The 55,898-nt window shown below is 36.1% G+C and overlaps 1 long non-coding RNA gene across 1 annotated transcript; it reads left to right on the top strand.

Annotated features, from left to right (window-relative positions):
* The first annotated feature begins 8,404 nt into the window (after positions 1-8,404).
* Positions 8,405-42,442, top strand: LOC104910309. Its single transcript, XR_004159246.1, has 3 exons — positions 8,405-8,701; positions 29,529-29,698; positions 41,561-42,442. It is a non-coding gene; the product is annotated as an uncharacterized LOC104910309 (long non-coding RNA).
* The last annotated feature ends 13,456 nt before the right edge of the window (positions 42,443-55,898 follow it).

The raw sequence follows: 55,898 nt of genomic DNA, 5'->3' as shown, positions 1-55,898 counted from the left end.
AGGAAAAAAAAAAAAAGAACTACTATAAGCAGAATGCTCTCTTGATTGAGAACATGATACATTAAGGCTTTTGCAGGCTAATTTAAAACATCTCCTTCTTCAGAAAACCTAGCCCTTTCCTCCTCAATCCAAAAAAATTTTATATGTAAAATCTATTCAAGCATAATATATTCTTTTGTGCAAGATATTAGAATGGGGTTACATATCTGTCTGGACTCCTTTCTTCAATTTCACAGTTTTGCAATTGGTTTGGAGATTAAGCACTTCAGAGTGTATTTGTTTAATATCCAAAGCAAATGTGGCACAAGATCAGTGTTAGTTTTGGGAAGGGTAACTATAGGCCGAATAAAAAAATGGTTGAATCATCTTTCTGATAAAAAGAAACTAATTCTTTCTGCTGTGTACAAGAAATTAAGACTCTTAGTGCCCCAAATTTGTGGTATCTGCCTAACCATTGTTAGTTTAGAATGACACAGTCTGACAGCTGTAACTATATTTATGCATAAGAACAACTTCCTGATGTGCTGCAGAGCAATTCTAAGATTAGTATTCCCATTTTATCTAAGTGAAAATTTTGGTGCGTTATGATGATGGAACCTGGCTGAAGTATAAAGTGATCAATGCACAGTGCTCTGTTTGCTTATTCCAGCATGGAGCTCTTATTCCTCAGAAGGAACACATGCAGTTCTTTCTGGGATCTCTTTAGGGATATGATGACAATGCTTTGTGGGTCAAAACACCAAAACCCATCAGTGAGAGTGTTCTTGAAAGTTGTAAAATAGTGACATGCTGGCAAGTATCTTTGATCTGCTCAGGCTGGGTTGGAGCAGATCCAGCTGATGAATAAAACTGATGGATGGTGTTCTTTCCATTCCTGTTTCCCTGCTGTGGAAAGTGCTGGAAATGATGCGTGATCAGGCTCAATGCAGGTGAAGCTCCATGGGGTTAGGAAGGGAGAAGGACATCAGTGAATTCTTCATGGCCATTCCATGCCACTAAAATCCTGCCTGATATGTCTATTACCCCTCTTAGGTATGATCTGTTTGGGAACTGGAAGTCACAAGCCAAGACACTGAGCTTTCATTCATTGCTCCCTAAATCTTACTGTTGTTCTGATTGAAGTTTTAGAAATTATGAGATATTTGATGTCACTATACCATTTTTTTTTTAATATATATATCCTAATGATTTGAAAGTTTTTGGAAATTACTATTCCAGTTGGCCAAATGAGACAATGACAGTGAAGATCAGAAGAAGGCCCTGGACAGCCAGTCTACTGCCTGATTTAGTGGTTGGCAACCCTGAATGCAACGTAGATCTAGATCATCTCTGAGGTCTATTCCAACCCAAGCCATTCTAGGATTCTATGTTTCTCTAAGATGGGCTTTCTTCCCCCCCAGCCATGTTGTTTTGTCCTTGTATTGCTCAGTGGTTCAATAATTCAGGGATATGCCTCCTTTGTGACCACCTAGATCTGCTAAAAGATTCTCAAGAGGATATTTACCATCATGAATGTTTTTCTGGATAAAAAAATAATCCTGTTATAGGTGTTAAATAAGTTAAAAGTGAATCTGGAAAAAGTTATACTGAAAATTAATATTAGAGAACCATAATTATCAGTTCTTAAACAACTTGGTGGATAAACAAATAGATAAAACATATCCATAATTTAAATCAAGTTGTATTACTGTTAGCTGTTTGAAACTGTTTACTGCAATTAAAACAAACCACAAACACAATCCTTACAACTTCATCCTGATCCCTACAAAATGAGAGGATCAGAGGTGAATGCTGGAGAACAAAGAGCACCACCATATGGTCCATCAAAGCGTACTGCATGAGCAATGCTTTTAGGAACATTAAGTATTCAGACAGTCTGGAACTGTTAATATATCCTCCGGGTTCTGTTATCCTGTCAGTATGTACATGTTATTCCCGATAATGGAAAACAAGAAAATAGAGGGAGATGAGACTAGATGTTAGAAAAACTGTACTGTTTTAAGTGCACTGAAATCTTGTATTATTCAAAGAATGAAAGTGAAAAATTTTCAAATGCAAAACTATGTATTTGTTCCCAACCCTTGCTTTTTACAAATTTTTACTGATTTATTTCATTCTAATGTTCCAAAATTCAAAGTCAAATCTCTGTAGCTTCAGGAAGCGTTATTATAATAGAATCACAGAATCACAGAATCGCAGAGGTTGGAAGGGACCTCCAGAGATCATAGAGTCCAACCCCTCTGCCAAAGCAGGTTCCCTATATGAGGTTGCACAAGTAGGTATCCAGGCGGGTCTTGAATATCTCCAGAGAAGGAGACTCCACAACCTCCCTGGGCAGCCTGTTCCAGTGCTCTGTCACCCTCACCGTAAAGAAGTTCTTGTGCACATTTGTGCGGAACTTCCTATGCTGCAGCTTATGTCCGTTTTCCCTCGTCCTGTCTGCACACACAGCTGAAAACAGTCTGGCCTCGCCACTCTGCCCCCATATCTTAGATATTTATAGGGGCCAGGTCCCCTCTCAGTCTTCTTTTCTCAAGGCTAAACAGACCCAGTTCAACTTAGCCTTTCTTCATAGGGGAGATGCTCCAGGCCCTTCACCATCTTTGTGGCCCTCCGCTGGACTCTTTCCAAGAGATCCCTGTCTTTTTTGTACTGGGGAGCCCAGAACTGGACACAGTACTGCAGATGAGGCCTTACCAGGGCAGAGTAGAGGGGGAGGATCACCTCCCTCGACCTGCTGGACACGCTCTTCTTAATGCATCACAGAATGCCATTGGCCTTTTTGGCCACGAGGGCACACTGCTGGCTCACGGCCAACCTGTCGTCCACCAGGACGCCCAAGTCCCTCTCTGCAGAGCTCCTCTCCAGCAGCTCATCCCCCAGCCTGTACCGGTGCATGCAATTATTCCTCCCTAGATGCAAGACTCTACACTTACTTTTGTTAAACCTCATCTGGTTTCTTACTGCCCAGCTCTCCAGCCTGTCCAGGTCAGTAATAGGTTGCAAAGGAAAGGATGAGACTCCAAAGAATGTCCTGTTGTGGACAACTTCTTTAGAAAAGGATTTAGCCTTTTCCTTTTAAAGTAATAAGATAAAAGCAATTCTTAAATATAGTCCTTTATTTCCAGTGGGAATAGACTTACTGAAGAACTGACAAAAAATATTTTAACCTGTTAATATTCCTTAAAGTAGAAGCTGAAGAGGCTAGATGCACTTAGGTTTGAGGAGGCTAGGAGTCCATTACTGTTCTGCTGCAGATTAATTTGATATATCAGGCAAGTCAAGGCTCAGTTGGCAAATTAATTTATCACATTTATATAACAAACCGTGGCATCATATCAAGATACTACTCCCATGCCTTTTTCAATAACCATAAATGCAGAACTTTGATGCAAAATAAATCCGTTTCATTGCATGACAAATTAAGTAGCACAGCTTTGACATTAACTAAGAACATAAAAATAAGCAGTTACATTAGAACTGATACAAGGAAATTTGTAAAGCAGAAATTATATGTTCATGCATTTTTTCCCTCAGTGCCTTAAGTTCCTTGCTGTTAGAGGAGGTTGTAGTACTTCAAACTCTACAGAATAATTATTAAAAATCTTTTAATTCCTAAAATGTGTGCTTCTGGGACTCCTAATTGAGAACAACAAAAATCAGATTAACTATCTTCTATCCACATTTTTTGCAGATGGACATTCTAGAACTAATCACAGCAGGATTTGGTGAAAAACGTGGTAAAAATAACTATAAAATCCAAGGCCTTTAGTCTAGTTTTTGATGTTGATAGACCTGAAGTACTTAGCCTTCAATCTCCCAGGCCAGCCATGTGGCTGTGAAATTACTCAAAACATAATTTATCTTAACTTTCAAGGAAAAGACTTGTTCTTATCTAACATTTACAAGAAAATATTTATCATATGAGTGAAATTGTCATAAAGATAAAAAAAAAGTCAAATGGTAATTCTTAGTGAAATGAATGTATGAAGAGAGTGTTCAGCCAATCTTCGCTGTAAGTTGTTCTGTCCTATAAAGGGAAGGTGGTCTCTGGCAACAGCTGCCTTTCATCAGAGCATTATGCACATTTGAGATATTTCAGTATTTCATCAGTGGGAATCCGTAGGAGACACTGAGGCAAGAAGATACAGGAAGATCTATTTTGAGTTCCCTAAGAAAAATGCTGCTTTCAGAAGGAAATTACAAAGGCCTCCAATATATGTGGTGTTCTTCATAACTCCAGACTGCAAGGAGACAGCCTGTATCTGTTTCTCTGCAGCTATGCGGAGGAAAATATTCCCAGCATCTCTCCTAAATGTAAAAGAGATTATCATAATTTAAGTTGCATAAAAGAACAGCTTAAGTTATTCCCAATATTTCAGCTAATTTCTTCCAGTGGCCTGGAGTAAAAACTTCTTCCTTTTAACTGAAAGAAACATGAATGGAAATCATGCTTATTCCTTTGTGGTACTGGCTACAGAAGCCTTTCAAGGAGCAGAAGCAGTAGGAATAAAAGAGCTTTTATAGTAAATACCCTGATTCTATATAAAATGTTTGCACTCTTTGGCTCTTAACACTATGAGCTCAATTTTTCTAGAAATGACTAGCAGTTTCTGTTAAAGACACTGCTTTTATCAAATACTTTTTTGAGGACTGATCTATTACAAGTAATTCTTTACAAATGAATTACCTGTTGTCTTTATCAGTGAAAAATACCAAGTCTTACAGTCTTCATATATTGTACATGCATCTGTGTCATCAACAAACTGTTCTGGAGGGATGCATCAATGTCTAAAAAGTACGCGTAAATGTTATTTGAATCAAATGGACCACTTTATATATGGGACTCTTGGGGTGGTTTTGTTACTTGTTTTGTTTGTTTGTTTGTTTGTTTGTTTGTTTGTTTGTTTGTTTTTGACAGTGCAGTTGTTTGAACAGAAATAGAAATACCTACAAAAGCCAACTAGGCATACCTGAGAAAGAGATGTAACCACAGCTTCATTAATAACAGACCACACACTTAAAAGTATGCATTGCAAGTAAACACTTAAAAAGATGGATCTTTGCAGGATTCTTAATGTTCTTTTGATTATGATTGGTCGTTTATTTTTTCTTTCTTTCTTTCTTTCTTTTTTTCTTCTGTGTTTACAATTTCTGTTTCTATTTGGATATCTTAAAATAACTCGGTTTTACTCACTGTGTTAACTAATAGCCATTGGTGTTTTTCTGCTACTTATTTTATGATGTATATATAGATTAGATATGTTCTAATTTGTTAATATTTGAAATTGATCTTAATATCTTTGCTTGTATTAAAATTACACATTAATTAATCTTTTGATCCTGTGAAGAATCATGCCCCTAGTTGCATGCATAGTGAGTAATAAGATTAATGATATTGGAGCTGTTCTGATTGTGGAGCTTAAGATTCTGAATGTACTTGTCTTTCCTTACCTTCTCTCTTTCTTTCCTTCTCTCTCTTTCTCTTTCTTTCTCTTTTCTTTCTCTTTCTCTCTTTCTCTCTTTCTTCTTTCTCTCCTTCCTTCCTTCCCTCCCTCTTTCCTTCTTTCCTTCTTTCCTTTTGCTTTTTCTTTAAATAAGCTGCTTAGTAGTAATTTTATATGATGAAACCACAAGAACATACATAATATATTGTTTTTCACTCAAAGAATATTAATGTGAATAGTGAATTTTAATTTTATTTTGTGATTTGACCTCACTTCATATACGCAGATACTTCTATACAGATAAATTAATTTACCTCTACATATAGGCCAAAGGGTTTATTATAAATATAATTATTTAATTTTTTCTCCAATATGCATGATCTTTAGAAATAGATTTAGTGTTTGATAGTAAACTGGCCTGAGTGTTCCACAGACTCTAAGTGCATTAATTTTGTCTTCCTATCAGTTGTTCTATCATTTCTGCAGAATCTCAGACTGATTCCTATGCAAAGTGCAATTTATACAGGGTATTAACTGTGCAGCCACTGTGCTGCAAACAAACATGACCAAGATATAAGATTTTGCCTATTTAACTGGTTCCTACTTAAAAAAAAAAAAAAATATCCAAAGATATGAAAAGAGCTTTGGATTTAATATGAGTAAGTGCAATCTCTTTAGCTGAGTACATTTATTTTGCAACCGAACATCAGCATAATTCAGTGTGTGTTTCCATGGCATTCTCTATCCAAAAATAGTCATTTTTTGTTCTCTAAACCAACAAGAAGCCATGTAGCTGTAGTTAGCAGTGTGCTAGTGTGATTGAAATGCTATTGCATTTTCAATTGATAGAAAAAAATAAATGAATAGTATAGTCAATGCTCAGAAATGTAAACTAGCAGCTGTGTGAGATTAGGAAACTGCTTCACTTTTGAAGAATTTACTTCACAGCTGCTCATTATAGACTTTCTCCTTCCAAATGTCTTGCATCAGCTTTTGCTTTGAAAAGGATATGGGACTGAGAAACTTGCTGTGATCAGATGAGGTGACTTAGACATTATGAAACAGGATATGAACAACACCCTTCAGTCCTTGAGGTAATTCAACCAGGACATTTCTTTAAGCAATAAAAGCAGAATTTCAGCCTGTAGCTTCCAAGTTATCCAGATTACCTGGGTTTAGATTTTCTATGACCCACTCAGCTGAGAGTCTTTTATGATATTTTATGCTGTTGTAGTGTTGGGAATCTGTCTGAAAAAAGTGTGCTTGTAACAAATTTAATAAGAGATGGTAACATTTTAGTATTTATTTTCCACATTAAATAGTACAGGTAAAGTACAACTTACTTTCACATCTACTGAAAATTATCTGAACCTTCTAAATTTTAATTGAAAAATGAAGGTTTCTGAAGCCTTTAATCATAAATTCAATTATGTTCAAATTAATTTAGCTTCAGGTGAAATGTGATTATATTTAATGTCACCCTATTTTTGAACTTTTACAACAAATTAAAATGAAACGAATTTTCAGTTTTACCAAGGGATTTTTAAAAGTACTTTCTCATTTAATAGTTTATTACGGCATTAAAATGTTAATTAAAAGTTCTGCTTTGGGAGCTTCTTTCTTGAGCAACTCTCTCTATTCATACTTTTATTTAAATTGAAAATGTCCTGAAAAATGGACATATATATGGATCTATATAGGTATAGGATAAAATAAATACTCTGACTTGACGACAAGTGGAGATGTAGGTAGAAGACAACTGGTATTTTGTACCTCTGTGTTTTGTATCTTTCTAAATAAACCATAATATAGATTGTGTAAAAATATTTGGAGGTAATAGGAGTATGCTTATGTAATCCTGATTTCTGTTTTTGTTTGTGATCTGTCAAAAAAAAAAACCAAAAAACCTCCCAAAATATATTAATGATAAAGCAGCAAGTTTGATCACTATGAGGTGGTCCAGAGGAATGCAGTGCACACAGGGGCAAATACAGTTTCATGATATTATTCTGAAATGTATTTAGTAGGAGTGTTTAGGATGAGAATCAAGGTGCTCTAATGGGGTCACAAAGCTTGTTCTCTGTAGAACTAATTAGTTTTCACAGAGAACTGAATAAATGCAGAGGTGCTACGTTCAGTATCTTTATCCCCATTTCCAGACGTACTTGCATAGACCACTTTGCCCTCCACCGAGGTACAGAAACTTAGTTTTAAGGAAGAATAATGAGAATTGAAAAAGAAACACTTGTTTTGAAAATGGTCAATGAGAAAGAGTATGAATTGGTGTATTTTGTGCATTTTGATACACATTGCTGCTTCTGGGGGAAAAAGAATATGTGCTAGAAATCATCATAGATGGCATTTAAATTTCAGGATGGGAAATATGAAAATCACTGTACCTGATGAGACCTGATTTAATTGTATAATGTACAGATTTGTTATACCATATTTAGAGATTGATTTGGTTAAGAAAATTAAATGAACGTTTCATTTTTAATTTTCATTTCAAAACCAAATCATAGGAAAATAAAGGGAAGGAAAAGAGAAAGATGTGATAAATAACCAAAAATGAAAAGGAGTAAAAAGAAAAGTATCTTAAATATTAGCACTGTTAAGTGAATTGGTAATTATACACATACCTTGAATAACATACCAGCAATTGGAACAACCAGTTTCGTAAGCAATTCGCATTGCTTCTGTATTTGCATTTTCTAATGAATCAGTATAGGTAGTGGAAAGATATTATCATCCAATAATATAATTACTACTTTTGTTATTCAGAGGAGTTCTCTAAGATAAAACAGAAAAAAATTGTCCTCAGTCAATCAAACAATTGCTTTTAATTAATAAAGAATATCTTGGCAATTTCTGTCTTATATTTCTTTTAAACTTGAAATATTACAAAGGCCATCAAATATAACATTGCTGGCTGGTTGAGGAAAGAAACTGTCCAGCTCTACTCTGCTCTGGAGCAGCCTTCACTTTGAGTACTGTATGCAATTTTGCATCCTGAAATGTAAGAAGAACTGTATGGAAACTATTGCATTACGGCCTGACCTCTGATTGATCACCTCAGGCAAGCAATGGGTCAGCTGAGGGAGCACAGGTGAAGGCAATTCGCCTGCGTGACCAGAAGGAGTGGAGCCTGGCTTTACCTCTCCTAGACCCCATTTAAGGGCTGACTGCCACTTAGGAAGGATCTCTCTCTGGAAGTTGCGCTTCTTGGAATCTTCTTTTGCAAGCCCAGGACATGGGTAAGTTTTTCTATTCATTTCCAATTATCCCTTTTCAACATGATAATCTTTTCAGCTATATGCTCTCTAAAGACCAGCTTAACTTCTCTGTTTATTATACAAAGGATGTAAAACATTTGAGAACACCCAAAGGGGTGCTATAAAGATGGTCTGGAGAGCAAGATGTATAAGAAACAGCTGAGTCATTTGGTTTGTTGCTGTAGCAAAGAGGAGACAGACTGAGCCTTATGCTGGCTTATAGCTTTCTCACTGCTTTCTATAGCAGTGGTGCAGGTGCTGATCTCTGAAGTGACAGCAATAGATCACCTCTCTCACTCAGATGCTGTGAAGCTTTGTAGACCCTTTCTAAAATATGTTCTTACAGAGGTGCAAACAGTGTTGCTCATTTACTCTGCTTTGGCCCATGGTGTGTCCTTTTTGGAACTGGTTCTTATTTAATATGGGACAACTTAATTATTCTTCTCACAAAGGCCAGCCATGCAGCCTTCTCACTACTGCAACCTTGTCATTCAAAACCAATAGAATATATTATTGGACTATTTAATATTATATAAACCACAGCCTAGATGTGAAGGTGGTGTGTTGCAGTAATTCATTTTACTCTCCTGGTCTGTTCATGGTCACTCATTATCTTTACTAGCTTTAATAACAAGATTTTTGTCTTTTGTAAGAGACATCTATTTGGATTTAACTATTTCTGACCACTGTGCGACATTGTCACTTTAGGTGTTTATTTTTTGAGGAAAATGTTATTTTTCATTCCAGATTGATTAACTTTATATTAACATCCTACTAAAATTTTTAAATCAAGTGTGTGTATCAGAATCTGAAGTGTAGTTTTTAAGATTTAAAACAATCTGATTGTTCTTCAGCATATTTCACTGTTTCCTTGTTACTTGTTAAATACTGTGGTTTTTTTTTTTGTCTTTAGTTGTATCATTAATTAAGCAACCGTTGTGTAAAAAGCAGTTTTATTTCCTATTAAAACAGATTTATTTATTTATTTTTTAAAAGAAGTTATGCTTTGTCATTTTAGCAGATACTTCATCTTTGTGTCTAGATTCTATGGTACCTCTCTATTTTGCTTCAGTAACTGAAGTAAATAATAAAAATACCTATGGTAGATGGGCTGAGAAATGATGAATAAAAATAGAAGATATTTCTTATTGAAATGTGAGGAAGATACACTACTTTTTATGACGTAGAATAATTAATATTGTAAATCAGACCATTTTCTCTGTGCATCTTTTCAAAGAATGTTGAGGATGATATTGCTTTTGCTGATTTAAATCAGAAAATGAATCTTTGCTTATATGATAAATGTAAAAGTAATGAAAAATTTTAATAGGAATTGCCAGTGGAAGTGCTTTCTGTCATTTAATGTTACACATATCTTCAGAATTGTGATGTACTTATGGAATTAAAATTTATACGAGCCCAAAAAAGGAAGTTATGATTAGATAATAAACACCAAACTTTCTTTAATTTAAAGGTCACTTTCTTTTCAAAGGAAAATACTGGTTTTCTAGAATGATTTCCCAAGAATACTATCTAACTGTAAAAACAGATGCCACTGATAAGTCAATCTGCCTTTTAGTCTCTGCTTTTCCATCTCAGTAGTATTAGACTTTGCACATATTTTATTTTCTTTAAATTAAATCACTAGAAATCTTCTGCCATAACATCCACTAAAAGGATTGTAGCTTTGGTCCTTAGAAAAAAGTCTCATTAAATGTAATCTTATATTGTTATTGCTGGAACACTCTGGCACAAATTGAGTATCTTTTGTATGTGATACCATAATTAACAGTGATTCATTTTATAGGATGCCTCTTATGGGGAAGAATTATAATTAGCTATTAATCTTCAGGGAGTTACATCTTTACAGGCTACCGGAATGCTTTGGTAGTGAATGCTTCCTTTTTTTTTTTTTTTTTTTTTTTCTCCTCACAAGTATACAAAACAGGAGGTGTTTTTTAAGGTATAAATCCTCCCTTGTTGCCATTAACTTTGTAAAGATTTCTAAGGCAATATTAAATGTGCTGTAGAGATGGTACTTGTTGTCAGAGAAAGAATCAGTTTGAAAATCAAGTGAGCAGGTTTATTGATACCCTGGATTTGAAACACTGATATGGTGAAAACAAGTTTCAGAGATTTTACTTCACAGATAGCAGAGTCATGGGTCGTCCCATGTTGTTAAAACAATTTTGCTAACATTGACACATTAAAACTGTCAGCTGAAAGAATTACTTAATTTTATATCTCCTTATTAAACTTGTCTCAGTGTTTTTATCTAAACCTACTCAGAATTGCCTTGAATTTTGAAAGCCTCCTGTCCTGTGATTAATTTCTCATTCACTGTGGTCTGTTCATTTCCTGTTTCAGCTAAACAAGACATAAGCATACACTGCATTATCAGCATATCTAGCCCCAAATCAACACCCATGGTAATTAAATGGATAAAGGAAAAAATCAAATCAGTAGTAAATTGTAACATAGGTACTAAGGAATATATAATTCTCATGATAGGGAAGAAAGCTAACAATACAGGTGCTGTCTCAATCGTCTTTTCTCTCATATGAGAATTGAGGACAAGGTTGTAACTTTCTCAGCACTGTGAATCATGATGACTCCATTTTGTCACTAAGTCTGGGGAAGTAGTTACAATTTTAAATTCAATTCATGGTTATATTTTTTGCCCAGGAAGTCTCCAAGGTGAGGCTGCATAAGGCCCTTGGCAACCTGATCTAGCTGTGGTGTCCCTGTTCATTGCAGGAGAGTTGTACTAGATTGCCTTCAGAGGTCCCTTCCAACTCAAAGGACTCCATGATTCTATGATATTTACTACATAATTTAGATGAGAATATACATTATACTGAAGGTGATAACTTCTATTTTGTTGTTGTCTGGGAGAGGAAGCTTGCAACTTTGAGGACAGAGAATATGGCAAGGGACAGGGTTTCCTTACCATTTCCTGTCTTGCACTATAGTGACTTATTCCTTGTTTAATCTGTTTATTCTTCCTGCACTCTTAAAACCTTGTTACAGAGTGGCATTTTAATAATGTAGCAAACTTGGTCTATTGCAAAGTAGAAAAGGGTTTTCAAATCTTATAGCTTGCTTACTAGTAATCCTGGATGCTATGCTGCCCTAATCCTTATTTTTCCTGGAATTTCTGTTTTAGAAAATCAGAACAAGCCATTGGCCCTTAGGCAAATAGAGGGTCTTTATTAACTTTGATTAGGTATGTCTTTTGCCTTTTTTTTTTTTGGCACCTGAAGAACTGCTGGTGTTCTCCATATTCTTGTTCCCCACCATCACAAATAGAAATCTTGATTTCAGAATAGTTCTCTGGTTGAATTTTGGATGGGAAAATGCAAGGATTGGAATTATTTTTAAGTTGTGGTGAAGGAACAATTTTCTCTTAATGACTTCCTGACAGGGAGCCAGAGTTGTCTTGCCTCAGTAAAGCACCAATAAAGTATCACTCTCCTGATCATGTTCCTTCAGGTTTTTATCTTTGTGACAAGGCCTTAGAAATGCTATAAAAATTTATATCGGATTTAATGAGTTTCATTGCTAATATATGTATATGTACTTTTCATTATAGCTGTTATAAACATCATAAATACTAATATGAGGATCACTTGAAAGGAAGGCAGAGGAACTAAGTTTGAGCACTTTCATTTCAGTCCCTTTTCTTTTTCCTTACTGTTCAGCTCTGCCATATTTTATAGTGTAGCCTAAGGACATGGTTAAGATTGCTTGGACCAAAAAAATTCACAATTGTTGATTGCATAAAATGTAAACAATAAAAAAAGAGAAAATATTATGTTACGAAAATAAATACTTTCACTTTTTTTTTTAACGCTGTCAAAGCACTATTGCTTACAATTTATGTAGCTGAGTCTTGAAAAGAAATAATGCACTCTAGGTTTCCCACCTTCTATCCTCAAAATGCATAAAGATGTGCTGTCTTCACCACCAGTTATTTTTTTTTTATTTTTTTATTTTTACCTGGAATACTTTCTTTGGCTTTATAGAAGGGCTTTGCTTTCCCAACCAAACATTCCTTTACATTCTGCTTCACTACAAATCACCAGGGAAGAAAGGAGGCAACTTATTTCTATATAGAAGAGCAGTGCTATGTACATAAATAAAAATATATAAGTATCACAACTGGAAAAAAAAATGAATTGCTACTACCCTTTCAGGATGACTGAAAAACAGTTTTTATTTTAATAGGGAGACCACTTGTACTTATAAACTTGGATGCTATACACAGACTTTACCTGGTAGACTGCAAACTGTTAATGACCTGTTCACTTCTTTCTTGCTCTGCCATATAGATTGTTCCTTCTTTGTCTGTGACATGGAAAGCCCTAAATAAAACAAAGTGTTTTGATTCAGTGATTCCATATCTAGATTCTAGATATATATAATAAGAACTCATTATGAATGCAAGCCATTTTGAACTTGCTATTAAAAGGAGTAATCAAAAATTGCATATAGTTTGTGCTTTTTCCTTAATAATTTGTCTAAACCAATCTGCTATGTGTCAAAAATGTTTTAGAAGTGGTGAAATCAAAACTTACAGAGCATCAAATAAATAATTTTGAGGAAGAGGGATTTTAAGTGTAGCATTCCAAGTGATTAAATGCAGAATGATTTATGAGTATAGTTTATCGTGTTTAATACAGTGTTAGAATCTGACTCCCACACAATGGGTACTGCTGCCTAATAAAACCTTGGAAATTGCTCATGGTGCCAGTAGGATCCTGGCAGTATGATTTAACCAGTCAGCAGAAATAAGGAAAGATGAAGGTTCTCTTACAGATGAACGTGCAATCCAAAGATAGCAGATGACCTTCTTTTCCTTTAGATGGATTTTCTAAAACTGTCATTTTATTGTGAAGTTCTGAGTAACATGAATTCATTTTGTAGAGACTATCTACTCATTTTATCTCGGTAGAAGAGAGGAGGGAAGGATAGGTTTCATCTTCAAGATTGAACTTGAACAAAGTACCAAGAAGTCACTCAGATTTCTCAAGCACATAAAATTGCACAGATTAGGACTAAAACTCTATTATTTTCCAAAATCTGTCTCTACATACTGCAGGGAGAAACTCTTTCTCTTTCTTGATTACTAATGTTCTATTCAATAGCAATGCTGAAGCACCAGGAGAGGCAGTGTATCTGACTTCTCTGACTGAAGATCATGTATTTCAGTGTAAAGGGCGAGTATTATATTCAAGGAATGAAGGCAGCTTGGTCATCAACTCCAAGCTGACAAGTCAGTGTCATGATTAAAAAAAAAAAATCTAATAAAACTTGTTTAGAAGACTATCCAATCCAATATTTTAGAGTGGATGGGAACTGTCGATGTTACAATCCACTGCCCAAAGTAGATCCATCTAGGTCTTGAGCTGTTTTTGACTCATTGGAATTTCATGTCTGGTAGGTAAACATGTTCTGGTTTTTTATTTAAGCTATACTTTTAAGCTTATAAATATGTCAAAGATTCCTGAGATGGTGTCTATACACGTGTACAAATGCCTCATTTTCTCTTGCTGTATTTACACAATTACATTTATCATGACATTACATGATCATTGCTACAAAAATTGCTGATTAGAACAACTTCACTGGTACACTTATCATTGTTGGATATTTGTTGAGAAGAACTTAAGGCTTACTTATTTGAGTATATGATCACATTCATTCTTAAAGTAAATGGGATGTATTTTAACAAATGAAGAAACTCTGAGTTTTGTGTGATAATTTCTTAACTTATGTCTCTGTTATACCACGTAGTCAGACATGTATTGCTTTTTTAAGTAAAGAACATTTAAACTAAATTTCAAATGTTAACATGGTCACCTACCAATTCCCTGATAGGCACTAAGTCAATATCTTCAATATCTTTACTGATGACCTGGATGAGGGCATTGAGTGCACCCTCAGTAAGTTTGCAGATGACACTAAGTTGGCTGCAAATGTCAATCTGCCTGGGGGTAGCAAGGCCCTACAGAAGGATCTGGACAGGCTGGATAGCTGGGCTGAAGCCAATGGGTTGAGGTTCAACAACTAGATGATCATTGTGGTTCTTTTCAATTCAGGCCATTCTGTGATTCTATGACATGTACAACTATGAGAACAGCACCAGAGGCTGAGTCCTGCATTTCAGCCACAACAACCACAGGCAATGCTACAGGCTTGGGGCAGAGTGGCTGGAAGACTGTGTAGAGGAAATGAACCTGGGGGTATTGATTGATGCTCGGCTGAACATGAGCCAGCACTGTGCCCAGGTGGCCAAGAAAGCCAATGGCATCCTCACTTGCATCAGGAATGGTGTTGACAGCAGGAACAGGGAAGTGATTGTTCCCCTGTACTCAGCTCTCGTGAGGCAGCACCTTGAGTACTGTGTCCAGTTTTGGGCCCCTCGCTGCAAGAAAGACATTGAGACCCTGGAGCAGGTTCAAAGAAGGGCAATGAAACTGGTGAAGGGGTCTGGAGCACAGGTCTTATCAGGGGCAGCTGAAGGAGCTGGGATTGTTCAGGCTGGAGAAGAGGAGGCTCATGGGTCACCTTATCACTCTCTATGACTACCTGAAGGGAGGTTGTGAGAGTAGTGAGCTGGAGGTCAGCTTCTTCTCTTGTGTAATTGGTGATAGGACTAGAGGGAATGGCTTCAAACTGTGCCGGGGAGATTTAGACTAGACGCTAGGAAATACTATTCTCTGGAAGAGTGGTCAGGCACTAGAATGGGCTGCCCAGGGAGATGGTGGAGTCACCGACCCTGGAGGTGCTCAAGGAACGTTTGGATTTTGTGTTGAGGGACATGGTTTAGTGAGAACTATTGGTGATCAGTGGATGGTTGGACTGGATGGTCTTGAAGGTTTTTTCCAACCTTGGTGTCTCTGTGATTTCTGTGATTTTTGTGAAGTCAAGGTATGACATATATGTTTCTAGCATCTTTGAAACACTTTCACATTTCTACTGAAAAATCTAGAAATCTCAAGATGTAAATTTGTTGGATAACTCTGATCCATAAAACTCTGATCCGTAATTTTCAGAGAATTTTTACTATGAAAATCTTCGAAAAACAAAATTTACTATTAAAAATGGAAAGGTGCTTTAAACTGTGAGAATTGCCTAATAAGCAAATGAAGTACATTTCACTATCTGAAAGTGATAAAATGTTGAGACAGATACAATAGAGCCAAATGGATTTTATTCAACTCCATTCAAAGTTCATTGCTGTAATAAGATTCAAGACACGGCACTATTGTAATGGACACTCTTATGAAAGTGCTTTAATAGATCAGAACACATGATAAGATTATCTATTCATTCAGTTCTACTAATTACATCATAACAATAAGTTAACTGCTAAAGGAATAAAATGTGAGCTGTAATATAGAATCATAGCATCATCTGGATTGGGAGGGACCTTTAAGATCATCTAGTTTCAACCTCCCTCTAGATCAGGTTGCTCAAAGCCCCATCCAGCTTGGCCTTGAATGTTTCCAGAATGGGAGCATCCACAGCCTCTCTTGGCAACCTGTTCCATTGTCTCACCACACTCACAGTAAAGAATTTCATCCTACTATCTAGTCTAAATCTACCCTCTCAGTTAAAATCTATTTCCCCTTGCCTGTTGCTTCATGCCCTAATAAAAAATCCATCTCCAGCTTTCCTGGGGGCCCCTTCAGGTACTGAAAGGCCATGAGAAGACCACCCCAGAGTCTTCTCTAGGCTGGAGAGCCCTTACTCTCTCAGCCTGTTCCTGTAGGGAAGATGCTTCAGCCTTCTGGATCATCTTTGAGACCCTCTTCTGGACCCAGTCCAAAAGCTCAGTGTCCTTCTTATGTTAGGGGCCCCTAATGACTGTTCTGCTTAGTATTGTGCCTTTTTTTACACTCGGGCTTCTTCAGAGCATGTTTCATGTAGATTAATGATGAATTCCCATAATATACATATGACATTTGCAAGGAGGTATTTTCCTAAGAGATTTGTTTGTATCAGTATAGGTTGCTTGAATTTCCAAAACACGTTCAGAAGCTCATCCTTTAATTTTTTTCTAAGGAAAACTGACTAAGGAGCTAGAAAAGAAAAATATCATATGGAGTTTAAAATTAAAAATGACAGGAATGAAGAGAGTCAAGTGGGGAAAAAGTCACCAGTATCCTAACTAACACTTCTACTGTTTAACCCATAGATCATAGAATCAAAAGTGTTCCAGCCCTCTGATCATCTTAGTGGCCCTGCTCTGGACTCTCTCCAAGAGGTCCATGTTCTTCCTGTACTGGGGTCCCCACGCTTGGATGCAGTACTCCAGATGGGGCCTCACAAGAGCTGAATAGAGAAAGGCAATCACCTCCCTCTCCCTGCTGACCACCCCTTTTTTAATACAGCCCGGAACACAGTTGGCCTTCCGGGCTGCAAGCGCACACTGCTGGCTCATGTCCAGCTTCTCGTCCACCAAGACCCCCCAAGACCTTCTCTGCAAGGCTACTCTCAAGGAATTCTTCCCCCAGTTTGTAAAAATACCTGGGATTGCCCTGACCCAAATGCAACACCTTGCACTTGACCTTGTTGAACCTCGTTATTGTATATGGTGTTGATTGCTCAAGCACTTCATTAATATAGTCCTTCATCCTGCCCAATGCTGTGTGCAGGGTTCGAGTACATTTCCTCCTCACTCACCAAAAGCAGTAACAGTGACAAACTTCAGAGTGTGGCATTTCTCACCCAACAAAGAAATGGTTAAATAAGCTTGCTGAATTAGGAGCAAAGGAAGACTTCCTTGCTAGTTTTTATAAACCAGAAGCATTTCCCAGTTGCCAATATTTTTCAGCATTAATAGGGCTGTGGTGGATGATAGGTTGTTGATGAGCCAGTAGTGTGCCCTCGTGTCCAAGAATGCCAAGGGGATCCTGGGTTGCATTAAAAGGAGTGTGGCCAGCAGGTCAAGGGAGGTGATTCTCCCCCTCTACTCTGCACTGGTCAGGCCTCGTGCAGTACTGTATCCACTTCTGGGCTCTCTGATACAAAAAAGACAGGGATCTCCTGGAGAGAGTCCAATGGTGGGCCACAAAGATGATAAAAGGCCTGGAGCATCTTCCCTATCAGGAAAGGCTGAGCGAACTGGGTCTGCTCAACCTTGAGTGCCAGTATGTAAGCAGATTTTTCTGCACTAATATAATATTTGGGTATTTCAGTATCTTTCCAGGTTATCAATATTGAGGTCATCAACTATTTGGTTGATAGTTCCACCCATGTTTCGCTGCTATCTGACAGTTACTCATCAGGATCCCACAGTTCCTGTCACTGTTAGAAGTAATTGCCTATATGACCCTTTTTAGGAGGATCCCTCAAGTAATTTACATGAGTGTTATGGTTTTATGATTTTTGGTTATCAGTATTTTATATCATAACATCATGAGGTATACTGAGAGTTAAAGAGTTAATGCTCCAGGTACGGGTACCTGACGCCGCTAGTCACTGAACCAGCTCGTAAACTGTTGACAACGATACATAAGCATTTCAACCAAACTGAAATAGATATAAACAAATGAGTACAAACATCAGTAATGCAGGGAAGCATATTTATTTTTAAAATTTTGGTCTTCGAAAACCGTCCTGCCTTGACTGTCTGTCTGGCTAGTGCTGTGGCCCCTGCCTGCCTTGGCTGGCTGGTAGGTGTTGGAGCCCCTGCCTTCCTGCACTGGCTGGCTGACTGGTGTTGCAGCCCCTGCCTTCTTGCCTTGGCTGGCTGGTGTCATGGCCCTTCCCTGTCTGTCTTGGCTGGCTGGCTGACTGAAATTGTGGACCCTGCCTGCCTTGACTGACTGGCTGGCTGGAGTAGCAGCCCCTGCTTTGGCTGCCTGGTTTAAGTCACAACTCCTGCCTTGGCTGATTGGCTGGATTCACGGTCCTTGCTTGCCTGCCTTGGCTGACTGGCTGGAGTCACAACCCCTGCCTTTCTGCCTTGGTTGACTGGTTGGCTTGAATTCTGGCCCCTACCTGCCTTGGCTGGTTGGCTGGAGTTGTGGCTCTTACCTGCCTGCCTTGGCTGGCTACTGGTGTCCTGGCCCCAGACTGACTGCCTTGGCTGACTGGCTGGAGTCATGGCGCCTGCCTGCCCGCCTTTGTTGGCTGGCTAGCTTGTGCCACAATTGGTGTTCTGATGTCAGGATCCCTGTATTTATAGTAGTTTGCTAGGAGTTGGCTCGTGACCTCATAATGCTGTGGCATTGTTACCCTAAGAATATCCTGGACAACAAAAACATGGCTGTGTTGGGTGAGTGGAGGCTATGGCCTGAGAGTTGCCTTACTTGTCACCTGTGGAGCCTGCCAATAAACTTTTCAGGCCAATTCTTTTTAATATTTTCACTGTTGATTCCAATAAAGATCTGGAAGTTATATGAAGTAAATGTGTGGATGATACTTAGCTGGGAGGAACGTTGACTCCCTTGATGGTAGAGAGGCCTTGCATCAAGATCTGGACAAATTGGAGGATGGTTCCAGTCTGCATGAAGAAGAGCAAGTGCTGGGATCTGCACCTGGAGTGGGGCAGCCCTGGCAGTATGTACAGACTAGGGGGCAAGGGTGTGGAGAGCAGCCCTGCAAAAAGAGATCTGGGTGTTCTTGGTCTTGAATCTGAGCTGGCAGTATGCCCTGGCAGCCAGAAGGGCCAACTGTACGCTGAGGAGCACCAGACCCAGCACTGCTGGTGAGGGAAGTGGCTGTCCCACTCTGCTCTGTGCTGTGCGACCACACCTCCAGCACTGGGTGCAGGTTTGGGTGCCACTATGAAGGACATAAAGCTATTAGAGAGTCTAAAGGAGGGCTGCAGAGATGGGAAAGGGTCTAAGGGCACGGTGAGCAGAGAAGCTGAGGGGAGGCCTCGTAGTGGCTGCAGCTCCTCACAGGGTATGGAGAGACAGGGCTGAGCTCTGCTCTCTGTGATAGCGACAGGGCCCGAGGGGAGGGCATGGAGCTGTGTCAAGGGAGGGACAGCTTGGGGTTAGGGAAAGGGTCTGAACCAGAGGGCATTGAGCATGGAGCAGGCTGTGAGCAGGAGTGGACACAGCCTTGAGCTCAGGGAGTGTTGGGACGCTGCTCTCAGACACAAGGTTTGAGTCTGGGTGGACCTTTGTGGAATCAGGAGTTGGACTTGATGATCCTTGTGGGTCCCTTCCAACCTGGGATATTCTGTGACTCTTGCCCTGATCCAGCTTCTCTACTGCACAGAGGGTAGCTGTTGAAGTTCATCTAACTACTTGCTTATTGTACATTCCCTAAAAAAAATAGCCCAGGCTGATCAGAAAGTCACAGCAGGATTAACACTGTTTTAATTGAAAATTAAGAATGACCCCAACAGGCATGTTGTCTCCCTTGGGAAAAAAACATTGCTCCCAAACTTCTGGTATGGGCAACTTCTGTGTAGCAAAATACAGCGCTATACAGACCTTCAACAGCTGTATAAAGCAGCACAGCTGCTTACAATCTATTTTATTTAGGTTTCTGCAAGTACGTTAGAATCCTTGCACAACCCTTTTGGGAAAATTTGAAGACTGATGTTAGTGAGAAACATCCTCAGTCTGTGTACTCTGTACTGTGTGTCTTAATTTCATGAAGATAAAAAATACCCAGCGATTTTTTTGGAGAGATACTGAAATACTCAATGGTCGTGCTCAACGATAGAATCATAGAGTCATAGAATGGTCTGGGTGGAAAAGGACCACACTGATAGCTAGTTTCAATCCCCCTGCAATGTGCAGGGTCACCAACTACTAGATGAGGCAGCCCACAGCCACGTCCAGCCTGGCTTTGAATGCCTGCAGGGATGGGGCATCCACAACCTCTCTGGGCAACCTTTTCCAGTATGTCACTACCCTCTGAGTGAAAAAATTCCTCCTAATATTTAAATTACACCTCCCCTGCCTTAGTTTTAAAACCGTTTTTCCTTTTCCTATCACTATCAACCCTTGTAAACAGTTATTCCCCCTCCTGTTTATAGGCTCCCTTCAAGTACTGGAAGGCCACACTGAGGTCTCCCTGGAGCCTTCTCTTCTCTAAGCTAAACAAGCCCAGTTCCCTCAACCTTTCCTCACAGAAGAGGTGCTCCAGCCCTCTGGTCATCTCAGTGGCCCTGCTCTGGACCCTCTCCAAGAGCTCCACGTCCTTCCTGTACTGGGAGCCCCAGGCCTGGATGCATTACTCCAGATGGGGCCTCGTAAGAGCTGAGTAGGTGGGGATAAATGATCTGTAAAAGAATGATCAGTAAGGTAACAGATTTAGTTGAAAATAATAAACTATTCAAAGTAATGAAGTACTACTTGTGTGGAATATCCAAGAGGTGAGTGAGTATTATTTTTGCAGATGAAATTTAATGGTGATAGATGTGAAATAATGCACGTTTTTGGAAAAGCAATACTAGCTTCCATTGGACCGAATAGTCATAACTTCCTTGAACTTCCTTGTCCATTTTCTATAGCGTTATCTTGAAATACTCATGTCCTGGGATGACTTGGGGCATCTTTTGGATTCTCTGTGGAAGTATCAGTTTTCAGTAATGACGTTATTGTTGAATAAGAATCAGAAAAGGGTCAAGAAAGATTACTTAATTATGTAATTTCTCCAGTGTAAGTAATAACTGAATGGTCTAGGATTTCTCTGTATAGAAAGAAAATTTGAATAGGTGACATGGCAGAGATTCATAAAAACATGAACAGCATGGAAAAGATAAATAGGGACTGATTGCAATTTTATTTTTCCGTAAAGATAGCAAGTGTCATACTCAAGTCAAAAGAAAATGACTCTGGAAATGATTAGTTGTAGGACTTCTAGTAACAGGATGAATACTCATACTCAAATTTTTGCAGCCTTCAAATAGCAATTGGGCCTCTGCACAGTAGGCAAATCAAATCAGTCTATGGAACATTAATCCTTGTCTTAAGAAGTCCCTGAGCTGCAAATTATAGAAGCTTTGAATAACATTCTGTGTAGTTACTCTTTGTGTTTGCCCTGTTCCAGACATGTTCTGTCAGACACTGTTGGAAACAAAACATTGGATGGAATGAGCCTTTGATTTGACCCCTGAAGAGATTTTTTGAAAATTTTGTTGTTTTCAGAGGAATGTGGATATCACTCGGATTTTAATTTTTTTTCTTGTCTTTTTACCAGCATATTTCATTATACTCACAACTAAGCTCATGTTATTTCGCATTTAGTCTCTAAAAAATTAAATAACAACAAAAATTACAAAACCAAAGAAAACCACCATTTTTTTTCTTTCTCTTTTAATGTATGCACAACTATAGTCCTTAGACACTGATAGAAAATAAAAAGAAACTGGGAGGCAGGACGTGTTTAGGCAGATCTTATTTGTTTATTGTTTGTTTTATCTCTTTGGTTGTTCAGTCTCTATCACTATTGCAAAAGTGTTTAAGAACTGCTTCATTTCTGTAAAACCAGATGTCTCATTTTTTTATATCTTTTTTGTCCATTGAACACAATCTCCTCCTCCATTTCTGCAATGCTGTGACCTGTTAGGGCAGATGCTTATCAGTTTCTGTGTGCTCTGCTATTTAAAAAAAAAAAAATTCTGGAGACGTTTTCCTTACCAAAATTCAGTTTGTTATATTGTACTCAAATTGTAATATGCAATACAGCTAGCTACTGTTGTCTAGAAAGATGGTTTGCAATTTGTTTCAGGTAAACCAGTAAACAGCAATGATGCTGACATTACTAACCAAATCTGAGTGAATTCCTTAAGATTAAAAATACACTTGTTTTATCATTCTCACGAGAATTCTTCTGGGATTTTCAAACCTAAGTTTCATTTTCTACCAATCAATAGGAAATCCTGAACTTTTCTTCTTCTTCTAAGACTTGTTATTTTGAGAGTATAGAAGCTGTGTACGTCACATATAATTTAAACTTTATAGCATAAGAAGTTGTTCAAATTGTGGAAATGCTCTTATAGTAAAACAAGATAGACAAGCAAGTGATAAATGTACTGAATCATCCATTCTCAATGTCTTCCATGGGGTTTTCACAGTGCAATTAATTTCATAAGAAGAAACTTATGGTTTACTCACAGAAATTTTTAGTTTTAGTCTGCTTAGTGCTTGTCTCTTTTTTGAACTGACAAGGTGACACTTCAGTATGATTGTTATTTTTTTCTCCCTTTTAGTAGTCAGAAGATAGCAATACCTATTCTTCACCATCCATTCTTTTTCTTTATTGTTATTGTTATGGTTTAATGCTGCATTATCTGATACTGTGCAAAGCCAGTTGGCAGACTTTTAGTACTTACGAATTTCATAGTTATTTCCCATATTACTTCTATGTGTGGTCTCACAATGAGTTAATATACAGAAAATCATTTTGAGAGGTTTAATCTGTAAGCAGATCTAAAGTGCCTTTATTATTTCCTGGACTGCTTCTCATGTTTCTTGGGTGCAAAAATTTTTTAACCCACTATACAGACCAGTATTCAGAGGGCTATGGCTATTGTCATTCTAGTTCACAAAATGACCACCTCAAACATAGCTCTGCCATTTACCCACCACACGACCAGGATGTGAAAAGGAAATGGATATAAAGATAGTGCTAACACTTAAAAGATTAAAATCGCCTTTTAAGCCTTCAGAGTACATTGAGCCTTCCCCTGAAATGGTCTTCCAGGAGTGCTGAAACCTACTATTACTTTATTACTTAAGCATAGCAAATTAAAACCTTTCTTTGAGCAATAAAAAATACTTCTGGTGACAGTTTGAAAGAGGGAGCTGGCACTGGCTTTGAAAGGTATTTCTTTCTTCTGAGATCACCTGGTCCTAAGAATATGGTATTTGGCTAATAAAGATATTTGAATAAAATTAAAATCTACTTTCTCTCTGTAAATACTGTTGCTTATGTATTTCTGTAAACATTATTTAAATATTCTGTAGCATCTTCTATTTGCCTAAAATCTAGTTTGTGTTCTTACATTCTATGAAAATGTAATTTGCGTATTTTTTACCGCACATCTGTATCTCAAATTGCATTTGAAGAATGAGTGTGAAAAGAGTGTTTGTTTTCTTCTCTAACACTCATGCATAAATGCAGCTGAACTGCCAAGTTGTGGCCTGAACCAGTGATTGAGCACCAAGTGAGAAGGCGTGGCTAATCCAGGCAGCTCAGGCGCAAGTAATGCACCTGAGTCACTGGAAGGGGTGGAATTTGGATCCATCTCTCCTTGCCTTCATTTAAGGGTCAGCAGCTGATAGAGTACTATCTGTCTGGATAGAGATTCTATTTCTTTTGAGCTGTTACTGGTTGTTTGAAAGGGTGAGTTGATCTCCTTTGTTCTCTTTTCTTGCTCTATAGTGCTTGTAGCTCATTAGAAGGCACTGTCGTTGACACTTCTTTATTTTCTGTAGATGGATTATATTATATGTTATGAAATTATTTTCCCATAAAAGTGTCCTTTCCAAAGTACATGCCACTATGCGTAATATGGAGGATTTATTGTATGACATTCTAAGAAAGCTAATTAAAAAATAAAAATAAGTTACTGGAAGATTTTATTCAGTTTCACTTTGTTTGATTTTATTGTTCTACACTTACACTTGGAAGAATGTTTTCCTTCAATGTTTAAAAGATCCCAATTGAGTTTTGTCAAAATCAAATAACAAATATATTCCTCAAAAAATGGTCTTTTTTCCCTTAAATTTCTAGTAGTGGTATTTAACTATTTATTTAAAAGAATCAAGAGGGCCAGAAAAACGCGTGTTGATGTAATATGAGCTACTACTTCAGTGATTCTAGATATTTGTAAGCAGGGCATAAAACTAATGATGGTGTATATATTTTTATTGTGGGTAGCTTGCCTGTAGTATTTTCTTAATCTTTTATGGGTGTTCACCATTTCTGAATTAATCTTTGTCTAGTAACATTGAGAACTGTATGCTGTAGAAATTTACTCTAAATCCCCATTCATTGTATTTACATCTTAGAGTTCAGCCTATGATGCTAACACTGCATAGTGGAAGAACATCCAGTTTCTGGATAGCTGGGCAGAAATATTGTGCAGTCATGAAAATTGGAGATGGAACTTCTAAACTTCCTAAAACTTGTGGTTAGGACTGTTAAAAAAGAAATATAGTAACATTGATGTTGATTAAGAAAAATAAATAATTGTTTGATGTCCCTAATAAGAAATTAATTAGTGTAAGTACAACTAATTCTGTTGTATTTCAGAATTTCTCCTACAGTGACCTATTTTCCCCTCACTCTAATTGCCCATCTGTCTGGGCGCACCTCACAGTTATCAAACTGCATCTGTGAAAAGTGTGGATATCTAATGTCAAACCACCCACAACATTCAGTGTGGGAGACTTTCACTGCTTTTGATGAACAGTTTCTTAAACCTGTTTTTGTTTTTGAAAATAGTGTCAATAACATAGTTTAGTGGTCTTATCTTTCCACAACTAAGGGTTATCTCATCAAATAATTAAAATAGGATAAAAACATGTGTATTGGATCAGACTTTGCCCTTTTTGAGTAGTAGTCATTTTGTAATAATCATAATCAGCCACATAGCTCAGTGATCCATACAATACTAATTATCCATCTTTTCCAATTGTTACTCTTTATGATGGTCCCCAAGCAACAAATTCAGAATGCGTGCTTTTTGCTCACTTGAGTTGGTTATCAGCAGTGGTATTCCCTCTGTTCATGTGAGGTGGAAAAATTAACCTTCTGAAATTGCATATTGATGCTCCGAATGTATGTGGAAGCTCTAAGAAAAAAATTGGAAGATCTAAGAGATAAAACGACTAAATACAGTTCTCAAAGAAGGTCTTCCCCTTCAATCCAGAAACTACTTTCTGTCATTTGCTACAGGTCTATCACCTAAATAAGGAAGAGACAATTTAAAAAGAAGAAAAAAAAAAAAAGTGTGTTGCCTTACCTTGCTTTCTTGCGGCAGCCTGTAAAAGGAAACAAGCAGTTGAGACTAACTGCTTTGCACAGACTGGCTTCACAAAGATTTCTGGGAATCAATTCCCACTGGGATGGAGTCATTGTTGATAAGGAAGTCAACAACTCTGTGATGCAACTTATCACACTTGCTCAAGATCTTTGAGCATAGCATGTAGTTGATGAGTAACTCAAAGGTCTAGTAATTCTAGAGCTCAAATGGTAGCAACCGTTGCCAAATTACATAATCTTTTTACTTTTGATCAGATGTTGATCAATCTCTTTCTCTCTTGATTGAATGCAGCTTCTGATACTATAGCTGTATGACTGAAAACTTCTGCTAAAATGTTAGTCACACAATTCTTTTCTTTCCATGAATTTCTTAGGAGTTCTTGGTAAAGCAAGGACAACAGAAATTTTATTTTATTCCAGATGAATTCCTTCTTCCCCTTCTTTCCTCAGCTTCTGAAACCCTTTTTATTCTTCTCTCTGTCTGACATTTACACATCTTATTTGCTTTCTTTCTTTAAATATTCAACTTCTTTTCTCTTGCTCTGAATAATCTCTTTTATTCTCTTCTGTGATTTCTCTAGATTTTCTATTTAATTCGCTGTCCTCTTCTGGTTAATATCCTTCAAAATACACACAGATCATTTTCAGTTTTACAGGATTCTTTTAGTGACAAAGAAAACTGTTTTGACTGTATAATAATTCTTGAAATGCAATGTGTGATTGTACTAAAAATTGAAGACTTTTATCTCAGAATAAAAGCAGCTGAATGTAGCTTGCTGTTGCCAGAAATGGAAATAAAATCAAGTTGACAACTCAAATTACTGCAAAAATATATAGACAAACCATTTCTTTATTTCAGGAAAAAGAGCAAAGAGAATAGAAGGAGAATATACTTTTATGAAGTTCCAAGTAATTGTAAAATGGTCGACTAGCAAGTCTGTCCTGTAACTTGTTATTAGATGTACATATGGAAGAAGTGCTTTCCTGGAATATTTGTAGAAAAGATAGTGTTGTGGATTAGCAAATTTACTAAAGCTTGATTCACATCCAGAAAAATAACATTGTCTGTGGCCTTTCAATAAACTTTTATGTGAGTGGGATTAGTGTTAAGCCGCTGATCAGCCTGATGAGCCTTTCGTATGTAATTTTAGCATAACCAGTTAACTGTTGATTTTTCTTTCACTTTAGTGAGGTTTTTTCATAAATGTGTAATTGTTTCTGTCTCTTTCAGATGTTATAGACAGTGATTGTATGTACACTTAATCTGGTTTGAATTAAAGGTAGTTTATGGCAAGCATACTACAGTACTGTATCTGTTACCCAAAGGGTAGTAAGCTGATAAATGAGAGCCCTATAAACACTCTGACAAGTGCTACTTCCTCAGCACATTGTCTGATCCATATAAAAGGTGAAAGCAGGTCTTTGTTTTGGCTACTGAGCAAGGCTGTGTACTGATGGCATGGTCTCAAGGCAAGGAAACGTTGACCAGTCTGCTTTTACTGGCAATAAAGGTTCAGTGGCAAATGGCAAAATGTTGGGGTGGTTCACATTCTTATATAACAGCTTTGAGAATGGGAGCCTCTGGATGTTACTATCTGTTATACATTCATCCTAGCAAAACAGCACTTCTTCCTACTAAATTGCATTTAGTATTTTATTTCTGGAACTTCTTTTCATCTGTTTACATATAAAATATGTTGACAAGAAGAAAAATTACTGTTGGAAGGTTTTCCAGGCTCCTGAGCAGAAGCAGAAAATTATTACAAAGAACTGACAAAATGGAGTTTACTTATGCATTCAGAATTTTAGAAGCCTAGCTTTCATTATGCTACTATCTCTTACCTTTAATAGTTAATGTATATTTTCTCATTGAGTACATCTTCATCTGTACAATAAAAATGCATGAGTAACAACTTATAAGCTAAAAGATTTACCTTCAAAGTGTGATATCCCAATTTTTGTGATCTTAAAAACATTCTTTATAGATGAATTAAGTGGCTAATATTTTTTTGTTTTGTTTCTAGCAGTGGAAGACCTTGGGATAGCAAATAACATTGCTCATGAAAGTCTTAGCTCTTAACAGGACCATGGGGTTTTAGCATGGACTATTTCATGCTTAGAAGGTTACAATGTCTATGAAAGGCTGGTTTCATAATGACAGTAAAACTGAAGTTTTGAGAGCTTTCCATTGTGCTAAAGGACTTAAGGGAGCATTCAGAATAGTATCGTTGAGAGAACAGAATCAAGCTGAAACATTTTCAGAACTGTATGAAGTGAACCATAGTTGCTGAATGTAAGCTGATAAAATTTTATCTTAATACTTGAATTTGTTGCTTAAAAAAAAAAAAAGTAATAAAAGTGTTTTCTCATAATATGTTGTTCCAGGTCAGCTGAAGATTCTGAAGGGCACATTTTATATCAAAGATACATTGCAAATAATTCAGTACAATTTTAAAGAGTACATGAATATTTTAAGAATTTGCATTTTTTTTCCTTCTTTCTTTGTGAGATTGGAAATACTGCTTCTATTGAGAAAAGAATGGATTACTCTTAGTCAAGCAATGCATTTTAATTTTAAGAAGCCACAATTTTTCTCAGTAAGACAAAAAAAAAAGTAAAATAAAAGCCTCTTTCAAGTTTCCTGGCATATTCACTATGAGTAGATGAAGAAATTATTCATTCTGCTGATTAAGCAGGACTAACAATTCTATAGGTTAAAGCAAATATTGTAGCTGTAGAGAGGGAACACTATAGCTGAATATAAGTATTTATATATGAGTTCATAGCAGTATATCACTTTAGAGCCAATGATTAGCCGTTTTTCTGCTGATCTACTCAAATTCAATCTCTTAAGATATCTGAAACGGAGATAAACAGGGTGTAACAATAATATCTTGTGTAAGAGATGTGAAGATTTTAGTGGTAGGCTTCAGTTTAAATTTGGAATGTATCCTTTTATCTTTTGATTATTGTGCCATAAAATGTGATGTAAAGGAGGAAAAATATGAGCATTTTTAGTGAGAATATGCTGTCACGGTCAGGAAGAATTTATAAGCTAATGGGTCTTGAAGATGCTATTTGCCACTTTCACAATACACAGGCCATATGAACAGAATTCAGGAAGAAAGAAATTTAAAAGCCTTTTATGATTCAAATATAATAATTGGGGGGGAGAGGGGAAAGACTCTTCTTTCCACAACTAAATTTGTATCTTTTAAAATATAAAGAAAAATGCTAGTAGAGGGAAGGTGTCACAGAATGGTTGAGGATGTGACCACTGGGATCATCTACTCCAATCTCCCTATTTCAAGCATGTTGCCCACAATCACATCCAGGCAGATTTTGACTACTTCCAGAGAAGGAGGCTTTGCATCCCCTCTGGGCAGCTTTTTCCAGTGCTCAGTATGTCACAGTCATAGTAGAACAATTAATTCTATATTTTTTCATGCTGATGGCTGTAATTATTTGTTAAAATAAATAAATAAAACGATGAAAACTATATGAAACAATTTTAATGATAAATAAGATTTGGAAATTACAGTTTGAAAACGTATTTCAGCATTAGGCAAGACCAATTCTATTCAAAACCACTGTCTAAGGTCGTAAAACTAAAGTGATGTATTTAAAAAGAAAGGTGAAATTAATCAAAATATATTTAGCATGAAAACAAATTATACCCTTTCATATGTCTGCATTCTCTTTGTTTGTTTTTATTTTAATCACTGTTCAACCTAATGTTTAGTGTTCAGCCCATATCTATAATTTTTGTATATAGCCATTTGACTGAATTTTGATAATCCTAGAATATTAATCAGCCTGCAATTTCCTGTCTTTGGATTAGATGCTCTGCAAACAACAGTGATAACACCCAACAAGTCCAACCTGATGTCTTCTTAAAAACAAACTTCCACCAGGAATATTACATCTATAGCAGCCTTCCAAAGAACAATTTCTACAAAGATCTGCTGCAAGTCTGGAATGACAGTAGAAGATGGAATATCTAATTCCAAAGTAAGTATTTATTTTTTTTATTGTTAGCTTTACCTATTTTACCATATTAATATTACATAATGTTGTAAGATATATAGTAAAAAGAGGGTGAACAAAGCATTGTCTAAGTAATTTTAGCTTCAAAATACTGCAGGATTTTTGTCAAGCACTCTGTTAAAAAGGCTTGTGCTGAACCCATGTATTTTGTCTAGTAATAGTAAGAAAAATCCTCCACGCAAAAACTTCAGAAAATATAATTTCTGTAACAGAGAAAATGGCTAAAGGTTCTCTGCTAAGGTAAATATCCTGCTTTGAATTTCCTTTCAGTGTTTATTTCCTATTAGTAGCCTTAAACTATCCTAGCTAAATTTTATTGAATGTTAACTACAGCTGAAGAAGATTGCTTATTATTTACCAGCGTTGTTAATAATTGTTGTTTGCAACTGTGATGTTTATAGCATATATAATACTGAATGAGCAATCTGTCCTCTGGTGGCAATTTAGTGAGAATTTAACATCTGCAGATACTTTAGGATTACAGATGAGCTTTCTCCTTACTAAAGGCCACTTTAGAGCTATTTGACCTAGACTGGATTCTCACTGTTTTAATACTGTTTAGCTACCTAGTTTGCAAGATGACTCCTGTGTTTTTGTGTTGTTCTTTTTTAAAATTGATGGTTTGGATGAATGGTTGGTTGGTTTTTGCTGGGCTGTGTGGTTTGTTTTTTGTTTTTGTTTTTGTTTTGTTCTGTTTTCTTTTTATTCTTGCTAAATGAGAAGATTAGTCAAGCTGTTTCCGAGTTGCAGGTCATTACCATAAATTTGAAGCTACTCTGTAAACATACTGATTGGCACTGTAAATATTCTATATACATTGCAAGCTTTCACAGGGCTCCTAAATGATCTTTTATAGAAGGGCAACAGGAATTACAGAATTGCAGAATTACATAGGTTGGAAGGGCCCAACCTCCCTGCTAAATCAGATGCCCTACAATAGCTTGCACAGGTGAAGGGAATAACTCTGAGGTTCAAGCGTCAGTTGAAAATTATTGAGACATAAAGTGATAAGTACAAGGTACTTCTGCATCTTCAAGAAGTAAGAGCAGAAGATGTTATGAAGCACATGGTTTTCTGCAAACTGTAGTAATTGAAGTACTGCGTACTATGTTCAGTTTTGGTCCCTTCACTACAAGAAAGACATCAGGGCCCTGGAATGTGTCTAAAGAAGGGCAGCAAAGCTGATGAGACTCTGAATCACAAATCTAATGAGGAATGGTCGAGGGAATTGAGATTGAGCTTCCTCTTCTCCAGAAGAAACATGGAAAACCTCTATGTCTACTTACGGGAGGTTGTGACGAAGTGGGATTCGGCCTCCTGAGAGAATGGCCTCAAGTTGTGTCAGGGGAGATTCAGGTTGGATATTAGGAAAAATTAATTCTCCCAAAGAGCGGTCAGATGCTGGAATGAGCTGCCCGAGGAGGTGATTGTGTCACCATCCCTGGAGGAAACATTTAGATGTTGTACTAAGGGATGTTCCTTAGTAGTCCTATATTGGTAATAGGGAAACGTCTAGTCTGGATGAATCTTGGAGGTCTTTTCCAACCCTGATGGTACTATGTGAAGCAATATGTGACCCTTACATGACTCAGTAAATTAGAGTGGAATTTGGAAAGCATACATTATGTTTAGTAGCAAGGTGACTGTCACTACCTGCTGTCCTTTCTGCAGCTGGAAGGACTGTGATATTGACAAGGATTTTCATTCCTCTATGAACATTCGTGTTCCTTTCATAAGGACCTGTTCTTGGAAGTGGCAGCTTTTGGGAAGTAGACATATCTATCTTGAATTTTGAGAGTTTATCTGAGGAAGACATAGGCTATAGGCTATCCCAGATTATATTCCAAAAAATATCCACCTCACCAGTGTATGATTTGGGGTCCCATTCTCAAATTTTACACCCCTCTATCCTGCATGTAATTTGGTGCAGCTGATTTCATGGGATTTATTGCACGCAAGTGTGCAGCCTAGTAACTTTGCAATCATCCAGGATTATATAAGCAGTATGTTTATTATATGAAATAAGTCTTCAGAATGTCCCAGAGGTAAACCAGTGAGAAACTGGAATTACGTGAAGGAAGACAGACAAACATTTCAAGAGAGTTTGAAGAGGTAAAAATATAAGAGGGAAAACTGAACAGATTTTTGAGCCAATGAGGCAGTTTTTGCACTAATGAGCTAATGGAAGGAGATTCTTATGTGGTTAATATGAAAATAAAAACAGATTGCATTGGAGAGTTGTATGAAAGTGGAAAGGAAAAAAAAAAAAAAAGCATTACATCTCTTATTGTGATAACTTTCTCTTCTTCTCACACCACAACTTTCAGATCTGTAAATCAGACATTTAAAGACTGAAATAGCAAGATCTAAGATATTATCAGAAATCAACATATTTCTTAATAAGAAATTATCAAAATGATATTGGAAACATTCTGTCCATTTCTTAAGTCATGCTGTAAGTTTTCATAAAAGGAGCAATATTTTTCTGTGAATTTCTTAGAAACTTCATGTTGTCACCTACTACTTACACATGTGCAGGATTATTCAGGTAAAATAAATCTTGTGATGTGTTTCAGTTCAGTCTATATATGCCTTCCAGATTTTTAAAACTTTCTTTTATTAACATACTCATGTGTTACTGCCTGTTTTGCTTGATGTTATCCATCTCTACTGTGATCCCTACTTGAATTTTCAGCATCTTTAATCCTAGTATATTTGTCCTTGTTCTGCTTCACAGTATTGGTTTCTCACAAGCTGTCCTGCAACAATAAAAAGATAAGTGTGAGAAACTGTCTTATGGATTGAAGTTAAAGATGGCTTCTGACTGAAAAGCAAGACTGAAAAAAATGTTATGACTTAATTGTATCATTAATGTTTGCTGAGTTGTGGAATTCTGACTCTGCAAATGGCTTTGAAGGTATTATTTTCATTAATTGTAACAAGCCTTTAAAAGAATGAATTTATTAAGGGTCTATTTAGCAGTATTATAGATCTCATGATATGTAAAAATTCAGTTTTCCTTAGTCATCAACAAACTTAAGTGCTGAGGGTACTTCATCTATCTTGCAGGTACATGGAAAAAAAAAGAAGAAAAAAATCCCCACAAATCTTTGAAATACCTTAGAATCTCAGTATGAGAACTTAATGTAAAACTTCTGTCTGGAAATTACAAGGCCAGATGGTTGTATAAATCCCAGCAGAAAATATACATCTGTCCATTTTTTGTATAACTGGTTCTAATTGAAGAATGATTTATTTAACCAGCATAGCATATCATTTAGTGTCATTGCTATCAGACTGCAGCCTGTAGTTCTCACTACTATGTTCTCTGTCGTTTATAGAATGCAGTGGAAATCGTCGTTTCTCTGACTGGTTGTAGGATGACTGAATTTAAGTTCTTTTATAAGAAAAGGGTTAAGGAGAACAGCAGATGAATATAGTCAAGTAAAACTTATCAGTAAAAGTTCTTGCTATCAAACTCTCAAATCTACTTACATTATGAACTTACCTGTCATATCTTTTCTTTCTACAACATAAAGAGGTTACCTAGAAAAAAGCTTTAGTAGGATAATGGAAATAAACAAGTTCATTTTATGGAAGAATGCTTCGCACTTCTACCTTATTCTGTAAAGCTACAGGAAAAAATAGACTTTTGAATACGAAGTCTATTGAAATTTGAACTTGTGGAAATAACCAATTTCACCATCTTCTTAAAATACCTGTAATCCTGTACTTCAGAACAGGATGTGAAGATGTACAAAAATATTACAACAAAAGATCATGACTGAACATGCAGTCTGTAGATACTGTGTTTATTCTGGTTTATACTTGCATCATATGTATCTCAGATATATGTGCAGTCTAAGCGTTGTACACCATGTGTATCACACCTGTATAAATCAACATAAAGTTTTAAATTTTACACACCTGCAATCTGCAACTTTCTTTTAAAAACTGTGCTTGGGTGTAATATTACTACCTACCAAATTTGGCATATTCCTTCCCTACAGATTTTGATTTTGTCTGCTGAACAAATAAACATGCTTATTACTTTGCAATTCACTAGAACACACAATCATCTAGTATGGTCCCTTCCTGAGAAAACAAAAGAAATGATGCTGCACTTACAAGTGATTTATATTATGGTGATATACATGAGCAACTTTCTTTTAGATATTTTTATATTAGTCTTTTAGTTTGAATCAGCATATTTGAACGTATCTCCTAATTGTCCCTGATTACCTTGTTTTGGTTCACATCACAGAACAGTGTTTTGGAGCAGAATTTGAATTTTTAAATGAAATAAAACCTAACAAAGCAAACCAGGAATACACTAAATGAGTTTGAGTCGACAAGACTATAGCTGACTCAAAATTATCCATTTCTCTCTGAACTTTACATTAATGTAATCCTCTCCTCAAAACAAGCTGACTTTTTTTTTTTTTAATGTATCTCCTTCTCATGGGGCATATTATTTGCTATTGTAGATATAAATTTAGCATTTAAAAATTGCTTTTACAGCACTGCTTCATGGGGATGGAAAATATCTATGTACCTTATTAAAAAAATATTCATGCCAATAATTTTTCAGGAAAGATATAGTAGTTTCGATTTTTCTCCCAACACTTAAATAACATGTAATGAGTATGGCACACACTGCTGATCTCTCATTTAAAAAAAATAAAATCTTTTTGTCAACAAAGGTGACAATGTCATGTAACAAGGTCCCAATACACAAATTTCACAAATTTTTCCTGATTTTAAAGTTAAGGCTTTATTTTCAGTCTTTATTAAGAAATTAAAATTAGCAATATGCTGTAGAATTGTAAGGATTAATTTAGAAGAAATAGAAGACTAAAATCTGTACAGATTGACAGGACAAGGGGAAATGGCCAGAAACTGCAGCATAGGAAGTTCCACACAAATGTGCGCAAGAACTTCTTTACGGTGAGGAGCACTGGAACAGGCTGCCCAGGGAGGTTGTGGAGTCTCCTTCTCTGGAGATATTCAAGACCCGCCTGGACACCTACGTGTGTGACCTGATGTAGGGAACCTGCTTTGGCAGGGGGGTTGGAGTCGATGATCTCTGGAGGTCCCTTCCAACCCCTGTGATTCTATGAATACGCTATTTTTTTAAATCAGTGATCGTGTTGTCCTCTGATCCATAATCTGCATGTCACCAGCATTATATGACAATATTGAAATTCTCTCCCAGCATCAAGATCGTCTATACATTTAATTCTGTTAGATGTCCCCAAACATTTCCAAGGAATATTTGGAGAGATCAGTGGCTTGATTTTTTTTTTTTTTTTAAGGCATTGATTGCTATGATCCAGCAGTAATGTTCTTTATTTAACAAGAGTAAATTATACTATGTATATGTGAATTGCCTAGTTTATTTATACAAATGTATCTCAAACATAAAATTAATTAGCACAAATTGTCAATTTCCAGTTTTCTGTCAAGAGAGTAAAATAGCTAACTTTAAATGATTTGATACAACTAAAACTTCTTCATTTAATAGCATACAAAGTAGTTATTTTAATGATGCAAGATTTTACCTGCAAGCAGAGCCAAACCTTTCAAATTATCTTTGTACTTATTTTAACTAGTCTCATGTAGTGAAATCAGTTAGAATGCAATATACAAATAAAAAGCTCATGTGAAGATGTAAATAATAAATGAAAGAGTTCCTGTAATCAAGTTAGTACAGGAGCTAGCATAAGAAGACTGATCTGTCTGGCTTAGGAAGGGTATTTTTATCTGTAATTAAAAGATTTGAGGAGTTATTCGTACAGGTCAAAGGCTTCAAACTGTTTTTCCAGCTTGATAGAAAAAATCTTCCTTAGCTTGCATTCATACCAAAAAAAGCACACTGAGGAGTGAGCAATAGTTCCTCTTATTCTTTCAGAGGTATCAAAATCACCTTATTTCTTTGCAGCATATTCATCTATATTTTCATCCACTTTCACTATGCTTTTTTTCTTTCCTACGGTAACTGAGTCTTTTTTTTTTTTTTTAATTCAGTTTGCGGAGAAGCAGATGCTCTTCAGAAAAATATAACACTTTAAATCTTTTTATCCTTATTTTTTTTACCTTCATTTCTCTAGTTATTACAGTTGACACTTTGCATCTGTTTTTGTTTACAAGGAAATCTTACATCTCCATATAGTGAGACCACCATAATGTACATAAAAATATAAGTGAAATTTCTACACCAGATTGACTTTACCTAAAAGTAGTGTATTTTATTTTATTTACATGTTTATATATATATATATTTTACTCAGAAGTCTATAATTACCTCAGTTTTCATAGTAAACATTGTACCTGCCTTCCCCCGTTGTATTTTCACGATGTGTATTTTCTACTCAGAACAAGAATCTAAGGTATTATCAATCAGTGTAAAATCATGTTCTCCAAAAAACTGTAAGCAAGCAAAAAAAAAAAAAACCCCAAAAAACAAAAACCAACACCTAAGAGTATCAAAGAAATGAGTTTGTACACATGTTGAATAATCTGCATAATCAAATGTTCACACTCCCTTAGGTTGTCATTCTATCCGTTGTACCTACTGTGTTCTGACATACAACCAATTCCTTATTTACATAATAGTCCACCCACTGAATCCATATCCCTTTAGTTTAGAGCTAAGGATGTGGTGTGGGACCGTATGGAGGGCCTTGAGAATGTCCAGGCAGATGACCTCAGTTGCTCTTTGTCCACTGATGTCATCGCTATCATAGAAGATTAGTCAGGCATGATCTGTCCTTTGTTGAAGCTGTTCTGGCTGTCTCAGATCACATTCTTGTCCTGAATGTGCCTTAACACAGCATTCAGGAAGATCTGTTCCATGATCTTCCCAGGCACAGACATGAGATTCACTGATCTGTAGTTCAAGTCCTCCTTTCTACTCTTAAAATGCAAGGAATGTTTCCCAGTCACCAGGCACCTCATCTGATAGCTGTGACATTTTGAACATGATGTGGCTTGGCAACTACATCAGCCTGTTCCTTCAGGACCCTGGATTGAATGTCATCAGGCTCTGCAGATTTAGTCTCAGTTGTTGTCTCAGACTACTTCTTTGCTTACAGAGGGGAGATTTTTCTCCCCCAGTTCCTGCCTTTGAAGTTCGGGGATGTGAGAGACATGGGAAGCCTAACTTTCAGTGCAGAATTAGGCAAACAAACTTGCTGATTATCTTTCCGTGCCTGTTATTGCCAGTTCTCCCTTTTCATTTATCAGAGGAGCTACACAATCCTTGTTATTTATCTTCAGTCTAATTTACCTATAGAAAGAGGCATGAACATTAATTTTTTTTTATACTATAAGTCTTAAAAATCTGCATATTTTTAATATCTTGTGCACTGAAATTATTGTCACAATAACTTCTAGATGTTTTACAAAATCGATTAGTGTCTTATTAATTTTCAAGACATTGAAATTTAAAACTGATCCTTCTTGAATAAACAGAGAAAGGTAATTTCAGGAATGTGAATGCAGACATTCCAAGACATATCAGATATTTTTTCCAGAGATTCTTAAACAGGCAATAAAATCACTTATCACTGTTTGGAGGTACATTAACACCTCCAATGGCAAAGTAATTACACAAGAATTAGTCAGATTTTGTTTAGAAAAAAGATCAAGAGGAACTGAAATGTCATTCCTTAGTCTTAAACGAATTTGTCCTTCCCTCCATTGTTTTAATTAAATACCCTTAAGAATGTATCAGTTTTCTCTAAAATTTATATTTGCTACATAAAATTGAAATGTTTTGAGGATCAGATAAGTGAAATCTGTTAGCAAAAAGTGCTAGAAAATACTGAGCCAAACAGTTATGAATTTTTAGCTATACTAAGAATTATCTCTAAGTTTTCAATATTTGATATTCAAGACTATACATAAAGTCATAGAGTCATGTGAGTTGGAAGGGACCTTTAAATGTCATCTAGCCCAAATGCCCTGTAATGAGCAGGGATACCTATAGGTAGATCAAGTTGCTCAGAGCTCTGCCCAGCCTGACCTTGAATGTCTCCAGAGATGGGGCATCCACCTCCTCTGCAGGCATTCATTCACCTTTACAATAACAAAGCGGAAAGACTTAAATCCAAGACTATTCTAATCACAGTTAGCAGATTCTTTCTAAATGTCTATCCTGCGTGTTTGATTCTTCAAATATGGTTCAAGCCAATATTGTTGGCTTGAACAAAAGAACCAATATTGACTAAATATTCAATGGTATTTATTGTAAAAGCAGTTATACCATTGCACATAGAGCTAGAATGAATCTATAGTGTATATTTCTTCAGATGAGTACTAGGCATATAATTCTGTAGTGTATAAGAGAAGGAAAATCAGGTTACATGGGGTAATTTCTTAAGGGACTTGGGATTTTCTGATTCAGTTATAGCACAGATCATTTCCCTATTTCTTTTATGTTCTGTATACTAACTATGACCACAGTCAGTCTTTATTTTCAGTAAGAAGTAAACACATGGGTCTAAAAGATCGAGGGAAAAATGAATGTTGCCCTCAGCTTTATTTTGCCAAATCAAACAAGATATGTAGTGCTTTAGGCTAAATGAGAATTGAATCTCAGAACTGCTACTTTTGTTACTTAGCAATTAACTTTACTTCTGTCCTTTGCTAGATATTGTTATTTTGATCATTTTCAGCATCTAGGAGGAGTTAAAAAATGTACCAGCTGGTATTTCTTCCTGTAGCTGTGTGGCAGTACCAACTTTAATGCTGCAGAGAGGATTACTCTGACAAAACATTTAACATCTGAGAGGAACAGAATACTCTCCCCTTTGCTGTGTATATGGTTCCCTATTGCACTATTTAGTGATCATGAAAACAATTGTCTCGCATTATTCATCTTTAAAATGTATTCCATTATGAGTTTTGTCAACACTGGGGAGGAAAGCTAGTATGAGAGTACCCTGAAATTATTTTGAGGTGATTGAAATGCTTCTATTGTTTCATTGCTGGTAAAATTTAGCAACCTGCCAGTAGTCCTGGCCTGAATATATAAAGTTTGAATTGAATCATCTTTCAACATTTGTCAGATTCATTGTTTGTAGTCTGTAACAGACTAAAATAAACAACTGGTGATGATTTTGAAGCAAGATTCCTTAGAGAAATTCTAGCTTTAGTGGTATTCAGAACACAGGCACTATCTGTCCTCTGTCATGGGGTCTTAAATACTATGAGTGACAGAGGACAGATTTTGAGTTTGTTACAGGAGACAGTTCACAGCAGTTTTTTGTCCTTTCTTTCTTTTTTCTCCCTGTAGTATTCCTGCTTTAAAATACTGAACACCATTTCAGAAGTGTATTTAACAGCACTCCTCTTCTTGCTGCCCCTGCAGCTCCATTAAAAATTACTGCAATCTTTTTCACTGCTGTTAAAAAAAATCTCACCAGAGTTCCATATCCTCTCTTTAATTCTAAAGCATCTTGTGACTTTAATCACTAATAGAAGTATGAGCTTCATTCCTTTCATCTTTCTATGTAGTCTAAAACAACAGAAGTTGTCCAGGATTTATGCTTTTTTTCTCTGAGTTCTTTGTAGTATCAACTCCAAATTGCTGTCTCAAATAGATGTCACCTATTCTTTGTCTTATACTTTGCTGGTATTTGCTTTACCATATGCTAGCTGGACTGGACACATTATGCTAATTTCTTCTGTGTAACATTAAAAAAGAGAAGAATGACCACAGAACTGTAGGGGTTGGAAGAAATGTCTAGAGATCATCGAGATCAACTTCCCTGCTAAAGCAGGTTTCCTACAGTCAGTCACACAGGGATGTGACTACACAGGCCTTCTGCATTTACCCCAAGATCACACAGCCCTTTGGGACAGTCTCCAAAGCACTGCTGGACGCAGTGGGCTCCTCTAAAATACTTCACTAAGAACAATGTTATTGGCTGCTTAGTTTGCTGATTAATCAAAGAAAACAATGCCAGCTTCTAATGGCTGACTGTGGGAATGGTGGGGAAAATTTGTCACCTTCTGGTGGCTACTGCCTCTGAGCTTCTGCACATTCAGTGTTGCTGCGATAAGCAAATTGCAGAGGAGGAAATGTGGGGATGTGAACACCCCAATGTGGGCTCTGAAGGGTTGTCTGTGGGTATTGGCTCTCTGGCTCAGCCTCCCACCTCTGACGTGGGACAGATAAAGGATGTACTTCAATGATGAACTCTCTTTGACGTCTCAGATTTCACACTTCCAGAGGAAAATGAAAGTAAATCCACTCTGATTCCTCACCCTGAAGGATGGAATGCCTACCCCCCTGTCTGGTCTCATAGCATCAGCTTTTTAAATAGAATGTTCCTGTGGGATAGAGTTATCCATTTACCCATTCACTTTGTACGAATACAGAAACATTTAAAAAGACATATTTAGCATCTGTAGTAAGAGCTTTTATGCAGCTATGTGAAGATTCTAAACTGATGTTCTTATTATACTGTGAGCAATTATTAATAGCACAAATATCTAACTAGCTACTTTTTAATTTATGTTTTTATTTTCTAATAAGTATTGTGAATGAAGACTGAATGTGATGATTGAATTGGTACAACTATTATACATGCTTCCTTCTGTGGACACTGCTGATCTTATTGTATCTTCTTGAGAAGAGATACTTTGTCATGATTTTCAAACACCTTTGAACTTCAACAGTTTGTGAAAAATGACTAATAACAAGCCTTATATTATTTATATGTTGTATTTTTTATGAGCTTATTTTTCTGCTTAGGAGTTTCTGTTTACAAAAAAAATCTAGATACTGTTGTAGCTCATGTGACTGTTGATTTAGTCAACCATTCCTCTACAATGTCATGTGCTGCTGGAAGTATAAATAGGTAAGTCAATGTGAAAGTAACTCCTTTTTTTTTATCTCCATGGAAACTACAACAGATATAGAGAGCAGAGTAACAGTATTTAAGAGAGCAAATTCTCAGCTACAAAGCACTATTTTCTAACATAGTAACCACTATTAGCTATATATTTTTGCCAGTGATGAAAAAGACCCTGCATGTTGTGCTCATAAAATAAATAAATAAAATCTGTATGGCTATCCAGAACATGTTTTATCTTTCACACTGCTGTTGCCACTGCTGAAATGCAACCCCACCTCATTGTTCTTGTGTTCACAGTTTGGTCTCTAGAAATGTTCCACAAACATCAATGGTGTCATTTTGTTGCATAGAAACATTCAGTGACACACCTTTGCTTCATATGCACTTCCATGTCATACACCATTATGTCAGACTGCCCCTCTGCTGCCTCCTGTCTCATGGCAACAAAATGGAATGTTTTTGGGAAGGTTTAACTGCTACTGCCATAGCACCACCACCTGCATCTGACATCATGGGACAACATAACAAAATAGAAAGCAGAGCAGCCTCATATTTCAAAAGAGATTTGTGGGCCTTATCCACAACTGGCATAAATCCACATTAACTTTTTCAACATAATTTTTTTAGTGGTTTTCCTGAGTTTTAGATAATTGTAGCTCTTATTCATTTTATAGAAAGCCTGGTGCTTCATGTTAATGCCTTGATTTCTGCCAGTGAGACAGATGAACAGTTTGCATCAGTACAGCAAGATGTAGCATCAGTGTTGCTCAAGCTCACTCATTTTTCATTAACAATCAAATGTAAGTCATGGTAAAAGACTGCAAGGCTGTCTCTTACAAACAAGCGAACTAAGATACTAACACAACTCTTTTCTGAACTGAGCAGTAGACAGGTCTTAAATCTCAATCCATAATGATCACCCGCTTTTATTAATAAGTAACCAGTGTTTCTTTCTCTACAGCTACAGTCAGAAGTAGTTTTGCAAAGCACAATGGGGAGTACCTGGACCGATATCTGTGAAGGGGTAGCTGCCGCTCCACCATTCTGATAGCTCAAAAATTGTTTAGTGCTGTTAAAAGACTGTTCCTACTAGCCATACAGCAACACCTGGAAAATCACAAACCAGAAAGTTAAAGGCAAACAAAGGAAACAAAAGTCAAAGAATATATTTTCCCGGATGTGTAGCAATCCTGTGCATATCGATACAATTTTGTCAATCTCAATGTGCTGTGTTCACCATTGAGATGCTATTCAGTTGTATGTGTACTTCCAAGTTAGACAGTTATCTATAATGAAAATGGATAATTTTGTAAGAATTTTAATTCTGTACAGAACCTGTGAGACTGTATCAAAAGAAATATAGTACAAAGCAGCCAAGATTTTTAGCAATAAGAAATATTAATTCACTTTATATCTGCTGAAATGTTAATTGGACCATAGCTCTATTTCAACTTAGCTGGGTTTTGTTTTAATTTCTTTTCTTTGCTTTGTTCAATACTTCTTTTCAATTGTGCTTACTTTGCTTTACTCGTGAGTATTTTTTTTGTTTGTTTTCAGTTAGATACTGCAATACCACTATTTTTTCTGAATGATAGAAAATTTCCTAACTCTATGTTGCATAAAGTGTAACATTTGATTTGTCAAGGCATAGTGACTTGACGTTCAAAGAAAAAGAAAAGCCTTTTAAGGAAAATTGCTCGTACTACACCAATAGGACATTAACAATAACTCTAATGTAACAGAATTGCATGGTATCCCTTTTAAGTTCCAAAAAGTTTTCATCTTACATAAAAAATAACATAAGATGTGAATGTCATTTTGAATTTTTGTATTCTTGACATCATAAAACTTTTTTTTTTTTTTGTGGAACCTGTCATTTAGGAGCTACTTTTTCTTCCAGTGCTAAGTTTTTATTTCAGAAACCAAAATAAACCAAAACCAAACAAAGAAAAGCACATAAATATATAGCTGATGGAAGGAATTTGTCAGCTTGTCGAAATTTGTTCTGCTATAAGCTGAGAGCTTCAACTTGATGAAAACAAGTAAATTATATCTGATTATTTTAATAGTTTTATTTGAACTGCCCATTTGTTGTTAATGCTGCTGCTACAAAGTAAAAGACCTCTCTAAACAACATCTTTTATAGAATTGTATTTTTTTTTACAAGATAGCTTTAAGCTTGTTGAAAATATTGTGTTTTTTTCTTTCTAGTGGTCAGCTTTTAGCTAAAGGAAGCATAAACAGATTAGTATAAATTTAATGAAATTAAAATGTTAGCAGAAATGATATCTAGTCTGCTGTAATTAAGAAAAATGGGAATTATGTTCTAGTGTTTATGAGGTATTGCACAATTTTGTCATCTGTAAGAAATAATCATGAAACCACTTACCTGAAATAGTGCAATAATGCACAGTAGGCGTTTAATTAGACATAAAGGATCAACTTCATTTGAAAGCCTTCCTCTTTGGTTCATTGAGAAGGATTTTGCATTTTTACTGCTCTGTATGTAGGCAATAAATGTTTGTGGATTGTAATTCTCTGGAGACCTGCTTAAATTTTTTAAATACCTTTCTAGTGTTTCAATTTATTTTAATGCCAGTGGAGCTCAGATAGTCCCTTAGGAAGTGTTTGTTTCAGAGCATTTCCAAAGAGGTGGCAATTTTTACTAGAGTCCTCTAGTTGCCCTTTGTCATATTCTATTGCTAACTTTGAAATCAATTTGAGTGCCATCTGTAATCTGAGAGTAGATTTGACTAATCAAAACTTAATAAAAGACTGTATGATTCAGAAATTGCATTAGATGTGTGTGAAGAAGGAACTAAGACCATGTATATTCATAGAGCTGAGTTTGTGAAAATGAATAAAGAAGGTACATGTTTTTTTGGTCTTTGATCGTCCAGCTAGGCTTTGTCTCATATGTGTTCTTAGATGCTGTGCAGGTGTCATTATTGAGATGAGTAAATTGAATCACCTCAGATGGGAACACTGTAAATAGGTTGCTAGCACATAAGAAAATGTGTTTGACTTTTGCCTGGTTGAGATTCTTTGGATGAATGTGAAGAAAATATATATCTATCTCAAGAGCAATTGGAATCATATCAGCTACACAGTTACTCAGATTTGAGAATCTTTTCACTCAGAAAATTATTTTCTTGCTTCTGTAACCTTTATTAATTTCAATGCACAAAGTGGAATTCATTTTCAGTAAAATACAAAAATATGTTTCTAATGAACTGTGGCTTATGTCTTAATATGAACATAATATATTTAACATGGGTGGATATATCTCACTTTCTGTTTTTAAGTTAGCAGTTGATTAACAACTTGTAGAGGACAAATATGCTAGTGCTGTGCTCTACAAACATCATGTCATGGTTGCTATTTAGACACAATAAACTGCTTATTATGCTATTTTTGTAGCCACACATTGGAAATTGTTTCTTAGGAGTCAATAACCCAATGCCTGAGAACTGGCTAAGCGAACAGAACAGAATGGCAAACTGCTTGAATGATAAACTTGCTTGCTTGAAAGCCATCCTTTCATGAAAGCATGAAAGTCTTTCCTCTCAAATTTTGTAACACCACAAATAGTCATTTTCCCAAATTAATTTTTTTTTAAATATTTTTCAATGCATTCAGTGAATTTTGAATCTGGCTATTAATGTGAGAAGTATTTTTAAAATCTTCTTAATAATTATTGACTTGGAAGAAGGGAAATGAAAAAATTTAGTCTTTAGTAAGTTAAAAGAGAGTTGTATAAGCATTGTATCATACCAATCCATCCTGATTTTAGCTGCGATAGAACTGATTTTCTTTGTAATATCTGATATGATGCTCAATTTTGACTTTGGGAAAAAAAACAAAAAAAACAAAAAAAACAAAAAAACAAAACCAACCAAACAAAAAAAAAACAACAGTGTTAATAACACACCGATGTTTTACTTGTTGCTGAGTAGTGCTGCGTAGAGGTTTCAGTTTTTTGTACTGTCCTGCCAGCAAGGAGGTTAGGGGGGCACAAGTATCTGTGATGGGACAGAACCAGGACAGCTTACCAAGACTGACCACTGGGATACTTCTTATGATGTGATATCATGTGAAAAAAGTTAGAAAACAGTGGGGAGATAGCCAGGGGCAGCCACTGCTCTGGCTGGGCATCAGTCATTGAGTGCTGAGCCTTGGATTGTATATCACTTGTTTTGTAAATACATAGTATATTAATATCATTACTATTATTTTTTCCATTTCTCTTCCTTTTCTGTCTTAGTAAATAGTTTTTATGTCAGTGATTTCTATTTTTTTTCCCCCCAATTCTCTTTCCCTTCCCACTGAGAAAAGGGGTTGAACGAACGCCTATGCAGTGCTGAGCTGCCTGCCAAGTTAAACCAGAATACGATCTTTAATTTGAATATTGAGAATATAATTTAGAAAATTTCTAAATAGCATTCATTTACAGTATGTTCCCTTTTGTCTTTATAATCATCCTTTTCGCATCATTTTTGAATGACTGAGAATGATGTTTTCTTTCAGCTGATCAGAAACTGTCTTGTCAGCAGGAACAGGGAAGTGATTGTCCCCCTCTACTCAGTTCTCATGAGGCTGCACCTTGAGTACTGTGTCCAGTTTTGGGCCCCTCACTACAAGAAAAACATTGAGACCCTGGAGCAGGTTCAAAGAAGGACTAGAAAGGCGGTGAGGGGTCTGGAGCACAGGCCTTATGAGGAACGGCTGAAAGTGCTGGGATTGTTCAGGCTGGAGAAGAGGAGGCTCAGGGAAGACCTTTTTGCTCTCTATAACTACCTGAAGGGAGGTTGTAGTGAGCTGGGGTCAGTCTCTTCTCTCATGTAACTAGTGACAGAGGGAATGGCTTCAATCTGCACCAGGGGAGATTTAGACTAGACGTTAGGAAATACTACTTCTCTGAAAGAGTGGTCAGGCACTGGAATGGGCTGGTCGGGGAGGTGGTGGAGTCACTGACCCTGGAGGTGTACCAAGGAACATTTGGATTTTGTGTTGAGGGATATGGTTTAGTGAGAACTACTGGTGATCAGTGGATGGTTGGACTGGATGATCCTGAAGGTTTTTTCCAACCTTGATGATCCTGTGATTCTGTGATTCTGATGTTTTACCTACCCTCTCACTGTCACACAGGTCAGTGTCCTGCTCTATCAGCCTTTGAATAACTCTTCTAATGTTTCATATAAAAGATGTCATGTCAGTTAAAGCAAATAGGAAGCTACCATTCAATGACTGTTGCCTGTATTTTGAAATCTGAATTGCTAGACGATGCTTGGATAGACAAACAGAGTAACAAGAGACAATTCAGTATCTTCACTGACTTTGCTGTATCAGAACACAACTCTTTCTCTTAGCAGTACATAACAGCGGAATCACAAAAGCTATGTATTCTGAGCAGCTTTTTTCCCCTTCAAGAAGAAAAGAGGAATGAGAATATGCAGCGAAGTCGCTAGCTTCTTTATTATATACATTCTACAATAGATCCCTGAAAACATTTATTGTCATGTTAGAATTGCTAACATAGCTGTCATAAACTGTATATCACCTCTAATTCAAAGTAACACTGTAGTGGAAGTTGGCGAATCATAGAACAGAACTTGATTTTACTGTTAAGAGCACTAAAGTTTAAAAGATAATCCTTCATGCCATATAATTCAGTAAATGAGTATTACATTGTAATGCTTACTCATTCATCAGTATTTATAATGTTCCAGCTTATTTTAATACAGGGATATATTAAAGGAAAAATATTTTAATAATTTTCTCGGTGTGTTAGAGCTGAGTGTAATGTTCAGTAACATTCAATCTTTTAGTAATGTATGTTTTCTAATCTACATTTAAGAGTGGAAATTCCAATTTCAGTAATCTATTTAGGAAAAAAATAAAATTGTGTGTGCTTTGTCAAATTACAAGTTCCATCAGGAAACCAACTGTCATTAGGGCAAATCTACACTTGCTCTTTCAATTATGAGCAGTGTTTACAAGCAGAGTGCACAGTTGCACTGACTTTTATTGTGCTGTTCTTTGTACTCATAAAATAATATTTTATTCCAAAGAGCATTTTTTTTTTTAATTCACTTCAAGCTACGTTTTAATTTTACCCTGAGATATCAGAAAAACAGTATAGTGTTTTGGAATTATGTCGATTAGTGATCTTTCTTACTCAGACTTGGGAAATGAAATGCTTTGTCTTGATGCATTTGCCTTGGGTTTAACTGTGCACTTTGTCCTGTCAGCGTAAATTAATGACCTGCCTTTTTTGTTTGATATGTTGTGTCTCTTAACTGACAAAAAATGACCAGCAGTCTCTCCTGCCATGTGAACGTATGATCACGTAACTTTTTTGACTAGTTTCAGCGTTTTTGTGTAGGTTAAAATTGTTCACTCAGCTCTTCACATAGGTCCACTTTACAGGTGTTCAACTTATAATTGGTTTAAACTAATAATTTGAGGGGAGTAAATATAGAAGTCTTTGTTAAGGCCAATATCCTTTCTCCCAAAAGTCATTTAACTGATGGGAAAAACAAAAAAACAAAAAACAAACAAACCAGTTTTAAGCATTGTGGGTATTTTTGGGACAGGAATGGCTCTAATCAGTAAATAGAAGGACTACTTCACACTGTGTGATCTACTGGAGGTCACTTCTGTGAAGACAGAATTGTTTGACACAGTTTCAGATTTGGACCCTAAGACTGCTTGTTTCTATAAGAAATGAGTGGAGTTACAAGACATTATGATCACAGTAATTTTACATTTCAGTTTCCAGGACAATTCCCTAAAATTTCCTGAAAGCGATGAGGTATAACCATGCTCATTATCTGTAATGAAGTGGCCAGACATAGAAAAACATTTTCACGTCTTTTTGATAAGCAGATTGTCTTGGAATAACCATTGCTTAGTTTTCACCTGATATGATCAAAGATCCCAGTGAATAAAGACTGAAGTTTTAGGAAAATATGTCAGCATTACCAGCCCTCACATCAGTGGGCTCTGCAGATAACCCTGGCTATAATTATTAATACAGAGAATAATCAGAAAATATCTCAAAAATGATACAGTGCAAGATGACCTAACAGGAAAAAGGTTTCTTCTATGGCTTTCGGCCTAGGTAGCTTGGAGTTTCCCTTTCATTGCAACTTTTCCAGTGCAAAGTAGGTTGGATGAACTGAAAAAGCCACTTTGACACAATGGTTAAAAATCTGGAAATTAGTACTATTTTAACTCAGAATGCAACAATTATGTGGAAAATTGAAATCTTTCTTTACGGTTGAGGTTAATTGTCAGCCAGTCAGGATCGCAGGCATTGATAAGAAATGGGATAAAATATTCAAATCTTTCTTATTCCAAAAAACAGAATTTTCTACAAAGACCAGCTAATTGAGAAAGAAGGAAATCCTTTTTTTTTTTTTACATAGCTATGTAATATATGTTCTAAAGAAAAGGAAACTTCAGTCTCAAATACTTTCTCAATTGCTAGTCCTAAAGACAACTACTCCTAATGAATTTAATCTTCAGCTTACTTTTCACTCCCTATAAATAATCTAAGGACATTTTCCTGAAGATAATCTATATTGTTATAAACTACCTACCATTATGTTATTTAATTTATCATTAAAATGTTAAATATAAGTTCCTAGCTCTGTATATGTATCAACTATTCTGAAGAATATATATTTTATAGTTGTCTAGCAATAGATACTACCCATAAAAGTGCTTTTGTTTATATGAATGAATGACTGACACTAGGAAAGAAAGGTGCAATAATATTTTTTATACATGGAAATTTTAGTTTGTTTGATATACAACATATTAGTATAGAATAAAAAAAGTCCACAGTAATTTCTGGCAACACAAATAGGTACTGTAGGAAAACTAAACATTCAATACAGTTATTAGCATCCTCTTAGCTACAGCCAAGATAACATGCTTCTGAAAAAAATCCCACTCAGACATCTGTAGCAGAGCCTGTTGTAGTTCTTTAAATATGTTTATGAGGTTATAATCAGCTTCTAAACTTTCTGGTGCTAGCACTATGTCAAGTAGTTTCTAGTCACCGATCTCTTAAATCCTGGACACTGGTATTGTTAAGTGCAAAGACATCTGCTTCAAAAAGGGTTTTTGTGAACTATTACACAAAGAAGAATGGAAGTTATTCATTCGGCAACTTTTAAGAGTTGTTTGAAACTAATTATGTCTTCTGAAGCATGTTCTCTTTCCCACTGTGGAATTTTGTGATTTTACAGATGAGAGGAACCTGAGTATTTTATCCTTTTTCTAATATAATGTATGAGGTATTTCAGGAAAACTATATGTTCAGTGGGTTCTGCTAGCCAGAAACAGTTCTAATTCTGCCCATTCAATAGTGGAAGATGCATGTTGACAATGTATTGCAATGAATACTGAAAAAGACAGAAATCTTAGATTTTTACTTCTTCAAAGGAGAGAAGTGACAAATTCCAAAGTAATGGAAGTATATGTGGTGTTTGTTACAGTACCACTAAAGAAGTCCTCCAGTACACAGTGACTCTCATTGCATTGGTCTTCACAGTGGTGAAGAAATTGTTTTGAGCTTTGATAGCTTGTTGAAGAGTTTTCTTTCCTAGCCTGTCTGGACCGCATAATGTCTTTGTTACTGTGCAATTGCTTACTTAAAAGATGGATTGGGTGCAATCATGTGATTCTGTGTTTTTGTGTTCTTTGTTCTTTGTTCTTGTTTTTTGAGTTTCATTGAGGAGTCATGTTCAAGTTCTATTTTCTTATGTAGTTAATAGTAGGAAAGAAAAACTTATCTATGATTTTTGTGCTTGCTTGCAAGAAGAGACATAGAGAACAAGCATGTTTGAACATTTTATATTACTGAAGGCAAGATTATTAGTTGGTAAAGAATATTAGTATTTGCATGATATTAATGTCCAAAGTAAAAAATGAGATCAGTGCCTCATTGTGTTCAATGGGTATACACATACCTGGAAAGAGTCCCCAAGCCAAATAGCTAGAAGTCTGTATGGTTAAAGCCAGGGAACAGAGAAGTAAAATGATTTATCTGTGGAAACAAGTAGAAAATTAACAAAATGAAGAGGGAAATGGAAGTCTGTTCTAGTTAAATCTATTATAGTCATTAGATGACTTTTAAGCACTGCATCTAGTAAGAGATTTGAGGAGTCTGTTTCTACAGAGACTGTCTCTAGTACAGTAAGAGATTGCTGTGGCTGCACAACAAACCAACCATAGTAAACACAATGAGATGTTATTTTAAAATCAACTAACCAGATTAAATTTGTAATAGGAAAGTCCTTCATTAATTACTATTATTACTATTACAACAGAGAGGCAACTGTACTGACATTTTAGCATAACAAAAGCTTAATCTACAAAACGTACTTGTTTTCTCAAAGCTTGACATGAACTAGGATAATTCAGTGCCAGCTTTATACAGATTTTATTCTGTGTTATTTTCCTTCCTTGCTTATGCCTATAGAGTTTCTAGCCTACCTGACTGGTCTTCAACTCTTATTAGATCATCTGGGCAACTTTTGAAATATTATATGAGATTCTGAGCTCCTTAACTTTAATGAAAATATAAAGGGAAGCTATTATTAAAGTACTAAAGACTTCATAAGAAGTTCCCAACACAACACTATGGTAGCTGTGCAAGTCAAATCAATACACAAAGTTATGAGTTTCTAACTCCTTAAACCATTACTGAGAAATGGTATTTTGAGTCTCTCTGGGCAGAACTGCTCAGCGGTTTCCTTAGATGGATTACTTTCTATGTCACAAAAGCTGTGCAATTAGATATAAATATTTTGAAATGCTTGTTGGGGCACTTGAGATGCATAAATAAAACTTAAAAATAAGTATCAGTATACTTGTGTTTTCTCAGGTCTTTGGATTCCAATCCTTTAGACACCATTCTTGTGGCAGATATGGGAAACGTATACGCTATGATATTTATTTCATCAGCTACCCCACTTAATATGAGATGATGAGAACAGTAACATTGCCTTTTTTCCTTCTTTTTCTACTTTATGATTGATTATTGGACAATCTGGGTGTTCAAACATCACAGCAATGTAATTAAATTGCATTTGAAATCTGATGAGTAGTAACATTCAATAAACTACCCATCTGATTTGAGATTAAGCATGTTACTTAATAATACTTATCTGGAAATTAACCTAGTACTAACCTTGTGAAAATCAAGCAATAGCACGAGCCCTACAGACGTATTGTATTTATTTCTTAGTAGACTGGATTTCTCCACAGCTAAAGATTTTTCTATCTTTACTTTCTTCCCATTTAATTCTCACCATTTTGGAGATCATTTTTCTGCTTCAGCAGGACTACTAACTTTATGCATTATTTGGTGAAAATCCAAAATATTTTGGAGAATAGCTAGCTCAAGTGTTGTCAGCCAATCTCAAGTCTTTCATTTAGTTTGAGCTTAAATAATTATTTGCCTGTTATCTGTACTTTGAGATTGTATTGTCTTTGGTTGATCACTACAGCAATCTGAAATAATGCAGTGCAATGTTCTTCTGAGTAGCTTACAGTAAAAAAAAGAAGAATCAATGTGCTGTAAAATCGAATAGTTTTTTTTTCCTATCAAATCTAAGAATATGCTTCAGATAGCAGGCTGAAAAAAAAAGCCACAGATTGTCAGTTGTGTGGCTTGTTTTCTAGCTGGGCTTGCAATAATGTCTATTTGCCATCATGGAAGACTGCCTTGCTGTCAAATTCTGTCAGATTACTATATGAAAACAAAAGATTACTTTGTTCTCCTAAGAAATATAGACAACTTCATATTTTTGTGATTGTTTTTGTCGTGAAAAAATAAGGATGATTCAGCAGTAGAATTATTTCAAGACTTCATTCTTAAACTTCACCAAGACACTACAGAATGTTAATCACAGAAGTAATCAGAAGGGATTTGTGATAAAGAGCAAATAAACATCCTAATCTATTGCATGAGTGACAAGGCATATGACATTCTTAGAGATTTTCTGATTAGGACTGTTTGAAGGATGAGTTATGCCACTGTAAAGAAGATGTTTAATAAATGTTTGATAGGAAAAGAAACTCAGTCAAGAAGATTTTACCAGGCAATACAGTGTCAGACCTGCTTTTATCACAGTAGTATATGCAGTAGTAAAATAGAACAAATAGGCAGTTTTCTCTTACATTGGCTTGAATCAGAATTGACAGAGAAAACATAGTTTTATTTGGGTTGGTTGCTGAAGAAAGCATTCAAGAGAAGAGGTGACTGAAACATTCATAGGGGAGTTTACTCCTAAATAAAACACTGGTTCTCTGAAATTATATCTTTTATGGAGTTATATCAATTCAAAATATCTGACAAAAATAAGAAAAATAACCCACATTTTTAAAATGGAAAGAAATATTTGCATTTCAAAATTATTTTGAAATTGAGTGATATCTTATGTTTGAATCTTTAAACAATTGAAAAGTCAAATGTGCTCCATTGAAAATGAATTGCTTCTACTGACATTATTCTCTGATTAGTATGTTTTAGGATTTTTTAAAAATTGGTATTTTTCTACTTGTTTCATTAAAATATAAGCAAAATCAGAATAAAAACAAAATGGAAAAGTATAATTCAAGTCAGTTGTAGAAAGCAGTTATACAAATAAAAATGTATCTACAGGAGATGAGACAGCCATTTTATTCCTAAGGGACAGTACTTGAATTACTGATAATATTCCCTATCTATAACTAAAAGTTTACACTAGACTTTGACTAAATCTCCCTATAGAGAGGCATTGTGTTAAACTGTAGAAAGTTTGTTATATGAAAATATAGTAGCTAAAATATTAACGGCAACAGATCTATTTTTGCTTCTGCGTCTTGTTTACATACATCACAGTTGAATTAAAAGACAAATTGGTAGGAGCCCATGTGCTTTTGACAGTGAACTAGTGCTACTAAAAGGAAGCATAATCCTTGTTGTGCATTACAGCTTTGCTCCTCAGGGGTGATGTTTCACACTACTAGATAGGTTTATCTAAACTTGGTCAAGGAAAGTTGAGCTTAATGAGTTTATTCATTAAGTCCTGCAGTTGATCAACCACTCAGGTCAAGGACCTGGAAGAAAACATCCTCATTCCTTTCTCATTCTGTGAAGTTGATGAAAATCCTAATGCAAGAGATGCTTAGGTAGGACAGAGCTCCTCTTGCAGTTCAAGTGGAACTGGACAGTGTTCCTCTATTCTGCAGTACAAATCCATTAGGGCCACAATAAGATTTGAAGCTCTGTCTGTACTACAAATACAAATGAGCTGTAGTATTTTCAAGGTGACTTTATTTACCTCAAATGTCAAGCAACTGTGAAGTTACAATTGCCTTTGACTGAACCAAGACAAAGTTGATAATAATTTGATTTCATAGCTACTGTTACCCAAGATAACTTAGCTTTCTTCTAAGTTAGCTTTTTTCTTAATTAAACATAATACAAGCAGACTTATAGCTTCCAGCATTGACAAACATTAAGAAAATACTTTCAGTCTATGTTCATGTTTAATCCAATGCATAGAATCTGGGCAGACTTTCCATTTTAAATAAATAAATAAATAAATGAAGAGAAGTATGTTCTTCACTGATTTCAATGACCAACAAAGTTTCGAAATGGTACTTCAGGTTTCTTTTGATAACACAAAATTATGCTCACGAGCTATTTTTCCATAAAACAATGAACTGATTTAATATAATATTGTAGATTGCTTTAAATATCATTGTAAATGTAGGTTGAATTTATATACTGCAGTGAGGTTAGAATTCAAGTCATATTCCTCTGTACTCACTGAGTGATCAGTTTGAAGTTAATCTTGAAATAAGCCATGTTTTACTAAAAACAATCTGAAGCAATTTTAAGGCAATGTTTCCCAGATCACTTCTTTGTGTATGTTTATTTATCTATTTAGCCTTTTTAGGACTGACCATTATAGTGTGATACTTAAATCTGTGAGAAGACTGATTTTTTAGTAATCCAGAAGATGTATTGGAAGTCTAGAAAGAACCTTCACTCAACCTCAACTCCTGTGGGGCTTCTGTAAATAAAGAATGACTTGAGTGTTTTTATGAATATTTATGATGAAGTTAGATTATTTTACATGCTCCTAGCAAGTTCAGTCACATAAGTGTGAGCAAGGGCTGTAATGAACATGTAACTATAAGAATGGTAATCTAAATCTCAGTCAATTTAAATTCCCTGTAAAAAGTTATTCTTCCTGAATGTGTCCACGAGAAAAGAGGAAAAGGTAGGATCTTTTAGTAATGGCTTATGCGGTGGTCTTTATGAATAATCATCCTGTAGACTCCTGAAGATAGAAATGCCTTTTTTAATTTTGTTTTGACTTTTTTAGTCCTGGGCATTGTTATGCATGCATGATGTATGGTAAATAGCTTGTAGATTTGTAGGATTTCTAAAAAGCAAGATTTTATGCTAGATATCAGATACTACGCACATTTCTGTTTTACTATTGTTGTAAAGGATTGCTATTAGAAATTTTAATAACTCAAGCAGTTCAGAAATAACAATGACATCATGCAGCTTGTCTGTGGCTCTCTCATTCCTTCATGAACTTTCTTAATGCTGTTTTGCTCTGCATTTCTTTTCTCTGTTTTTTTTTTAATCTCCTCAGTGTCTCATGCTTTATTTGATAATGTCAGGAGGCATTTTCCAAAGATTAACCCAATAGGAACTAAGAAACTGATGTTAAGAACATTAATCTGTATCATAACCTTACACAGATGGAAGATCTAATAAAGTTTTTGAAAAGATTAAAAGATGAAGAAACTTGGAAAGGATGTAAGTAAAATCTTTTGCACAAAGGTGGATTAATTGCTTTCTTCTTTTTCATTCCTCCAAAAACCTGATATTCTTTTGACTTCTTCAGCTAAAAGCTTGCCTATGAGAAAATAAGGCTCATTTTCATTTTTGTTAGCCAAGTCGATTATACATTTTTTGCTTTTCTTTTCCACTTTATTCAGCAAAGAGAAATGAATAAATACATGTTTATCTAATATTGGTCCTGAACACGTAGGCATCTAATGATATCTTTAAGTGCTTCTTGACTATTACTGCTTAAAGTTATGCCAAATGTTATACTGTAATTGCACTGCTTAAATATAAAATCAGCATATATCTCTATATTTGCAGATGAAACCCACTTTTTCACAAACTCACAAAACAATAAATTTATCTGTAATACACCACAGCATTTTCAAACCCTTACTCTGGTAGTTGGACTGGTGTAAAACTAGTAATATATTTAAGCCACATTTATATATATATATTTTTATATATATATATATATATACTGGATATAATTAAAACACATTGTTTTATTTATTTACAATTAAATATTATTATTATGTGATTTTTATGCATACCTTTCTGCTCTTTGTACAAATATACCCAGACAAGCATAAGATACAGAAAGGCATACAAAAATAATCAGGAAGAGTACTAGAATCATAGAATCACCAAGGTTGGAAAAGACCCACAGGATCACTGAGCACAACCATCCACTGGCGACCAATAGTTCTCACTAAACCATGTCTCTCAACACAAAATCCAAACATTCCTTGGAACTCCTCCAGGGTCAGAGACTCCACCACCTCCCCGGCCAGCCCATTCCAGTGCCTGATCACTCTTTCAGAGAAGTAGTATTTCCTAAAGTCCAGCCTAAATCTCCCCTGGTGCAGCTTGAATATATTCTCTCTAGTTTTATCACTAGTTACATGAGAGAAGAGACCAACCCCCAGCTCACTACAACCTCCCTTCAGGTAGCTATAGAGAGCAATAAGGTCTCCCCTGAGCCTCCTCTTCTCCAGCCTGAACAATCCCAGCATTTTCAGCTGTTCCTCATAAGGCCTGTGCTCCAGACCCCTCACCGCCTTTCTAGTCCTTCTTTGAACCTGCTCCAGGGTCTCAATGTCTTTCTTGTAGTGAGGGGCCCAAAACTGGACACAATACTCAAGGTGCAGCCTCATGAGAGCTGAGTAGAGGGGGACAATCACTTCCCTGTTCCTGCTGTCAACACCATTTTTGATGCAAGCCAGGATGCCATTGGCCTTCTTGGCCACCTGGGCACAGTGCTGACTCATGTTCAGCTGAGCATCAATCAATACCCCCAGGTCCATTTCCTTTATACGGTCTTCCAGCCACTCCACTCCAAGCATATAGCATTGCCTGGGGTTGTTGTGGCCGAAGGGCAGGACCCGGCATTTGGTCTTGTTGAACCTCATCCCATTGGCTTCAGCCC

This window comes from Meleagris gallopavo, chromosome 3, assembly GCF_000146605.3.
Source record: "Meleagris gallopavo isolate NT-WF06-2002-E0010 breed Aviagen turkey brand Nicholas breeding stock chromosome 3, Turkey_5.1, whole genome shotgun sequence".
Classification (NCBI taxonomy): Eukaryota; Metazoa; Chordata; class Aves; order Galliformes; family Phasianidae; genus Meleagris; species Meleagris gallopavo.
Note: the sequence above shows the minus strand (reverse complement) of the source record. Positions and strands in the feature narration are given on the sequence as shown.